At 32.4% G+C, this 72089-nt stretch overlaps 2 protein-coding genes across 2 annotated transcripts; one reads left to right on the forward strand and one right to left on the reverse strand.

Moving 5' to 3' along the window:
- The first annotated feature begins 24084 nt into the window (after positions 1–24084).
- LOC139483680 (ATP-dependent DNA helicase RecQ-like) lies at positions 24085–27493 on the forward strand. Its single transcript, XM_071267634.1, has 5 exons — positions 24085–24223; positions 24891–25041; positions 25507–25674; positions 26074–26196; positions 26932–27493. Exons 1-5 carry the CDS (start codon positions 24085–24087, stop codon positions 27491–27493), a joined length of 1143 nt encoding a protein of 380 aa, XP_071123735.1.
- On the reverse strand, positions 25217–29294 carry LOC139490197 (uncharacterized). The gene is made up of 3 exons (XM_071277050.1): positions 29137–29294; positions 28425–28556; positions 25217–27851 (listed from the first exon to the last, which is right to left on the reverse strand). The coding sequence occupies exons 1-3, from the start codon at positions 29252–29254 to the stop codon at positions 27505–27507; spliced, it is 597 nt and encodes a 198-aa protein (XP_071133151.1). The 5' UTR covers positions 29255–29294; the 3' UTR covers positions 25217–27504.
- Positions 29295–72089: the final 42795 nt, after the last annotated feature.

The following is a 72089-nucleotide window of genomic DNA, read 5'->3' on the forward strand; positions in this document are numbered from 1 at the left end:
ACCCGACTTACCTGAGATAATTATGCAGACCGGATATGTACGTCGCACGAAATTCTTGACGCTAGATTTGAAACCCCTGCATGGTTTTGCTCGAGGTTTTTTTTCTCGTGAAACACGTCTTTGACTCCCTACCCACACTTGCATCAGTTACAGCGCAATGAAAGACTGAATCAGGTCATTAGAATGATAAGTTAAGGAAATATAACATGATGTTGCTAGACAATTTCACTTCAGATCGATCCTAACACCAACGGTAAAGGCAGGTGGGATTATAAAATGACTAACCCTAAGCAGGTCAACTTGCAAGTACAACGTTGAGCCAATAAATTTCATTAGGGAGCAACTATTTTATTTCAAGGGGGTATAGTTTTTTGTCCGAGTCAGAAAACATTTTCCACGGCATTTAAACTAATTTGTTCAAAATTTAACACTGTAAGGTAAAGGGGAAATCTCGTTTTAGAATATTTTTTTTATCTCTGTTTGAACAGATTGGCTAAATATTGAATATTGCTTTTAATATTTGGAAAATATAAAAAAAAATTAGGATAAAACCATACCCCCCCCCCCCTTCCCGTTTTCAAGTTAAATGGTCATTCCCTTTCGCAGCGCAAATACGATATTTTCTACTTTATAACCAACTGTTATAAAGTTAGCAATCCACAGTAGGTGTGTGGTTTCGCAATTTGGTCCAAGTGATTTTTTTAAATATCAAAACCAGTGTGCAATAAACTTCATTGTTGGATAGCTGCATACGAATATACACAGCTTTTAAAGGGGTTGTATATGAACATCAATAATTGTGTAAAAGATATAAGAAGATGTGGTATGAGTGCCAATGAGACAACTCTCCATCCAAGTCACAATTTGTCAAAAGTAAACCATTATAGGTAAAAGTACAGCCTTCAACACGGAGCCTTGTATTATTGACTTTTCTGTATGACAGTTCGTACTCAGACGAACTTTAATTGTGATTCCATTTTACGAAAAAATGATTCAATTTTTATTCGAGCATTTTGATAGATTAATTTCCATTGTTTCAGAAAAGTATCACACAAAGGGATTAAAATTCTTCTATGAACCAAGTTTATGGGAAACATGTTACATTTTTTTTTTGGCCTTAATTATAAATATTTAAGATAAAATTCTTAATTGTGGCAAAAGACCAAAGCGAAAAAGTGTCGCCATGTATATGAAAACTTTTAAAAATAAAGTCATAAGAAAAAATTAACACTAATTAATTATTGCCCTATTATATATCAGAAAAATAGAAATCTTCTCTAAACTTATGAAATTCTTATTATTGTTTATCAAGTATATCTAGCTTATTGGAAGGAATACATGCATAACTATTTTCACCAAAGATGCGAATAGTGCTTATGATTCCAACAAAACACAAGTTTAAAAACAACCTCATTAAAATATTTCAGCCGTAAAAATACAAGTTCTATCAGTTCACAATATAATGTCAAGAAGTGCAAAATAATAACAAATTTGTTAATAAGCAATTAATTGAAGATGATTTATACACAGAATGGGTAATGATAATACCCGTAACACGGGATTGTTAAGTCATTAATGTGTGGTTGATTGCATAGATTCGATACACATAATGACTCAGTTATGAAAAATCAGTTATTTAATATTTGTTTACTAAATGACCATCTCATTGTACCGAATCAAGCTTGCTGATATTGAGATAAGAAATGATATTTACTATTTGAAACATTCTCTCAAAGTGTGTTAAAACATTTAAAATACTCCTATTATGTTTTGACGTATTAAGTGAAATGATTTCAAACATTTGCTGTTTGTGTGTTGAACTGTTGTATACAAAAATATATGCTTCCACTATATTACATTACAATCAACTACTTGAAATAATGTAAAGGAATATAAATGTTGCGTAGTAACGATCATGAACTCAATATAAAGAAAATCACAATGAATTCGTATTTTGTGTATTTAACTAGGAACAAAATAATATTTCATCCTTTTATTATTATTATCCTTTCACCGCTACACTGCAATAATGCTGTGATCGAAGAACCATATACAAAGAAGATTGTACGTTCCTCTTGGATACATGTCGCTCAACAATTTAGAGAATTCACTCTTTCGTCTACGGTTGAAATAAATTTAAGAAGTTAAAAACAATCAGAAATTATCAAGGAATTTCTGTATGTAGTAGCATTCAAAAATGAGAAAAACTCGTACCGTATAATCGGCTTTCCAAAGACCCCTACATAAAATATGTGAAACAAATCAATTGGGAAAACTAACGGCCTAATTTATAACAAAGTTATTTATGAAAAACCCCATATATTACAGACATGAACCAACATCTGAACTAAAGGCTCTTAATTTGGAGCATATATTCTAAACATCTAGCTGAATGTTAATGAGTAATTTGAATGTATGTCATATCACCCAGGGGGTTGTCTTCTTACAATTGGATGACAATACCTGAATCTCCACCTATCTATATAAGCTAATCCTGTCCTAAGTCAGTAGTTGTTTGTTTACGTAATTTATACGTGTTTCTCGTTTCTCGTTTTTTTTTTAAATATAGATTAGACCGTTGGTTTTCCCGTTTGAATGGTTTTACACTAGTAATTTTGGGGCCCTTTATAGCTTGTTGTTCGGTGTGAGCCAAGGCTCCGTGTTGAAGGCCGAAATTGACCTATAATGGTTTACTTTTATAAATTGTTATTTGGATGGAGAGTTGTCTCATTGGCACTCATATCACATCTTCGTATATCTATAGATTTACTTATGTACATGTATCACTGGCTGAACCAAATGATATACAATGTACCTCATATCTCAACTTACCTATAAATGGCTAAACATATCGTTTAACTTATGCATGGTATTTATACATGTATTACAAAGTCAGTTACTTCACTACTCAAGGGTGGTGCGGCTGGTGCCAAATGCGTCGACAACCTAGGTAGAGCTAAATTGTAGTTTCAGGAAACTATTGAGCCAGAATGAGATTCAAAACAGGGTTGTTTCATCACTAAGACATTGTGTGAAAAAGCTATTGGGAATAGAATGAAAATTACACAGTAGTATTCTAGTTAATTCATATAGCCAAAGTGTAGTTATTAAAGGTCGGTCCAGTGCCACAAATTAACTCATGAATTATAAGACACACAACGGAGTAATTTTACTTTAAAGAAGAAAGATAGGTTAGCAATCAATGAATCACTGGATACCGGGAGTACTAAACTTAATCATGAAGTCTAATAAGCAAAGACAGCACAATGAAAAATTAGTGAAAAGGACGTACGGATATAAACAAATTTAGCAAAACATTACTCAGAAAACTAAAATCGAAACATAGCATATCCCACAAAAAAACGGGGTTAAACTAGGTGTTCCGGAAAGGTAGGCAGTTGTTTCCACGTGTGGCGGTCGTTGTGGAAAATTATTATTCAAGTAAAAATCTGTTGTTTGAGACAAATAATTTGAAGCGAAAAGCTAAAATAGGAAGCCAAAATGTACGAATATTCTTTCGTTGTAAATCAACTGGACACTGTGATAAAACTATCAAGTTAATGGCAGGTGGCTTTGGTTTGATTGTCTTAATTAACAGCCAATGCATCATATAATGTCTATTGTTCACACCTGTAGTGAGATGATATGGCGAGACCACACACCGTGTTAAGTCATATAACTATTGTTAACATATAAAATCTATCGATTGATCGTTTCTACCGAAACACTATCAAGCAGTACATAGTTACAGTAACTATATTCTGTATATATTAACAAGTAAAAAGTAACATACAGGATAGCATTCTAAATTCAGAAGGTTTCTTAACATCGAGTTGCAAGTTGAGAAAGTCGAGTTGCGAAGGTCGAATGGCGATTTACGAAAGTCGAGTTGCGAGTTACGAAAGTCGAGTTGCAAGTTACGAAAGTTGAGTTGCGAGTTACGAAGGTCTAGTTGCGAGCTGCGAAATATTCATTTTAAAATGTATATCTTTTCATATCTCGTAACTCGCAACTCAATACTCGACAAAAATTTGTTCGAACCCCACTCGTGCAGGTGCACTCGACATCAATCTTAATTGACTAGTAATGTCAGTTTTCCTATTGAAGGTTGGTGGTTTTCTCTGGAAACTCAAACTTCCTCCAACAACTGATAGTGGACGCCACGAAATAGCCCCAAAATGGCCATTAAAAGTGGCGTCAAAACACAATCAATCAATCAATTCATTCGGATATTTTTAAAGGTAACAAACAATATGGCAGTTGACAGACGTATTTTTTGAATGTCCGGTTTCTTATGTGATTTCTTTAGAAAAATGAGGTATAATGCCTTGGAAAAGTGCTAAACGTAAGGACATTTAATTAAGTTTACTTAAGGACTCTGGAAGCAAAAAACCAACAAACAAGAAATCTAAGAAGAAGGGTAAAAGTATAGATTTAACTGAAAATAACACTATTACTATCAATACATGTGACATTAATTCAGGTGAAAAATCAACAGTTTCACATTGTGCCGGTAGAGTAAACACGGGTGTAAATACAAACAATAACAACACCAATGCAACAAAATGAGCCAGTCACAGTTCAATCAGACTGATACACAATTAATGTACCAACAAGGCCAAATGTTTCCCTTTCCACAACAACAGCAGTTTTGTTCTAGTCCGACAACTGGAGTGTATCCTCCTCCGATGCAATATGTTTCACCCATTACATTTTCACAACAACGACCACCTTGGGTAGACGAGATGTTCAAACGCATGGACAAATTTGAGTCCAAATTGGATAAACTTGAACAAATCGATAAAAAAGTTACCACAATAAACGCTAAAGTTCTTCGTCTCGAACAAGGCACAAATTCTATGGATGAACGTTAAGAGCATGTAGAAAAATGCACCCAACTCATTAGCGATGATTACGACGGGCAGAAAGTGAAGTTTGCGGATATGAAAACTGAACTTACCAATATTTCTAAAGCTATGAAATCTAGTACGTTTGAAGTTAATAAAATAGATAAAAAGCTTACTTCTTCTGTTTCTGACTTACAAAACGAGTGTGGTAAATTGAAGGAAAGTATTTTGGATATACTAGTACGGCGGCTTTGTGAAAAATTGTGCACATCCTGCTACAAGCATAAAATTTAGCATAGACCTTCCTCAACTAATTCTCTTTTATTTCAGATAGGGAGGCATTTGAAAAAAATGTCTCACTTCCGGTAAAATCCAAAATGGCGGACGTCATACTTAAATTAGCCCATTAGCGAAGGCTAGTGTGTAAAAATGTGTTATTATCATGCTACTATCAAAATATTTGGTACAAACCTTTGTTTTTTACTACTTTTGGATAAATGAAATAGATTAGATATCTTCAGAAACCCTACTTCCGGTTAAAATCCAACATGGCGGACATTGTACTTAAGTAAGCTTATTTTTTAGGGAGGGTAATTGAAATGTGTTTTAACGTATTGCTACTATCATTACATTGTTCAGGAACCTTTTTTTGGTGCTTCTAATGGATACAATGTATAAAACATATGTCTTAAAAACCCTTACTTCCGGTAATATCCAAAATGGCGGACATAGAAATATCAATTTATTATTCAAATTTTCAACTTTTTTTAAAATGTAAAGAAAATGATTTTTTTTGTTTATGCTGGTCATTAAACTTTTGGCTGTAAGTTATCCCCAAAACTACTTATTCTATCATGTTATAAACGTTTAAATATAAAGTTGACACTTCCGGTAAAAATTTTACGTAAATTTCAAAGATGAGTCCTCATCCATTTCTTCGATGTAGAGTTTTGGATAGATTGGTTAAAACAAAATAAAATCACTATAGTACTAAAACATATTTAAAATTGCTACAATTTTCGACCAAAAATAACAATCATCACGACATGCACACATCGCAGTGCACGGGAGACCCGATTTTCCACATTAAAAATGACCGCGGCATCCTTTCTTGCATCCACAATGGTCAAGCTTCTGACAAAATGATGAGGCCTCAGAAAGAGTTTATTTTTAAAAGGGACCCTCTTTGTCCCTTCGCAATCCATTAGTGCCTGGACTGGGTACCATAAGACCCAATCCCAAGCTCGTCTCTTTAAACACCTGCATTAGTATATTGCACGTTTTACATGCTTGAAAAGACTAGACCAAGTTGTGAGAATAGCCTCACTTATAATTAGCCTTCCTTTTTGTGCAAAAAATTATTTTCTTGCTACGTTAATCATGTTAGCTCCATCTTTGTGCGATCTTACAGTAAAACCCCGATGATTTAGGCTGATTAATCATCATTTTTTATGTTAAAATCACATCTTCTAATACCATCAATGTTTCCCACGCAGTCTTTTTTTCCTTTTCAAGCAAAGAGAGAACCGTATCACAACCGGTAAAGGTATGGGTCAGAAATAAGTGTGTGTGATCACTCATTGCCTAGTGCATTTGAAAGACCATTGATAGATATTAATCCAAAGATTTTTTGCCTTCCCAAACACATTCCATAGTTCGTCTACCCCTATCTCAAGGAATAGCGAATAAGGTATTGACAGCATCATCAGTGACTGTTAATCATGACTCGTTTAAGTTCATGTTTCACTGCATCAGACACATGCATCATGATTTTAGTGTTTGTTTCTTTATGTGAACATGGTGCTACACTCGAAATACATCAAGTGGTGGATAAGATAGAATATCCTGAGCATTTGTTGCTACAAATACCATACTCATCAAAGACTGCATCTACTCTTGTTACAGTTTCAAGGTATATTTTTAAGGTAAGGACATAATACCCAATCATCATGATCGTTAGGAAACACCTTGAAACTGTAACAACAGTGGATGTATTGTCGGATGCGAACATAGACAATACTGGTAGTTTAAAAGCTGCTAAAAGAAGCAAGAGCAACATTTAGGGGAAAGGGAATACACAGACGAATCCAGGGTTAAAAACATCCTCAAAATTTGCAAAGTTTTCTGAGAGATGACGACAATAAGAAAGAACTTTTAAGTTTTCATTCACAGAAGCTTGCTCAATACAATTTTGAGTACAAGGTAGTTGAAGCAACAAATGCTCAGGATGTTCAATATTATCCACCACTTGATGATGTTTCAAGTTTAGCACCATGTTTACACGAAGAGACTGACACTAGAATCAAGATCGATGTGTCTGATGCAGTGAAACACAGACTTAACTGAGTCATGACTCGAACAGTCGATACTGATGTCATTGCTGTTTCGCTATTCCGTGACATAGGGGCAGACAAACTTTGGTTTGCATTTGGAAGGGGAAAAAGCTTAAGATATATATCTACCCATGACCTTTCAAATGCACTAGGCATTAAAAGATAACATGTTTGCTGGAAAAGGAACTGCGTTGGTGACATTAATGGCGTTTGAAGATGTGACTTTAGCATTTAGAATGATGATTGACCAGCCAACACCACCATATGGATTTGATAAATTTAATGTCATTGAAAACGATACGTGGTTTTGTTGTAAGATCGAAAAAAAATGATCAGATTGGGTTAACAAAGCAAGAAAATATGTGTTTGTGGAATTTATGAATGTGAGGACCAATACCACAGTCTTTGTAAATGTGGGAAATCAGCTCTCCGATTGTGAATTGCAGCCTTACGAGTATGCTGATTTGGTATTATGTCCTTACCTTAATAAAATACCTGTAATACGAGTGGATGAAGTCTTGGATGCGTATGGTAGTTATAGCAACAAATGGTCAGGACATTCTATCTTATCCACCACGTGATGTATTTCAAGTTTAGCACCAAGTTCACATTTAGAGGCAGACACAAGAATCATGGTGCATGTGTCTGATGCAGTGAAACACGAACTTAAACGAGTCAAGATTCGAACAGTCGTTAATGATGATGCTGTCACTACTGTTTCGCTATTCCGTGACATAGGGGTAGACGAACTATGGATTGTGTTTGGGAGGGCAAAATGCACTAGGCAATGAGTGATCTGACACACTTATTGTTATCCATGCCTTTACCTGTTGTGAAATGGTTCTCTCTTTGCTTCAAAGGAAAAAAACTATGTGGGAGACATTGGTTGCATTTGAAGATGTGACATAAAGAATGATGATTGATCAGACTAAATCACCGGGATTTTAATGTAAGATCGCACAAACTTAACAGATGGGTATAACATGGTTAACGAAGCTAGAAAATAACTATTTGCGCAAAAGGGAACACTTTTTGAGGCTATTCCCTCAACTTGGTCTAGTCTTTTCCAGCATGTAAATAGGGAGATGAGCTTCGGATTGGCTCTTATGCTACCCACTCCAGGCGGGGACAAAGAGGATAACTTTTAAAAAACTCTTTTTGAGACCTCATCATTTTGTCAGTAGCTTGTACATTGTGGATGTAAGAAATGATGCCGCGGTCATTTTTAATGTGGAAAATCGGGTCTCCCGTGCACTGCGATGTGTGCATGTCGTGATGATCGTTTTTTTTGGCCGAAAATTGTAGTAATTTTAAATATGTTTTAGTACTATAGCGATTTTATTTTGTTTTAACCAATCTATCCAAAACTCTACATCGAAGAAATGGATTGAGGACTCATCTTTGAAGTTTATGTCATATTTTTACCGGAAATGTCAACTTTATATTTAAACATTGACTGTCCCTTTGGTATCTTTCGTCCCTCTTTTACAACATGATAGAATAAGTGGTTTTGGGGATAACTTAAAGCCAAAAGTTTAATGACCAGCACAAAAAAAAAATCATTTTCTTTACAATTAAAAAATATAACCGGAAGTAAGGGTTTTTAAGACATATTTCTTACATTATAACCATCAGAAGCACCAAAGAAAGGTTCCTGCACAATGTAATGATAGTATCAATACGTTAAAACACATTTCAATTACCCTCCCTAAAAAATAGGCTTATTTAAGTACAATGTCCGCCATGTTGGAATTTAACCGGAAGTAGGGTTTTTGAAGACATCTAATCTATAAAATATACCAAAAGAAGTACATAACAAAGGTTTGTACCAAATATTATTCTAGTAGCATGATAATAACACCTTTTCAAATACTAGCCTTCGATATTAGTAATAGTTGAGGAAGGTCTATGCCAAATTTCATGCTTGTAGCAGGATGTGCACAATTCGTCTGAAATATGCTTGTAGCCGCCGGACTATACAAATTAAGTCCACAAGTAACAATTTAATCTTCTATAATATACCCGAAGCTGAAACTGAAACTGAAATTTGTTCAGAGGTTATACAACGATTTTGCGCGGATACCATGAAATTGAAAATCCAGAACGCATACATGTTATTGACGCACATCGTCTTGGGAAAAAAGTATTAAAATAAGACCTGTATTAGCGAAGTTCCAATGTTACGATCATCGCAAAGTCGTACGTAGAAACGCAAAAATCCTGAAAGGTACTGATTTTGGCATTTCGGAACAACTACCCACTGAAATACAGAACCACAGGAAAGAGTTGCTTCCCCTTATGAAAGAATTGCGCGCTAAAGGTACTAAAGCATATTTTGTAAAAGACAAAATTTATGTTGGTGGAAACGAATACACTCATCCATAGAGGTTACCCAGAGAACAAACTCAAAGCTTGAAATGTTTGTCATGGAATGTAAATGGTCTAGAGTCATGCGATGATGACAATGAATTTTTAGATATGGTTTGTAAAATATGATATTCTTTTTCTTTGTGAAAGTTGGTTAAAAGACAATAACTTAATAGAAATTGATGGGTTTGCCAAAGTATCATGTGTTAATAATCGTAAACAAAATATTGGTATTAGATCAGCTGTTTTTTGTAAAAAATATATAGCTAATGGTATATTTGTATAAAAAAGTTTCAATATGGTATAGTTATTATTAAACTCGATAAATTATTTTTCAAATCATTTGATGATACTTTTATTTGTTTTGCTTATATTCCACATGAGAAATCAATTTAAAATTTGTGAACATGATTTCCATGAAATTATTGAAAATATTGTCGTTGAGTACAAAAGCAAATGTGCAATTATTGTATGTGGTGATCTTAACAGTCGTTCAGGCGAATTATATGATACCTTAGAAACTGATAATTTAGACAGGTTAATATATGGCGTTGAGTCCGATGATAACCACAGTATTTCTAAAAGGCGCTCTATGGACAAAGTTACAAATGTTTTTGGACGAAAGTTGCTACAGATGTGTTACAATACGGGGCCTCACGATTGCGAATGGTCGACTAGGTGACGATTGCGACGGCAAATTTACTTTTGTTCATCTAATTAAAAGGTCAAAGTGTTAATGACTATGTTCTTGTGTTTCCAGAAAATTACGATAGTATAGCGGACTTAAACGTTTTGCAATTTAATGCATTTTCCGACCATGCACCGATTTTTTATGATCTTCGTCTATCCCTCCGTATGCATACAAACAATTTTCCAAATACACATATCATTATAAAGTGGGACTCGAGTAAAAATCACGAATATAACCAACTTCACTTAGAACACAGTGAATCACTTTTGGTGCTCGTAAATAACTTATCCATGCAGCGAAGACGATGTGAACGATGCTGTAAAGCAGATAAGTTGTGTTCTGTATGACAATGCATTTAAAGTATTTGGGAAAACCATATTCGTGAACATTTCGACTAATGTGAACAGACATAATAATGAATGGTTTAATGCAAACTGTGCCCTTGAACGTCGAAAATTTAAATTGATCTCGCAAGTTGTATCAACGTCATTCTACAGACACAAAGGCTAAACGTGTAGCTCGAGCCAGTTTCAAACGTGCCAAAGGACTTGAACTTTGCAAAATAGCTAAAACAAACCCACGAAAATTTTGGTCAACAGTTAAGCCGCGAAAGAAATCAAAATGTTTGGCTGATAGTGATTTGTTGTTGCGTCACTTTGAACAATTGCTGGGGAAAGACCCTCCAGATATATGTGAAGAAGTAATTGGTCTAATTGAAAATAGCTCGTTTTTGGACACCATTACAATAGACTCTTTAGATAACGAAATCTTGGAAGATGACATTCTACGTGCTATAAATAAACTTTAATCTGGAAAGTGCTGGGAATGATTCGATTATCACCGAAATGTTGTCGTCGAATCCACTTTTCTTTGCTCCTATTTTTAAAACTTTCTTTAACTATATGTTTGAAAATGGTTTTTTTCCTGATACTTGGTCTGAAGGCATAGTAATAGTGGTTCCGAAAAGTGGTGACTTAACAGACCCGAATAATTATCGACCTATCATTTTAGTGAGCATTTTATCAAAACTGTTTACATCGATATTAATCGAACGATTACTTGGCTGGGCTGAGGATGAGGAAAAACTTATAGATAATCAGTTTGGATTTCGACCTGGCCGCTCTACTGTGGACGCTATATTTGTACTCCGTGGTATAATAACACATGTTCTACAACATAAATCGAAATTATATTGCGCTTTCGTCGATTTTCGGAAAGCATTCGACAATGTTATCAGAAGAATTCTATGTTATAAGCTACTAAAGAGTGGAATAAGTACGAAATTTGTTTCAATCATAAAGTCAGTTTATGAAGCTGTTCGTTTGAGAATTCGCACTGAGGGTCAATTTTCAGAGGCTTTTGACAATTTCTTGGGAGTGAAACAAGGTGAGCCATTATTACCTCTGTTGTTTCTATTCTTCGTAAATGACATTATTCAAGATATTCCTATGGACAATGATAACGATGTCTTTAATATCAATGGATATCTATTATATCTTATTTTGTTTGCTGACGATACCGTCCTGTTTGGGAAATCCGCAGAAACATTACAAGTCTTACTAGAAAAACTTTCATTTTATTATAAAGGTGGAATATATCTGTTAAAACCGACAAGACAAAAATAGTCGTTTTTAGAAATGGTTGGCAACCTGTTAATAGCCGCTTATTCTTTGACAACCAGGAGCTGGAAATTGTAAACTCGTATGTATACTTAGGCATGTTACTTCATTTCAATGGAAAGTTCTTGCAATCACAGAAGAGGATTTCTCAGCAAGGAGCAAGGGCACTTTCTTCCTTATTTGACACTCTCAAGCGAGTTTATATTGAACATAGTCAAGCATGTTTCTTGTTTAACAGTATGGTGGCCTCTATACTTAACTATGCGTCTGCAACTTGGGGATTTCATCGAGCCAATGAAATTGAACTCGTTCATAATCGTTTTTGTCGTTTTATATTAAAGCTTGGTAAAAATGTACCAATCGCCTTTTTGTGTGGTGAACTTGGTCATCTACCTATGTTTATTTTACGGAAACATATAATTATAAAGTTTTGGTTGCATATAATATATGATAAACCTAATATGGTATATAGAGATTAATACATGATGGCCTTTTCCACATCAGCCTGGGTATCATCCCAAGACCCCCATATCAGCCCGAGACGGAGTCGAGGTGCTAACATGGGTCTCGGGATGATACCCAGGCTGATATGGAAAAGGCCATGTATTAATCTCTTTATCATATACTTCCGACAATAGTTTTATGTAAGGCAAATAAATGCAATAACTAAAAGAGTCAAAAACTTTATAAAGAAGTTAAATAATGAATCCAACAAATACAAGTTATAATTTTACAACAACAGCATCACTACCTCTATATATATGTATGGTAACATTTCCTATGGAGGCGTTTTGAAACATTTGAAATTTTGAAGTTGGAAGCATAGAAGTATTTACAGTTTTATCATTATGGTCATTTTTACTACATTTTGTACTACTAGTATGAGATGATTCATAATTATCAATGGCATTTGTAACTTCCTGTAGATCCATATCAGCTAGTATTAAATTATCTTCATTTGGAAAATCAATATCACTAGATTTAATCATGTTTACAGTCTGTTTTTCAATTACAACAGGTTCTGTACACACAGATTTACCACCAGATCCGATATCAGACAATATGTTGGACATTTTGATTTGTTGATCTAAAGATGCTGAACTATAATCATTTAAAGATGCGACATGTTTGTGTCCAGTTAACAGCATTACTGTTGTTGCCTCTACATGGGAGTGCAGCAATGATGTCACTGTTGTTTTTCTTGCTGAATGATTAACCTTTCGACCTGTTAATCCTCCTTTCTCTGACATTACTTTGACTAATTCACCAAGTTTATTCTTGCACAGTGGCTGCATACTGTACCATTTATTGGTGTTTTCTGTGTCAAAATCATCATGATTCTTGTGATAACGAGGAAGAATTGACAAATAAAATTTACTGTCTGGCTTCAATGATTCAGTAGGCCTTCTTTAAATTTAAGTCTTGAATGTTTTCACAGGACATGTTTGATTATCTAAAAAATATATAATGATGTAAATGTAAACACATCTTGTTATTTTATAAAAGACAGAAAAAAACAATAGGAATATAAATAACACTGTCATTCATAAAGAAACATCAATTTGAAAGTTTTTTGCACATGTTTTAAGTTGGTCTGTATTACTCTCTAAGATATTTGTGATATTTTTGTAGCGGAGTGAGTTTCACCGGTGTTTGATTTAAACATATTATCTTTATATATTTACAGGAATTATATTTGGGTATAATCTTGTTATGAAATATACTAAATGATATTTTCTTTTTGTATAATACTAAGAATAATAAACATGATAAAAGTACTTTTTTAAGAATAATTACCTGCAATCGCATTGTTTTTCTTATGGTGTCAGCGTTCTTCATCGAGTTAATAAACTCAGTTTTGTCTCCTTCTCCCACATTTAAAAACCTATCCTCCTCTGTCATTTTCTTGTCTGTCAGATGTTTTGAGCAGAACTTATTTGTTTGTAAACAGACGATACCGGAAACCGGAAGTAACTTGCACGAGAGGCACTGATATGGGTTTTTTGCACGAGAGGCACCTGATATGGATTATCAGCCCGAGTGGGAAATTATGGCTTGTACACTTCCGCCCATTACACATATGCAAAAGCTATCATAGTAATGCTAACTATATGATAAATGATATTTGTAACCTCCTGCGCATTGATGCCTCAAATGGCAAGAGAAACTGGGTTTCACACGTTCGTGATTTATTATTTAGTCTAGGTATGAATTATGTATGGAATAATCAAGAGAACACTAATGTTACATTTGAATATATAAAATATCGTATAAATGATCAATACTACCAGAACAAGTTTACTACTTTGAACGATTTTGAAAAATTGTGTTTATATAGAAAATTGAAAAATGAGTTTTGTTTAGAAGATTACTTAAAGTATGATTTTAATAGTAATATACTGACTAGACTGCGTAGTTGAACATTAAAACTAAATATTAATGTTGGTCGTTTTGACACTATTGTAAGAGAAAATCGTATATGTATATGCTGTCATATGAATTGTATTGAAAACGAGTACCATTTTGTTCTTGTATGTCCTGCCTTTAGATCATTGAGACTACAGTTTTTACCAAAATATTGTTGTTCATGGCCAACTAATAGAAAGCTGTTATTTCTTTTACAGGTTAGCTCAAAGAGTCTAACTAAAAAAAAATGTGTACATTTCTTAATGCGGCATGGAAGTTAAGATCACAAATAATCATTGCATAGCAGTTATAATTATGTGCTTATTATGACCTTATTGTGTTGTTCTCTGTTTGTTTACTGTCAGTATTGCAATTGTATATTATGTTATTTTGCTATAGCATTATGTTTGCTTCTGCAATAAAATATATTCATTCATTCATAAAGAAAACAAGATGCGTATAAGTCGATTATAAAACAATAGGTGGAATATAAAAAAAAAACAATATCAAGGTCGAAAAGAAGAAACTACGGGCAAAATCAGGACGCCCACCTGCCTACATCAGGAAATTCATAAGGATCAGTTTTCAAGTTTACATGCATTTGTTGTTATTCGGGTCATTATAAAAAAAAACATGCAAAACTATGTTATTGGGTCTTTTTAAGTCACAGACATGAAAATATATCAAAATAACACTTGCATATGTTAGATATGAATGTTTTGTGATACACATTATACTGTTTACAGTATGAAATGTTATAAAAACATCCTTAATGTTTTCTTAAACCCTTGAAGATGGCCAGAATTAACTGTTATTTTTTACTATAAATCCTTTCCGACTTGAAATAGGACTATTATTCATATCATTTGTTATTATGATTTATCACTTTGTATTGCATTTTGATGTATACCAACATTTTTTAATGATTTTGGGAGGTGTATGTTGGTTTTATAATCAAAAATTTCACCAAAAGGAAATGTAACATTTTTTATGTCAATGGTGTTGGTAAGACCATTTTGATAAAATAACACCATTGACCAGTTTAGTAACACCACTGAATATATCATGACAATCAGCATTGTTTTGTGTTTCTTTCATGTTTAACAAGCTTAACATCATATTATTTATGAAAAACAATACATATTTAACAATGTTTTACCAATACCATGTTTATTACATATACACAGTTTTCACAAACTGATGTATGCTTGTAACACCAATGACACTATTTAGTAACACTATTGACATTTTTAGTAATGGATGTTATGTTATATAATTTGAGATTTTTAGCCTAAAAATTATTTTTTCATCTTTTCCTTTGGCTCGGTGATCTTGGCTTAGTGTTCAGTTCTTGATAAAGGTAAAATTTGAAATGTGATGTCATTGGTGATACTTTTGTGTCATTGGAGTTACTGAAGGGTCAGTGGTGTTACTATATAAAAATGCGACATTTTTTTTTATCTTTATTCATAAATGAAAGTGTTTTTAGGTCGTGTACAAAGGATTAGGTATATTATTATCATTTAATCTTATACAATTCACATATATTCAGTTTAAGTGAATTTTTTAGTATTTACAACGTCCATAATTAGAACAGCTAACTTTTTTACGACAATGTATTCTGAAATTTATGTTTAAATAGAATGCACAGCTATATGAATAATGTCAATAAGTCGTAATTTAAACCTAAACAACAAATTGGAACAGTTGTTTGATGTTAAACAATAATATTTAGAACCTAAATGTATGCTTTAAATTGGTAACACCATTGACACGATTCTTTCAAAGGATGACCTAAAATTGTTAAAATTGAAGAAACTCTTCATTTTCCCCATTGCATATTTCTGAATATCGTTGCTACCATACTAAAGAATAGCGGGACACATTTAAAAGTTTTAAACAATGACATCATTTTTCAAAATATTACCTCGTCAAAATCTGCACTCTTTTTGATAATGACCCATTCCTCAATTCCCATTGCTGTAAAAGAAGAAAAAAGACAGGGAGAGACAATCAAAGTACTATTAAAAAACATTTGCCCTATATGATTAAAGGGTCTATGTCTCATCAGAAGTGACACGGTATTTCTTTTGATGTTCCATCTTAATTATAAAAAAAATGTCGGTCTGCAATTTTAAGCTTTTCATTGTACATTGCACCCATGCATAGTGGCTTACGTTTGGCGTAGCTTACCGTACAAGATTAATCAAAAAACATCCCAGACGGAAAATAGTTTGAACATATGGATTTTATTCTGAACAACTACAGATGAGACAGTAGAATAAAACTATGCATTTGGCGCATCCGAATTTTTGGATTTGCTTTTACCCAGAATTAGTGCTCAAACCCAAATAATTAAAAAAAAAAAGGAGATGTAAAAATAATCGCGAAACATTATGATACAAAAACACATAAAAAGAAACAGCCAACCTATCTCATTAAGTGGGTTGGAACCTTTATTTCTGATAAGTAATCGAACAATACGATACGACTTTTTCGTACGTTATAAGGTATGTATTAAGTATCGAAACACTGACTCCTGAAGTCGTGACACGCTTGCAGAATTCTAGTCCTCCAACAATGGTACTTCCCCAGTGCTGGCAACTTAAAATAACTCTCCATAAACGTTTACCTATATGAAGTCTGTTTATATCACTTTTTAGTAAATTCTACTACTATCGTATCAAGAGATATCATAACTCTTCACTTCTGTATTGCTTTTTGAGTTATCTCGCGTTATGCGATTATCATAAATTGTGTCTGACGTTGTGATCATAGAAATTAAAAACAGGAATCTCTAACAATTTAAAAAGTCATCTGACAAAATATTCACTAATTACATTTCACACAGTCAGTACATGACATAGTATTACGAAATAAGGGTGGTAATTTTCAGGAATGAGCACAGAAAACTGAAAATAGCAAACGGGTTTTTGTAAAATAATATAAAACTGTTTAGTGTAGTGCTTATATATTTCACTTACCCATGTTGTGTGGTATAATAGATGAATTAGACAAAAAAAAAATTACAATGAAAATATAAAACTGAAGTCCCGTATCCAAAGCTCGAATACATCAAACGAATGGAAAACAACTGTCATATGTTGTAAGGTATTTTTGTGTTTCCGAAAAGACCCTATAAATAACACACTGTCAGTAGAGGTCAAGCCTTATGTATGAAACCGATATCAACCAGGTTTATTATTTAACGGATATATGTACTGAGCAAAAACCAAGAGATTTCATTCAAGACGAAGTTGAATGTTCTCCACATATATATATATATATTTCTGTCCACTCTGAGATCCAGTGGGCATATGTATTGTATGGTTGTCACTTGTTCAGACTTGTTTGTATGATATACGTATTCCCAGTGACTGTATAAAGAATTGAATCATGATCCCACACGATTTATAAAAATTGCTGAGTTTAAATTGCTGACAAATAAAAAAATGCATTGTGTATAAAATAATAATATAACATCTACACACGCTTAAAACACGTTTCTACTGTCTATCTCTAGATTCGCCTTCCGTGAAAAGGTAACACTACGACTATTGATGTTTTATATAGCGGATGTGGTCGAGTGGTCTAGAGCTCTGGACATGATGCTAATCGATTGGTGCTGTAGTGTATCAATGGTGTGCATTCGAATCCTGCTGAGGGACAGACAAAAATTTCTCATCAGAAAAATCTAACACTAACACTGTTGGGTGTAATTTTCAGACTTATATAATAATGTATCAGATAAATTGAATGCATTGTTTCTTACGACTGGTTACTACATAAGTACAGGATTGAGTATATTGATATAGCAGACGAGGTGCATTTATTACAAAAACAAACTTTCGACAAACGTTGCCTTGTTGGCAATCATACCACATCTCCTTATTTTTTTTTTATATATAAATCCAGTATCAACGTCAACCATTGTATTACTTACTTTTGACTTGGCACACGACTTGCATACAAAACTATAACACTGGTATATATTTTGCGTTATTTTATACATACTCAGAAGAAAGTGACGATATTAAAGATGTTCGTACGCTGCCTACATCCCCTTAACTTCGAATTCAGACAGTTGTGTAACAGAACAACATAAGAAAACACTGTAAAAGTCCGTTCGAAATTGATTAACTCAAAAGTTTGGTTTACATACGTGTGAAGCACAAAAAAACTAACATAAACAAAAAGCACAAAAGTAAAATAAAAATAGAAGTACTCCAAGTTGAAAGACATATTTAGAATTAAGAGATAATCTAAAATATATTGGGATTTTATCTCGCGCTCGAAAAGAAAATAAATGGACTATAATACTTCCTTCATGGGCGGATTTAATATAGATAAATAGAATCGTATAACTAAAAGAAGCAATAAATGAGGTTTGTTAAATTTGATATATTATACCTCTTTGTGCTTCTTTGTTACAGATTTGTTTGTTTTTATAGTTATTGAGATTATAACACAATGTTGCCTGTTGTACCCCTATTGTTGACATTTGTACCTGATATGTACGTTTGCCTTGTTCACACAACGTTGTCAATGTAATGGAATGTGATGCAACTGTCATACAAGCGAGAGGTTTAGCTTGCTATAACACCATTTTCTACATAAGAAAATGCCTATACCAAGTCAGGAATATGACAGTTGTTATCCATTTGTTTTATGTGTTTGAGCTTTTGATTTTGCCATTTGAATTGGGACTTTCCGTTTTGAATTTTCCTCGGAGTTCAGTAAATTTGTGATTTTTCAATATATTCTACTGTATCCAGACAGCATAATTACAACCTCTGCAATGAAAACAAACAAACAAAAACAGATGTAAACAGTTATTTGAGATATGTCATAACTCCAATGATATTTCAATAAAAACGTGTCTAATGAATATCACTAACTGGGCGACTGACCAAGGACATGTGTCGTAGTTCAGCTTGTCTATTTAGATCCATTCTTTTACCTTTTTATTTCGATCATTGGACTCACCACATGTAAATTACCATAGTAACGATACAATGAATAATAAAACAGAAGTACAAACAAAACAATTTTAAACATTAACTAATACGTGTTTGCATAGCTCTTTGCACTATGTATTTTTTTTATGTAAAAAAAGAAGATGTTGTATGATTGCCAATTAGACAACTCTCCACAAGAGACTAAAATGACACAGAAATTAACAACTAGAGGTCACCGTACGGCATTTGACAATGAGCAAAGCCCATACTGCATATTTCATAGTTCATTTCAATGTACCTTGTATCATTTGCAGATGTTTTAATAATGTATCGACCAATTTTTACATATATATATATATCTTGGCCACAAGTTTATCGTTTTCTGTTTAGTATTAAATTTATATTAAGATCCATTTTGTTACATCTCGTGATCAATTTTATTTGGCAATCGCCAATGTCAGTCAGCAGGGTTTAAGAACATCAGTTGTTCGACCTGTTAGTCAAATGCGTTTTGTTTAAATATACTTTTTCACTTTTTTGGTCTTTTGGTAAATGTTGTTTGTGCTGTATTTATACCCTTCTTCAACGAAATTTGTTGTACATGCACACGTATACAAATTGCGGGTTTTATACAACGCAATCATAGGTTTGAACGTAGTTTTCAATTTACACTTGTATATATATATCTATATATCTAAAATTACAAGGTCCAATTTGTCAGCCGTCATCACGTAAAAACGACGAATCAAAGAATTCAACTTTATATATAACTAATATAGCACACAGGTGTAGATTAAAAATAACACCACTCCAGGCCCTTTTGTTTTCCACGTAATTAATATTGCCAATAATTAAGAAGTTCCGGGTCGAGTCCGATACCGATACCAAAAGTATATTCACCTGTTACCGATTACCTTATCTGTACGTTCCGCATCTGACAGGCGCACCACCAAACGATGTATTCAGGATTAATATGCTATATAGTATTACACGGGTCATAATCACAGGGTTGACACTACTTAATTGACAAATTGTTACCTATTGTAGTATTTTAATCAGTTAAACTTTCTAAGATAACAATACGAATCTATAATACTAAAATTACGAGGTCCAATTTGTCAGCCGTCATCACGTAAAAACGACGAATCAAAAAATTTAACTTTATATATAATCTATAATACTAAAATTACGAGGTCCAATTTGTCAGCCGTCATCACGTAAAAACGACGAATCAAAGAATTCAACTTTACATATAACTAATATAGTACAAAGGTGTAGATTAAAAATTACACCACTCCAGGCCCTTTTGTTTTCCACGTAATTAATATTGCCAATAATTAAGAAGTTCAGGGTCGAGTCCGATACCGATACCAAATGTATATTCACCTGTCACCGATTACCTTATCTGTACGTTCCGCCTCTGACAGGCGCACCACCAAACGGTGTATTCAGGATTAATATGCTATATAGTATTACACGGATCATAATCACAGGGTTGACACTACTTTATTGTCAAATTGTTATCTATTGTAGTATTTTGATCAGTTAAACTTTCTAAGATAACAATACGAATCTATAATACTAAAATTACGAGGTCCAATTTGTCAGCCGTCATCACGTAAAAACGACGAATCAAAGAATTCAACTTTACATATAACTAATATAGTACAAAGGTGTAGATTAAAAATTACACCACTCCAGGCCCTTTTGTTTTCCAGGTCATTAATATTGCCAATAATTAAGAAGTTCAGGGTCGAGTCCGATACCGATACCAAATGTATATTCACCTGTCACCGATTACCTTATCTGTACGTTCCGCCTCTGACAGGCGCACCACCAAACGGTGTATTCAGTATTAATATGCTATATAGTATTACACGGATCATAATCACAGGGTTGACACTACTTTATTGTCAAATTGTTATCTATTGTAGTATTTTGATCAGTTAAACTTTCTAAGATAACAATACGAATCTATAATACTAAAATTACGAGGTCCAATTTGTCGGCCGTCATCGCATAAAAACGACGAATCAAAAAATTCAACTTTATATATAGCTAACATAGTACAAAGGTGTAGATTAAAAATTACACCACTCCAGGCCCTTTTGTTTTCCAGGTCATTAATATTGCCAATAATTAAGACGTTCCGGGTCGAGTCCGATACCGATACCAATAGTATATTCACCTGTTACCGATTACCTTATCTGTACGTTCTGCATCTGACAGGCGCACCACCAAACGGTGTATTCAGTATTAATATGCTATATAGTATTACACGGGTCACAATCACAGGGTTGACACTGCTTAATTGTCAAATTGTTACCTATTGTAGTATTTTTATCAGTTAGACTTTCTAAGATAACAATACGAATACTAAAAATCTGGACTAAAATAAGGCGTATAGGTAGTTTTCAATTTGTTAGCGGGCATGACGTAAAACAGCGTATCAAAGAATTCAACTTTATTTATAACTAATATAGGACAATGCTGTTGATTAAAAAATACTGCATTCCAGGACCTTTTGTTTTCCAAATAATTAATATTATCAATAATTGATAATTAAGTTCCAGTTCGACGGGTTCAAACAGAAAGATTTGAAAGCAGAGAAAACTGTGTATCTTATAATCGGCATGACTTTATCAGATGACAATACTAATACTAAAATAAGGCTTGCGCATAGTTATATACTTTAATTCAGTCACATACACGCGATATCACGGGTGTGTTCTAGTATATATATCTAGAGCGCTGGACATGAGGCTAAGCGATTGGTGCTGTAGTGTATCAAAGGTGTGAGTTCGAATCCCGCTGAGGGACGGACAAAAATTTGTCAGTACAAAATTTAACTCTAACACTGTTTGGTGTAATTTTCAGACTTGTATAAATATTTGCATTAACCTTGTATCTATATCACTCTTAGATCCAGTGGACATGTATATTGTATGGTTTGTCACTTGTTTAGACTTGTTTGTATGATATACTTATTTCTGGTGACTGTATAATGAAATAAATCATGATCCTATATGATATATAAAAATTGTTGAGTTAGATTGCTGATAAATAATAAATACATGTGTATGAAAATAATAATATAACATCTACACATCTTAAAAAACACGTGTCTCATATCTATCTCTAGATTCACCTTCCGTGACAAGGTAACACTACGACTATTGAAGTTATATTTTTTATATAGCGGATGTGGTCGAGTGGTCTAGAGCGCTGGACATGAGGCTAAGCGATTGGTGCTGTAGTGTATCAAAGGTGTGAGTTCGAATCCCGCTGAGGGACGGACAAAAATTTGTCAGTACAAAATCTAACTCTAACACTGTTTGGTGTAATTTTCAGACTTGTATATATATATATATATATATCGTTGTTCTAATGGACGATTTAAAATATTTCCATTGTATATGGTCAATCGTCAAAATTATTTTCTTCGGAGGAAGAAAGAAGAATTATTCATAAACATTCTCAACCCGGGATTAAATGATAAATGATATTCTTATTTTAACGTAACATTTTAAAGACTTAGGCCTGACCATTAAGTATAACCACGATTGGGCACAAGCAATAAAAATATCAGGTGCTGACAATTTATTCTTAAACCAATCTAACAAATGGTAAAAAGCTGAAAATACAAATAAAATACAATTTTACAATGTGTTCAATTAAAGTTATTAAAACGAAATGTCAAAAATTATAGATAGTCCGTTGATAGTCCGAGATTACTCTGACGTCCAACGGCTGTTTTGCCAGACAAGCTGGGGCCGTGGGACGTCAGAGCTCGTCCCATATCAAAAAGTGGATATTTGCCCACCCAAAATAGATGCGCTGCTTCGTCGCTTCTGGTGCCGACTGACGGCCTTGGAATTATATAAATCGGGCATCAATCTGTTCATTTTTCATTTATCTTTTCATTTATGTAAGTTTCACCTACCTGCCAACCTTTATTTTTCCATATTTTAACAGTTTTCACAGAGACCCATCGATTTCTGCATTTTGAAAAACCAAATACATGAATTTGGGATAGACAAGTACCGTGACACGTAACAGAACTAATCATACGACATTTCCACGAGAAAGCCGAACACCAAAGAAGAGGCATGACAATAAATGAAATAAGTGCGAACGGATTTTGGATAATTGGTTGTAGTACTGCCGTTTCTAAATATCTAACAACATGTGTTATTTGTAGGAAACATAGAAGTAATACTCAAGAACAAAAAATGGCTGACTTACAGATTGACAGGCTTAATCCGGTACCGCCTTTCACTTATAGCGGAGTTGATTTATTTGGACCGTGGTACATTAAAGAAGGACGTAAAAAACTTAAACGCTATGGTGTCTTGTTTACGTGTCTATCATGTCGAGGAGTACATATAGAGACAGCAAATTCACTCGATACCAGTTCATTCATAAATGCGTTGCGTAGATTTATAGCCATACGTGGCCCTGTAAGACATCTAAGGTCAGATAGAGGAACCAATTTTGTAGGTGCGGAACGAGAATTTGCGAGAAGCTTATTCAGAAATGGACGATAAAAGTATAAGACAATTTCGTTCGAATGAAGGTTATGATTTTGTAGAATTCAAACGAGATCGCTGTATTTGTACCACGTGATTTCAGGGGGACGTAAAACACGTGTACGGTTTGTTTACGTTTTTTGCCGGTAAAGTCGGCAATTCGTTGGCATTTAAATTCGTTATTCGACTTGATTTTTTATGTTAGCAAATTAAATTTTGAGACAATAAACTTATAATATTGAAGTACATTTGTTGAATTCACATTTTATTGACAAAAGTTGAAAAAGATGATACTTATAAAAAACATTCTCAGGATTTTTCTTAGCCAAAATCAATGGATGTAGATAAGATATATGAGGAGAAAATAAGAGGGAAATATAAATTTCCTTTCTTCTTAAAAGAAAAACAGACTCAAATCATTGAGAATGTGATGAGAGGGAACCATTCTGTTGGTATTTTACCAACAGGATATGGTAAAAGTATTTGTTTCCAAATATTGCCAATATTACATGAAGAAATTTTTGGCCAAAAAAAAATTGCTTTGGTTTTTCACCTTTAAAAAGTTTAATGTACGATCAATGTGCAGCAACTACATCGCAGGGTATTTCGAGCATCTGCATTGTGCAAAGAACAGACATGTCTGATGAAACAATAGAAGGTAAATTTAATACCAGAAAAGGGAGTAAAAATAAGTCCAAAAAGGGGGGGGGGGGGTCAATTTAATAAAAGTCAATTAATTATAAAAGAGATGAATAGGACTTTGCTAAGTAATTTCAATAAATAGGTCTATATTCGAACCATTTTACAGTTAATGATGACATTTTGGTAATTTTAATAATGAAAAAGAGTGGACCCCCTCCAAAATGTTCAACTTTGATTCATACATGAATGTGTTCTGTGTATATATAAGCATTATACAGGGTCTCCTCCTTCTTGATTCACCTAAAAATAAAAAATGTTGTGAATTTTTGGGTATTTGGGAAAGAACTGGTTAAACAAATGAAGAGTTAAAAACAAAAAGTAACTATTAACTTTTAAACAACATATCTTCAATGTATTGTATGAGTTTTTGCCACAGTCACTCCATAACATTTTTTGTGTGTCATTATGTAAATTTAAATGGTCTCTGTGTTATTCCAGGCATAAAAAAGGGATTGTATTCCCTAGTTTATCTGTCTCCAGAAATTCTGCTTAAATTCAAGTTCTGGCATGAGATATTAGTTGAGTCAGCTGTATATCAGGAACAGATTTGTGCCATTGTTATTGATGAAGTGCATCTCCTTGAAACTTGGTAATTACAAACACTAATACACGAGATTAAAGTAATTATAAATGCATATCACATGACCTACTTGATTTATATGTATAACCTGTCTTACATAGTAGTGATCGATACCCTCCCACAATTGTAGTTGAGTGTCCTTGTGTCTGGACCCTGGTGGTTTCCAGATGATTACTTGGTGAGTTTCAGGTTTATACATTGCTAAACAAATAGGGTGGGAATGTACCTGAAGGTAAAATCATTTCATTTTTTAAAATCATTTTGTATAGGCTACAGTGACTTCAACGGGGCATATTTCTTGACTTTAAATGAGCTTATTAAACCAAATTCTTGATATTGAGTGATGTTTTGCACAAAATTGTCCATTAAATTGAGCTGGGGTAGGCATAAAAAGTAGGAAAGTAAGGTCACCTGAAACAGACATATTTTGACGTAATATTATAAGTTTTAGAAATAAATTATTGGTTATTGTAGGGGTGAAAAATTCAGGACAACATTCCAGAGGCTAGGAGAACTAAGGAGCCATTTCACAAATGTTCCTTTCCTTCTTTTAACTGCCACCTGTACTGATAGCATATTACAGTCTATATTAAGAAAAGTGTATATTCAAGATCCCATCATTGAATCCCTATGTCCTGACAGGTTTGTTTAATCTCTAAAGTATAAAAAGGCAAAAAATGGGGACATTCAATAAACTCAAATATTTAACCACTGGAACAGTAACATCAAAGTGCAACAATGAACAGCATTGGTAAAATAAAGTGTCAATCTACTTTGTTTCATACTATTTTGTCAAAAACATACATTTTACCATATTAAGTACCACACTTTAAACAACTGTGATGTGTCAAACTCTTGAAAAGTTTGTAATCTATTAACAAAATTAATAAAATCATTTTTCATTATCAAAATCCATTATCAAATATTTAAGAGTGTTAAAAAATTGGCGTCAATAATGGCCTTTCTCCTTTCTTGTGCGTTTCATGTAATCTTGTCTTCAGTGTGAACAAATATATAGCATGTTCATTATTTTTTAAACAGACCAAACATATTTCTAAAATACAAAAGTGAACCAGGCATGGAACCGTTAGTAGAAATTAAGTGGTATCTTGATGAAATTAAAGAAAAAGGTGTAGGGGCAGATAAGGCCATATTGTATGTAAGGTAACTATCACTTTAAATTGGTTATGAAGAAGACTGTTGAAACAACACCATCCATAAATGAACATATTCACTGCATATGTTTGTTTAGAAAACAAAGTACAGATGCTCACAAGATAAAAAAAAAAGTCTAAATACAAAGTTTAGACATAAATATATACATAACAACTCTAATATAAATATTTCTTGTTATCAAAATCAATCAATTTCTTTCAAAGTTTTCAAAGTTAAAATAATTCACTAGCTAGCTATGGTTACTTAAAGATTAGAAAAATTGATTTTCATCTATACAAGTATACAAGAGCAAGTCACAATAACAGCATAAATAAATTTTGTTAATCTGGTAAAAAGTTTCCATAACCAGTAACTGGTTGAGTATTTGTCTTCACTATCCACTCAAGTAACAATAATGATTTGCAGAGTAACCTGTACATGAAATACATAAGTATCCATGGTAGCAAAACAATTGTATCAATATATATAAAAGAAGATGTTGTATGATTGTCAATGAGACAACTATCCACAAGAGACAAAAATGTCAAAGAAATGAACAACTATAGGTCACCGTATGTCATTCAACAATGAGCAAAACCCATATCACAAAGTCATCTATAACAGGCCCTGAAATGACGATGTAAAAAAATCAAACGAAAAAATTAACTGCCTTATTTATTACAGGCTCCTCAGACTGTTTTAATCACCATTATTTCATAACAGTCATCCTTAAGAATATTACAGGAGTGTAACTGCAGTAGGAACATTGTTCAGAGACAAAATGGGGAACCTACGTGATGATGGGTATAAAGACAGGACAAAAAGATCACAAAACCGTCTTGTTGGGGAATTTCATGGTGCCCTTGAAGATCATGACCAAAAAAAAATTCTATGTTCTTTCCTTAAGCCTGAGTCTCCAGTCAGACTACTCATTTGCACCGTTGCATTTGGGTTAGGTGTTAACATACCAGACATTCGGTATGTCATTCATTGGGGGGCATGTGACTCACTGTTACAGTATTGGCAGGAGGTTGCTCGTGCCGGAAGGGACGGGCAACCATCTGTTGCATATTATTATGCTGTTAGAACTTCCCTCATACATGTGGAGGATGACATGCAAAAGCTATGTGGAAACATTAAAAATGGGAGTGCCAAATGCTTTCGACATGGTGTTTTGAACCACATTATTGGAAATTATGAAAAAGTTGGCCACAAATGCAGCGGATCATGTGATAAATGTAATTGTAGTTTCTGTAAATGCTGCAATATTTGTCAGTTACAGTGTGAATGTGTCAAAAACAAATAAAATCAATTTTTCTAATCTTCAAGAATGTATGCTTCATCCTCTAAAACTTTTGAGTACTTTTTGAGTCGGCAATAAAGTTTCTCTGGCTTATTCACAACCACTGCATTGTTGAAACCACTAAAACCAGGATGATGTCTTCGGACATTCCTGTCAAACAAATTTTCTGGCAAGTATATTTTAACAAAATTTTTAACACTATCTTTATGTGAATGCCTCGAAGATTTTGCCTTTCTACAATATTGATGCATAATTTTGGACTCAAAAATGTTTTCTATTCCCTTTCCCAGGCTACCCACAAGTCTGCTGCACCTTTGCACCTGCCGATCTGAGTATTGGCCGTGAGCATTTCTCAGGTTTGCTGAAAAAATGATGAGAATTAAATAAAAGGGAAAAAAAATTATATACATTTATGTACATAGTTTGTTTCTTGTCTTATAGGTGTTTTCAATTATTTTTTATCTCTTTTTAAAAAGATTTTTTTTACTGTTACCTGTTGTTGTCAAAATCAATTCACTGTTCTGCTGTTTTCTTCAGATGGTTAGATGTATGTGCCTGTCCCAAGTCAGGAGCCTGTAATTCAGTGGTTGTTTATGTGTTACATATTAGTTTTCTCGTTTGAATTGTTTTACATTGTCTTATCGGGGCCTATTATAGCTGACTATGCGGTATGGACTTTGCTCATTGTTGAAGGCCGTACGGTGACCTGTAGTTGTTAATGTCTGTGTCATTTTGGTCTTTTGTGGATGGTTGTCTCATTGGCAATCATACCACATCTTCTTTTTTTATAGATAACTGATAAAAGTTTATAATAAAAATTGGTAGCCACATTTTGAAAGAGTTAAGTCCCCCTTGAATTTATTGCTTATACAGCCCTACCCCAGTTTCAATAAAACCCATTTGTCAGTTCTCTATCACTGCAATATATACTTACATTTGAATTCATTATTTTGAAACTCATTCACAAGGTCTAAGGCCAAATTATTGCCTGGTCCACCAGAGAGATTAGCTGTACTGTTCCAAGTTAACTCTTCCTGAAGGCGTTGTGGCAGCCATCCAGCAACAGCTGTTAAAAAAGTCAAATATTTAAAAATAAAATGTGGTTTTTACAACTTAAGAAGTTTTGAAATGGTTCATACATTATCTTCTGTGATTAATGGGACCTTTAGACACATATTTTTTTTTCTTAAATATTCTTGTCAAATGCACATTTATCTCCATTTGCCTTAATCAATACGAGGTAAGCAAACATTATTTAAAATTGAGAATGGATTATTTGTATACATATACAGTAATTTTATCACAGTGCTGGTCTGTAACATTTCATAAATACATGATTTTAGAGTTGTCATCGTCTAAAATTGGAATCAGATGTTAAGGCAACCAGCTACCGTTACACAATTAAATTGAGAATGGAAATGGGGAATGTGTCAAAGAGACAACAACCCAACCATAGAACAAACAACAGAAGATGGTCTCCAATACAAGAATGGATCATTGCAATAAATTAATTTGCATTCCCTTCCAGGTTTATCTCTGAGGTATATATGTATATATGTATTTCTAATCTTTAAATTGACAGCGCATGGTGTACTAATTGTTTTTTTTTAATAAACTATTTTTTCATTTGGCGGAAATTGTATTACCTGCTAGTAATCTATGACCAAGTATCAGGTACTTGTTGTGCCCATTCTCCCAGAAACTGACCATGTCAGTTCTCCAATCGAACAACATTGCCAACCCATCATTTTGTCTTTGTGACATAACTTATATCATCTTAATAAGTAAGAAATCCCTTTTGTATATGTAGGACTCTAAAGTGCGATGGTACTCTAAAGTGCGATGGGCACGCTAAAGTGCGATGGTCTACGCTAAAGTACGATGGTGTCTCACGCTAAAGTGCGATGGTTGTTTGTTTGCTAAAGTATGATGGTTGTTTTTGTTGCTAAAGTACGATGGTGTATCACGCTAAAGTGTGATGGTTGTTAGTTTGCTAAAGTACGATGGTATATCACACTAAAGTGCAATGCACCAATAGGGTAAGGTTCGTTGTACAATGATTTTTAAAAATATTTTTTTTTGCAAAAAAAGTTAGGGTAAAACAAATGTGATACATGTAGGCTTTATAATATACTGGACTGTAGTGTAGGATTGAGTGATTGTTTATAGAATACCAACCACGTAATAATTGCTAAAAAGGGTAATTTAGGTGTGACAAAATACTGTATTTCCTGTTCAATCATTTTTGAGTTCAGGCGCATTTAAAAATATTTGGATAATTGGCGAAGCTTGCCGTTCACACAATTCATCAATATTCTACACCACCCCCTTTTTTACAGTCGTCATTAAAAATTTCAAATACAAAATGTCGGAATAAGTTATATTTATTTGTACAAGCTTTAATCTAAATGCAAGAAAATGCAATATTCGTCAAGCGTTCTCCCTCTTCGTAACAAGTACAAATACATGTTATATTTTCCTACAGTTTTAGCCGACAATTTATCATTTACGCTTAATTTTCAATAAAATCGACAATTATATTTTAACGGGGACCGCAAAATAAATTGCAACGTATACAATGATTTAATTGGATCTGCTCGCTTCCAAAAGAAACAGGACACAGGAAACCTTATTAGTATTCTACTAGTATTTTGTATCTATATAGTAAAATGCCAGGTCGGGTGCAGGACACGGATCCTTCTTTCAGCACTAAAAACGCATTTGCTTCAGCCGACAAATCACACTTAGGTTTGAAATAGTGTCATAGACATTTGGTTTAAAAATAAATGTTGATTAAATATTTATCTTACGGCATGTACATTTTTGTTTTATGTATAAACGACTGTTAACGTCATAATTCAACTGCGTTTCTAACGTCTATATTTTCGCGAACCATCGGACTTTAGCGTATGGAAGCATTGCACTTTAGCGTAGACCATCGCACTTTAGCGTGACCATCGTACTTTAGCGTCCCCATCGCACTTTAGAGTCCTACATATATATAACACTTCTCTAATCCCTAATTCTCTATTGTCATTTAGCCCTCAGAGGATTACACAATAATTTGCTTTACACTTATCTAAAATTGTGAAGATTTATATTAACTATTTAGCAAGTAAGTTATTTCTTAAGCTAGTGCTAAATATCTTAACTAATACTAAATTATAACAATTATTTGAAATCCACATTTTAACATTCTGACATCTAAAATACACTGGTTATACCCTTCCCTTTGTCGCCAAGATTGCTCCTGCAATCTTCAATTAAAATACAAAATGCATCATAAAAAAAAATAATATTATACGCACATCATATAGCAACAATTGAATTACTGATTACTGTCAAAGAAATATTACAATATATTGCGAAACAATTGAATCACTGATTCCTGTCAATTTTATAAAGTATTATTATAATATATTGTAAAACAATTGAATCACTGATTCCTGTCAATAAGATATTACAATATATACAAAAAAAATAATTATGGTGAAAACATTAATTAATTCACTGATTCCTGTAATAAAACATTACTAAATATATATATATACATGTACCTGGATGGGGAATGGTCAAGTTTAGATTGTCCATATCAGGGAAGTTCTCTAAAGTTCATTAATATTGACAAGTCCAACTCTCACATAATTAAATGCAATGAGCTCATTGCATACTTCATGAAGTATTTCTGGGTGCATAAGGGGGCATAAACATAGCAATATATACAATACAGCTGAAATATAAGATTATCAATGTTTTATCCATATCGGTCATCAGCTACAAATTACAAATATTAGTAATCATATCATAAATATTATTCATAAAAATAAATTAGTTTATGCCTTACACATCAGTATGTGATATATCAAAGAATTATCTGATTAATATAACTGAAACACAAAACAATATCAATAATATATCATAAGCAAAACATAGCAATAAGCATTAATAACTGTTTTTGTATTTATTACATATTCAATACATAAATATAGGCAATATATTTGTTCTTGAGCGCAATCGTCATATTCCATGCTAACGCCATTTTTGGGGAAACACATAATTGAAAGTTTTTACGGATTAATGTTCATAAATTTCTGATTCAAGTTTTAACTTTAACATCTCATTGTCTCTTCATCTTCATCACTATTTATGTACGGTTATAAAAATGTCAATATATATATTATATATCACATATCTCTGCTGATTAGTTCCTATAATATTAAATAAATTTTCACTAGATAAATATTATATGTCCATCATTGTTTGTCTTTCATTAACTTTTAAAAGCACAATATGGTCACTTCAATGGGTCCGCCATTTCATCATTTTGTGGGTCCACCATTTTTTCATTTTGTGGGTCAACTATTTCTTTAACTGTGAGTCCACCATTTCTTCGTTTTGTGGGTCCACCATTTCATCATTTTGTGGGTCAACCATTGGTAGCATCTATGGGTCCACCATTTCATCATTTTGTGTGTCCACCATTGGTAGGTTACTTCATGAATGTAAGTGCAACCAATATCATAATCATACATGACACCAATTAAAAATCGAGCAGAATCTCACAGAATATTGGATGATATTGGTATTGTTACTAACAAAGATGATGAGTTTGTATTGTGTAACGATCCAGCAAGCGGTATAATTTTATTAGGATGCGAGGCTAATTTGAAATTTCAGTGTACAATGTCAGAGGAATTTTTTGCTGTTGGTACCTAGTCAATCATTTAGTTGTTATATATAAATAAAAAAATATAAAATTGGCGCAATTAGATGATTATTTTATTGGCGCAAATGATACCTATAGTTTTGAAAATTAGGTGGCGCAAAAGAGGTATTGGCGCAATTAAGTTGTGGCGCAAATGAGTTACTTTTTGGCGCAAAAAGATATCGCCCTTAAAAACCATTATACCTTATTATCTTAAGATCATTTTAATTTGGGGAATTTTTATTTATCTCTCAAATATTCATTAGAATATTACAATTTCAGGCCATTATAACCTATTCATAAATATTAACATTAATTCTATAAGACATGTTCGAATTTCTAATTCGCTTCCCTTTATATTTTATCTTAATTTCCTAATATTTTCTCTTCTCATTTCTAATTTATTTATTTATCAACTGTACGTCAGTTTATTTTGTACTTCCTAATTAGGTACTCCCTAGCTAATTATTTGTTACTCTTCTACTAATAATATTCCAGTCATAAAAAAATAGTGATGCCTATATACAATGTATGTATAGGGACCACTTGATAGTTCTATTTGTATCATTGATAAAGTACATTTTGTATAATCTGAAGTAAAAGTTTAAAGTACATCAGTAGATATGTGCCGTCTACCTGCATATTTAAGGATCTAATAGTAAGAACTACTAATGTAATGAATACATTTGTCCAGCAGGATTAAATTAACAGACACTACAACTTCTGAATATTGTGCACTTAAACCAGAAATTCAGAACAAAACACTTTTCAACGATATAAAAGAATAAGCATTGTCACATAGCATGTATGAATGCTTAATAACACTACTTGAATATCTTTAGTTATAACATCTCATCCACTCATCTTCATATTTATCTTGAACAAATTTTAGAAGTCCTGGGGGACAAGTTTCAAAAGGCACCCATTCTGGATCATAAATATGTCTTTGCTCATAGTGTATGAAACATTTTGGGACATTATTTTCTATTTTAAAATGTGTAATGTGAGAGCCTGTAACAAAACATGCTGGTCCCATATCTTTTGTTTGTGAATTGCCTGTAAGGGTCAACATAATGTTATAAAACTGGTCACCATAAAAATAAGCGAGCAAATATGTAAAAGCATGCTGATCTTCTCCATTTACTCTGTTTAAAGGTTGATAATGTGATATTCTATTGTTTCTCAATATGGTTTTGACAAAAAATCTGTTATTTTCCAGTTTAATAGCTTGAACTGGAAATTTATCCCAATTTATCTTTGGTCTTTGTTTATAATTTACATCATTGTTTTGGTCTATTGCAGTTACATTTTGCTGTTCATTTGAAGGTACAAAAAATTTATGTCTGTTTTCTAGTAATGGTCTTTTTCTCTTTTTACCAGTATGCGTTCTGTTTTCATGAAATTCTCTTCTCATATTCTCTGGGATTTTATCTTGGTGTACCCATTCTGTTTTTGACATGTTCTTAATTTTTATTTTGTAGCATAGTTTTTTGTTTACCCATGCCGATGATATAATCTTTTCAACATCATCAGGTGTAATTTGTAATTCTGTTGTAGCTTATTGAGCAGTTTTATTTGTATTTTGTTTGTTTTCTATTGAAATGTCAGGAGGCACTGCTTTATTTTGCTTTGAAAGTTTTGATTGACAATGTTTGTTTTGATTATTCCTGGGTGCATTTTTGGGTTGAGAATTAGATATTGTGTCTTGATTTTCAGGGCTTTCATTCTGGACTTGTTGATTTTCACCTTCATCATCCTCATCTTCTTCAAATGAACCATCAGTGTCATCTAGGAGGTACTCAGGGCGGTCTGTTTTACTGTTAAATACTTTCAGACGACTTGCATTAACTAATTTCTTTGAGATTTTGTTATCACTGTCCCTTCTTAGCTTAAAAGTATTACAGTCTGGGGGTCCAAGGTTTGTTATTGTAAATGGGACTGTCCACCTAACTTTTAATTTTGAACTTTGACCTTTTTTAACCTTTTTACAAAATAGCATTACTTTGTCACCAGGTAAATATGTGGGTTTTACTGCTCTTTTGTCATGCTGTGTTTTGTATTTTGCTTGTACTCTTTTTGTGTTTTCTGCAGCAACATCCCTTGTTAATAGGAGGTCCTTAATAAATTTATTGAGGTATTCTCTGTGGTTTTTAGGCAATGTTGACTTTGGAATTAATGCAACATCAATAGGTGCTCTCATTTCTTGTCCAAAGAGAAGGTGAAAAGGTGAGCATTGAGTAGACTGAGTAGCTGGTGTCATTCTATAAGCCATCATTATAGGTGCTATATAGTTAGGCCAATCTGTCTGTTTTTCCAGTTGAGCTCTCAATGATTGGACAATAAACGAGTTCATCCGTTCACACGCTGCATTTGTTTGTGGATGATATGCACTTGTATAGTGGCGTTTGATTTGTAGAAGCTCACATAAAGCTGCAACAAGCTTCGAAAGAAAATTGGCTCCTTGATCAGACACAATACAGCGGGGTGCACCGAAACGGGCAATTATCTCCCTAAATAGGATGCTGGCTACTTCTGTTGCTTCTTGTGTCTTCATGGGAAAGGCTTCACACCATTTGGATCCACTATCAACCACCAACAGCAACTAGCGATATTTTTCTGGAGTCTCTGGGAGTTCTAAAATATCCATGTGCCATCTTGAAAAAACTTCTTCTATTGGCATTGGTTTCAATGGCAATGGATGGCTGTGTGTATCTCTTTTAGATCTTTGGCAAATTTCACACGACTTAATGTATGTCTTGATATCTGTATACATGTTTGGCCAGTAGTATCGTTGACGTACAGCTTCCTATGTCCTTTCTTCTCCTTGGTGACAGCCAACAATATTGTCATGGAAAGCTTCTAGTACCTCCTTCCGTAGGGTTCTTGGTATTGCTAGCTGCTTAACCATGTTCTGGCCTTTTGGTAGACTTCTTGATCTTGCATTAAAAAAATGATAAAGTATGCCATTATCAATTTCATAATGAAAGGCTTTCGCATCAAGTTGTCTAGCTTTCTGTCTTTCTTGAGGTACTTGGCCTTCTAATTTGTAACTAAAAATTTCAACAAAATCTGGGCAATGTCTTTGAAGGTGCCGAAATGTTTTACGTTTCTTAAACTGTTCTGGGTCAATGTTTTCTAATGTTTCATCATCCTCATTGCCAGTATCTGTTATTGTAAGAATGTTGGGTAGCTGTTCGTCATCTCCTTTATAATCAAATGTTATGATTTCGTAATTCTTATTGCTCATGACTGCAACTGTTTGTTCAATTTCATTTTGCGGAAAATTTTCCGGCCCTATCTTTTCAAACTCTCTTCTTGACAGGGCATCTGCATTATTTTTCTTCCCAGGTCTATGCATTATTTCGAAGTCATATCCTTGAAGTTCAAGTGCCCATCTACCCAGTCTCCCTTGTATATTTTTAATTGTATCTATCCAACGAACAGTTATATTATCTGTATAAACTGTAAATTTGTGTGTGGCCAAATATGGATTAAAATGTTTTATTCCCTCTTTAAGTGCTAACCCTTCTTTTTCATTTATGTGCCATTTTTGTTCATTTTTATTCAGAGATCTACCCCATAAGCTACGACATGTTCAAGTTTTGTGTTTGGATTTAATTGTCCAAGAACATAGCCAATAGCATAATTTGATGCATCCACTGACAAAACAAATGGTTTATCGAAGTCTGGGAACACTAAGATTGGAGCTGAGACAAGGCTGTGCTTCAATGTTTCGAAACAATCTTGTGTCTAGATAAATTTCTTATTTTTCTGAGTTAATTGTGTAATAGGTGGAGTTACAATTTTTTAGTAGTTGTGCACAAATTTTCTGTAATAATTACATAATCCTAAGAAACTGCGTAGATGTTTTATATTTTTAGGTATTGGGTATGTTTGCACAGCAGATGTTTTTTCAGGGTTTACTTTAATACCATTTTTGGACAAAATATGACCTAAATGATGTACTTCTTCTTTTGCAAAATGACATTTTGTTGGATTAAGTGTAAGATTTACTTGTTTTAATTTGTCAAAAACTAATTGTAAATGTTTTAAATGTTCTTCAAAATTTTTACTGAAAATCAAAATGTCGTCTATGTAGACTAAAGCTACTTTCCAGTTCAATTCTTTTAAAACTTTTGTCATGAGCATTTGTAAAGCCATTGGTGCATTTGTTAACCCAAAACTCATTCTTTTGAATTGGTAAATACCTTGGTGTGTTACAAATGCAGATTTGTGTTTTGTTTCTGGATCTAGGGGTGTCTGAACAAATCCACTCATGAGATCCAGTACTGAATATATTACAGCTTTTGAATTAGCAACTGTGTCGAAAACATCATCTATCCTAGGAATACTAAATTTTGCCCTTAATGTGCATTTGTTGAGCCTACGATAGTCTACCGCGAACCTATACTCTTGTTTTGCATCTATATTACTTTTCTTTTTACGAACTAATACAGTTGGGGATGACCATGGAGAGTTTGATTCCTCAATAATGTCATTTTTTAACATAATATCAATATGTTTTTCTGTTTCTTCCCTCATTTGTGGTGTTTGCCTGTAGGGCATTGATTGTACAGGTGGTGCATTACCTGTATCAATTCTGTGATAGTGGTAACTAGTTTTACCTAACTCTGAAATGTCTTTAGCAAAAACGTTTCTATTCCTTGTTAAGAGTTCAGTTAACTGTTTCCTTTGATTTGCATTTAAGTTTTCATTCATTTTTATTCCCAACTCTTTTTCAACATTCTGATATTTATTAACTTTAATAGATTTATATATTGAATCATTATCATTTGAGGCAAAAATACCATTTTTGTCTATTTCAAAAGCCTTGGCTATTTTCTTATTCCTATATAATTTTATACTTAATCCAGTAGGATTTAGAATTCTGTACAAAGCCTTTCCATTTTGTACATTTACTACCACTTTTGAACCAACTAAATTTTTGATATCATTTGAAAAGTTTGGTTCAAGAATTACTGTACTGTTATTGCGATGCCTAACAGAAAGCCTAACAGGTATAATAACTTAACAGTGTGGGGGAATAACTTCTACTGGTATAGTTTTAACATGTGCATAATGTTCATTTATAGTCTCTATATTAATGATATTGTTTAAAGGTACATTCAATAAATTTTCTTGAATTGCTAAGGTATTATTTTCAAAATTTGTATGAGCTTTATTAGCTTTAAGAAAGTCTATTCCTAAAATTATATTAAAAGTCAAGTTCTCAAGCACTGTTAATTCTTGATATATAATTAAATCATCTATATTTTATTCAACATCTACTTTTCCTAAAATTGGATAACTCATACCACAAGCAGTAAAAATTCCAGATTGTGTACTTTTTTGTATTTTGATGTTTTTCAAACATTTTTGTAAACACTTTAATGATATACAAGAAATTGAAGCACCTGTATCAACTAATGAATCAACTGTTTTATTTCCTAATTGCAAATGTATAATATTTTTTGAAAGGGGGGCTATTAGAGCTAAGGAGGGGTCAGGATAAACTGAATTAGACATGTTGAGTCTTTGTAGAGGGAAAATCCTATTTAAAGATCTTGACAACTTTAATTACAAAATAAAGTAAAATTTAAAGATTTGGCGTCATATAAGATCATAAATAAAAGGTTGACTCACCTCTGCACACTCAGGAAAATGCACTGTTTCCTATATGGAGATATGCTGATTCTTGTCTTCAGGTATTCAGGTTCGCATCCTACGTGTATCCCTCCTTAGTACCGGAAAGCTGGGTCACTCCACAACGTATAACCAAGGTCAGTACTATGCTCGTTCCTGACCTGGTTACTCATCTTGCTAGGTTGGGGGAACTATGACAGAGTTAAAATGACTTTCAGATGTGTTTAGGTTAGGTGCTAATGTCTGAGACTCAAAGAATTGATCATTAATTATGTTTTATATTATATATTCTACCTGGACAATAATTTAAAATATATCTAATTGATAATGGACATTTTATAATCAAAGTGACAATAATGCCTCAGGGCTTAATCCTTTATCCTAATCTTAAATTAGAGACATTGCTAAAAGAGTTGTTTTAATTATTAATCTTGCTTTGTCTAGATAATAACTTGTTTATATTTGTCAACACATTATGTAATAATTGATCTTAGCTAATTGTTTAATTCTCATATATAAATATTGTAAAATGATTGTAAAAGAGATAAGTTTGGAAGTCACAGGCTTGGTGACAAGTTCCAGTCTTGGAAATAAATTATATACTAAGTGGAATTAATCTTCTGTGAATAACTGCTAGTTTATGGTGCATGGTTATTTAGGTTTAACATTTAGTTGTGACCGAATCCTCATATCAGTCTCATAGTTTTAGACTGTGGATTTTTTGGTTACAGTAGTAAACAAGCTATGCTTTAATGCTTGACACCACAGTAACAACTTTCTGTGCATTTATAACAATTTAGGACATTTTTTTTATATAAAAGCATATTGTCAGGGTGAGAAAAGCTAAAAATAGCACAAACCCAAGTTTAAGGCTCTAAATTTGCAATATGTGACATTTTGCCCCCAAAAAGATTGAAATGTGGCTACTATTATTTCAAATGATTAGTTAAGACCAAAAAAATCAATTGTTTTCTGAATTTGATGTTTCACCCCATTTCGCTTAAAGAGACAAAAAAGTTGATTGGAAATCTTTTGTTTTGCTTTATTCTTAATCCTTTGTCAATTTGTAGTTAAAAACAGTCTTTGTGAGCATAATGCGACTTATCTTTAAAATTTCACAGCTCAATTTAAACTGACTGTAATGTATGACTTTGATGGCATATACTTGAAAATTTCATTTTGGGCTACAGGAACATAAACTTTCAATATCAAGATCAGTTTTTGCTGATTTTTCCTTGTTTGTTCTACTACTTTAAAGACTTTCAACAATTTTTGCGATGAATTCAGTAAAAAATCCAAGGTATTAAAGTGTCAAGGAATATTGACCCCACTTTTTTTTATCTGGTGTCAGTAAAGTACTACAAATGGATCAAAAGTTCTGTCATGGTCATTTAACTGTTTTTATTTACATCAGTTAATAAAATTTAAGATATAAAAATTTCATTTGGAATAATAAATGGTATTTTTGTGAGTTTCTGCTGTGTTTACATTAGGCTATGCTATCTGCCTAGTACATAGTATGACACAATGATATAAGGGGTAATAATCAAATAATTTCATTCAATCTGCATGACAAAATTTGTTTTGGGGTAGTAAACAACCTATGTTTAATGTTTAACACCACAGAAACAACTTTCTGTCCATTTCGCTTGAAGAGACAAAAAAAAAAGTGATTGGAAATTCTTTGTTTTGCTTTATTCTTAATCCTTAGTCAATTTGTAGTTAAAAACAGTCTTTCTAAGCATAATGCGACTTATATTAAAAATGTCACAGCTCAATTTATACTGACTGTAATGTATGACTTTGATAGAAAATACTTGAAAATTTCATTTTGGGCTACAGGAACATAAACTTTCAATATCAAGATCAGTTTTTGCTGATTTTTCCTGGTTTGTTCTACTACTTTAAAGACTTTCAACAATTTTTGCAATGAATTCAGTAAAAAATCTAAGGTATTGAAGTGTCAAGGAATATTGACCCCCCTTTTTTCATCTGGTGTCAGTAAAGTACTACAAATGGATCAAAAGTTCTGTCATGGTCATTTAACTGTTTTTATTTACATCAGTTAATAAAATTTAAGATATAAAAATTTCATTTGGAATTATAAATGGTATTTTTGTGAGTTTCTGCAGTGTTTATAGTTATCAAAAGTACCAGGATTATAATTTTACATTAGGCTTTGCTATCTGCCAAGTACATAGTATGACACAATGATATAAGGGGTAAAAATCAAATAATTTTTTATTCAATCTGCATGAGAAAATTTGTTTGGGGGTAGTAAACAACCTATGTTTAATGTTTAACACCACAGAAACAACTTTCTGTGCATTTCGCTTGAACAGAAAAAAAAAGTGATTGGAAATCCTTTGTTTTGCTTTATTCTTAATCCTTAGTCAATTTGTAGTTAACAACAGTCTTTCTGAGCATAATGCGACTAATAATAAAAATTTCACAGCTCAATTTAAACTGACTGTATTGTATGACTTTGATAGAAAATACTTGAAAATTTAATTTTGGGCTACAGGAACATAAACTTTCAATATCAAGATCAGTTTTTGCTGATTTTTCCTTGTTTGTTCTACTACTTTAAAGACTTTCAACAATTTTTGCAATGAATTCAGTACAAAATCCAAGGTATTGAAGTGTCAAGGAATATTGACCCCTCTTTTTTTCATCTGGTCTCAGTTAAGTACTACAAATGGATCAAAAGTGCAGTCATGGTCATTTAACTGTTTTTATTTACATCAGTTTATAAAATTTAAGATATAAAAATTTCATTTGGAATAATAAATGGTATTTTTGTGAGTTTCTGCAGTGTTTACATTAGGCTATGCTATCTGCCAAGTACATAGTATGACGCAATGATATAAGGGGTAAAAATCAAAAAAATTCATTTAATCTGCATGACAAAATTTGTTTGGGGGTAATAAACAACCTATGTTTAATGTTTAACTCCACAGAAACAACTTTCTGTGCATTTCGCTTGAAGAGACAAAAAAAAAGTGATCGGAAATCCTTTGTTTTGCTTTATTCTTAATCCTTAGTCAATTTGTAGTTAAAAACAGTCTTTCTGAGGATAATGCGACTTATATTAAATATTTCACAGCTCAATTTAAACTGACTGTAATGTATGACTTTGATAGAAAATACTTAAAAATTTAATTTTGGGCTACAGGAACATAAACTTTCAATATCAAGATCAGTTTTTTGCTGATTTTTCCTTGTTTGTTCTACTACTTTAAAGAAATTCAACAATTTTTGCAATGAATTCGGTAAAAAATCCAAAGTATTGAAGTGTCAAGGAATATTGACCCCCCTTTTTTCATCTGTTGTCAGTAAAATACTACAAATGGATCAAAAGTGCAGTCATGGTCATTTAACTGTTTTTATTTACATCAGTTAATAAAATTTAAGATATAAAAATTTCATTTGGAATAATAAATGGTATTTTTGTGAGTTTCTGCAGTGTTTATAGTTATCAAAAGTACCAGGATTATAATTTTACATTAGGCTATGCTATCTGCCAAGTACATAGTATGACACAATGATATAAGGGGTAAATATCAAATAATTTTTAATTCAATCTGCATGACAAAATTTGTTTGGGGGTAGGAAACAACCTATGTTTAATGTTTAACACCACAGAAACAACTTTCTGTGCATTTCGCTTGAACAGAAATTGGAAATCCTTCGTTTTGCTTTATTCTTAATCCTTAGTCAATTTGTAGTTAAAAACAGCCCTTCTGAGCATAATGCGACTTATATTAAAAATTTCACAGCTCAATTTAAACTGACTGTAATGTATGACTTTGATAGAAAATACTTGAAAATGTCATTTTGGGTTACAGGAACATAAACTTTCAAAATAAAGATCAATTTTTGCTGATTTTTCCTTTTTTGTTCTACTACTTTAAAGAAGTTCAACAATTTTTGCAATGAATTCGGTAAAAGATCCAAAGTATTGAAATGTCAAGGAATATTGACCCTCCCCCCTTTTTTTCATCTGGTGTCAGTAAAGTACTACAAATGGATCAAAAGTGCAGTCATGGTCATTTAACTGTTTTTATTTACATCAGTTTATAAAATTTAAGATATAAAAATTTCATTTGGAATAATAAATGGTATTTTTGTGAGTTTCTGCAGTGTTTACATTAGGCTATGCTATCTGCAAAGTACATAATATGACGCAATGATATAAGGGGTAAAAATCAAATAATTTCATTAAATCTGCATGACAAAATTTGTTTGGGGGCAGTAAACAACCTATGTTTTAATGTTAAACACCACAGAAACAACTTTCTGTGCATTTATAACAATTTAGGACATTATTTTTATATAAAAGCATAGTGTCAGGGTGATAAAACGCAAAAAAATAGATAGACAGGTAAATTTGGCTCAAAATGGTCTTAATACATTTCTCTTTCAACAAAAGTTTCATTTCTGCAAATTGTTGGTTAGTTTAGGTGAACAATGACATAAAATGCACTATTTTTTGTCCGAGTAGGCCTACTTTCACATACGTTCTAAATTTGAGGGAGTAATTGGTGGTATGACACCATAATAAGTTAAGGATTATGTACCCTTGTGTTGATTCAATGCTAAACATATGGAATTTTACAGAAAATCCACAGCCTTTATCCTTGTACTCCCATATTTGGCAATTTGATGACTGATAGATATATGATTATTGCATGCAATGCTAGCATTGATTTCCTTAAAACAAGTTTATTAATGTAGTTATTGGTAAAAACAAATAAAAATATTGACCAAATCAAGTACACCTTTAAGGGTGCGCTCGACTTTAGTGACTCAGCACGAGGTATTTTGGCATTTACAGGTTGGTTAGAACTTTTTGTAAAAAAAATTAACACTAGCACATCATAGAAAATCAAGTGAGTAATCTATGTTTCAAATTTTATAACAAAAATCTCTGTATTAAAGGCTGTGGATTTTCTATAAAAATTTGATTTATTTGCCAAAAAGTACTCTTTTTCTATTAAATGCAATGAAACAGTTAATAATAATGCTTTGCATCAAGTTTCCCCTTGGTATATGTACAAAATGGCCTATCTCTATTAATCATTATATCTGTAGTTTTGATACAATTGAAGTTTGAAAAGTTCGTACAAAAATGGCTACAGAAGGGGTCATAAACCTTAAATGGGAAAATAGTTTGACGTCATTTTGAAACACAGAATACAGCTACAGTTATAAATACAATCTAAAATATTTACTGTGATACATATTTTCGTTAAGTGATTGTACCATGGCGATCTGCGGAGGAGTCAATAGTATTCTAAATATGTAGTGTAAGCCCCTCTAGGTTTTTTTTATAAAAATACTAGAAGTTGAAATTTGTATTCTGTCTTTGACATTTCTGTATATATCTACTGAAATTGTCATCCAATATCAGTTTTTGAGGGAACAGTACCGATAAAAACTATCCACGCAGGTACTTTTTGAAACTTTTCTACTGTTTAAATTGATAGTAATGGGATATTTGCATTGTACTAATTGACCCTTTGATCAATTACCATGTAAATGAATGTAAATATTTTCGTTAGATCTTGATTTTATATTTAGAAAAGGGGGATGCATTTTAGTGGATTGTTTCGATGTTTCCGATGATATAATTTTGATTTGTTTTGGTAGGAACTGGTACACCTGTTGGAGATCCAATTGAGGCTAACAGTTTGGATGAATTTTTCTCACAATACAGAGAAAAAAGAAAAGAGGCACTTAGAATAGGATCAGTAAAAAACAAACATTGGTCACTTGGAATCAGCAGCTGGGGTTGCAGGAATCGTTAAGGTTCTTCTGATGATGAAGCATGGAAAAACCGTTAGATCTCTTCATTTTGAGCGACCAAAACCAAAGATTGACTTCCAAAAATACAACAAGGCGGTTTCAATCGCTGTAGAAGATTGGCCTACATTGAACGACGGAACAAGAATGAGCTGTGTAAACTCTTTTGGGTTGGGAGGTACAAATAGTCACGCAATTATAAAACAGTTTCCATTAGAAGATGTACACGAAACAGTTGATGATACCAAAGATAAATACATTGTCTTCCTGTCAGCTCTTGATAATGGTGGCCTGACAAATAGTCTTCAACATTTCATCCAATTGAAAACGATAGAAAGTGTTCGACCAGCTGGTATGAACCCACCAAATGTTGTTTTTGTGTTTTGTGGTGTTGGAACAACTTGGACTGGAGTGTGCCAAGAACTTTTGCAAACTGAAGCAGTGTTTAGTGAAACTGTAAGAAAAGTGGACGAATTATTGAAACCTTATACTAAATGGTCAATTTATGAGAAATTGAAAGATGCAGCAGATTTGTCAGAACCATTGGTCGGTCATCTGGCAATTTTTACTTGTCCAATTATGGCGTAGTACCGAAAGTTGTGTTGGGGCAGTTTGTCGGTGAAGTAGCCGCTGCATACGCTGGAGGTTGTTTATCTCTTGAAGATGCTGTGAAGGTCATATATCATGGATCGGCAATCTTATCAAAGGCAACAGGAGGGTCCATGTTTGTGGTTGGTAGTAGCAACACACAGATGGTAGACGAGTTATGCCAGGAGTATGATGGAAAAATAAACATTGCCGTGTACAATAGTTCTAAATCTTCAACCGTATCCGGTGATACTGATATTGTCAACGAAGTAATGCAAAAGCTGAAAAGGAAAAGTGAAGAAGAAGATGAGCCCATTTTCTTACGCCACCTTCATATGAAATGTGCCTATCACAGTCACCGTATGGAAAAGTCCAGTATTGATTTAGAAAATGCCCTCAATGGGTTAACTGGTACAACACATACAACGAAACTATTTTCTACTGTGACTGGTGAGGTAGCCACTGATGAGCAGTTTGTTACAGCTTCATATTGGAGGGAAAATGACAGAAAACCGGTTCTGTTTCAAAAAGCAGTCCGAAATGCTGGCCTGCTAAATACTATAAATATATTTGTCGAAATTGGACCAAAGCCTGTTCTAAGAACTCATTTGAGCGACAGTTTCGCAGAAGGAAAGGCAATTAGCTTGCCCTCTATGACCATGATTTCCGAATCATCTTGCATAATGGATTCACTTGCAGAGTTCTACAAAAATGGTGTGAATCCTGAAATGGAACGAATTAATCCATACACTGCTGTAATATCCGATATACCGAAGTACATACCAAACAGAATGAAATCGTTATTTGAAGCCGACAGCACGAAGTTAAGGAAACAAGGTTGAGGAAGATTGGCATCAGCTCATCCATTCGTAAAACGACAGTCCGACGATAATACACCTTTCAAAATAGACATCAGTACCACCTCTACTCCTTATGTTTATGAGCACAACGTAGCAGGAAATATTTTAGTCCCCGGAGCTTTGTATGCTGAAGTGGCAATAGAAGCTAGTAGAAGTCTGACAGAACAGTCACCTTTTAATTTGGAAATTGGAGTGGATTTTCAAAGACCTCTCCGTTTATCACCAGGCAGCCCTTGTGAAGCCTTTGTAATGCTAAAGTCGTTAGAGCCATTGGAGAGCATGACCTTTACGATACAATCAGGAAATGACATCATAGCAAAGGGAACATCAAGCCCCAAATGAAAACGTCGCGATCGCAAGAAATACCACAACATAGAATGGTGGATCCCACATGGAATTTCTACTAATATCAGTTGCCATTGTTTCGGAGTTAGATACTATCAATTTAATTGTACTGTTCTTAAACTGATTCAGTTCATAAACAAATTGTTTCGACCATTGAACTGATAAAACCTTGTTTATTGCCGTGTCCTGTTTCAAATAGTATGTCATACGAAGCGATCCTGCTGATTTAAGTACTCCATTTCGAACTGTAACTTTTCCAAATTGTTGGTTACTCATGTAGATATCCCCTATCTGATCTTTAAAGTATGGATACGTTATGTTATTTGCCTCAAAATTATCCCAGAAATAGTCCTCAAGATACCATGAACCTAGGATGAAACATTTGCCATTGTTTTTGACACACAAATCTTCAATAGTATGCATTTTCATATCTGATGACTTTACTTTTATGTTCAAAGCTGTTTTATGGAATGAAGATATTTTTTTTTGTAATTCTTTTGAATAATATTGTCATTCACGCTGAACACCACACTTCCATATATTTCATCACCATTTAGCTGATGGTAAAATACATTATCAAAATCGATATTAGTTAAGAAGGATTTTACTATCTGTGCATCCATGTTTGTCTGACTATTACGCGGAAGATAAGATGTATTATAATCATCTAGCTCTTGCATCCATTTGATATTTATTCCCAAAATGGCATTCAGAAAAACCGATAAAATAATCGTAAGTATTGGATTTCTGCTAATGACCTTTCCATAGTTACTATACAGGTTTCCAATTCGTCTTCCAGCTTTTAGGTAACAATAGTTCATTCTGAAAAAACAATATGATAAAATTCTTAAGTTAATATAATGTTCTAATCGACATTAAGAAGAACCGATAAAATAATCATAGGTATTTGTTACTATACATGTTTTTAATTCGTCATTTCGCTTTGAGGTAACAACAGTTCATTCTAAAAAAAATCTTATTACTAAGACAGTACTATGTACTAATGTGAGAAGAACAAGAAGACATTGACTAGATTTAAAATTTCCAAATGAAAGTTCTACAAAAAGTCTTATTTGTACATCCTTTAAACATCAGACGATTGTTCGAATGGCGGTGTGCACCTATTATTAATGTTGTAGAGAGTGGACATCTATCTCAAATCGTCATCATAATAAATAAAAGCAACAGTAGTGTACCGATGTTTGAATTTCGAGAGACTGTCAGACAAAAATATAATCAGATAGAACAAAAAAGGATCGTTTCAGGTTCAACCCACCATTTTTTTTCTTAAAATGTCCTGTACCCAGTCATGAAAATTGCCATTGTTTTATTATAGTTCGTTTCTGTGTGTGTTACATTTAAATGTTGTGTTGCTGTTGTGTCGTAGTTCTCCTCTTATATTTGATGTATTTCCCTCAGTTTTAGTAACCCGGATTTGTTTTTTTCTCAATCGATTTACTACTGTTGCCTTTATTATTCAAACAGTATTAAGGAAAAAAATAATGTTAAAACTGATTTTTGTTTGGCTAAACAGATGCGAATACCGGAGACAAACTAGGACAAATTGTAAAATGTCAAACTCAGATATCAATACTTTGTTGGCCTTGACCTGTTTCTACTCTTTGGTCGGGTCTTTGACACATTCGACATTTTCATTCTTAATTTTATTTGGGAAGGAAGAGACATATTATACTTAGTACAACTCTACTTCTAAAAACGTTTGAATCAGTTGTATTATTCGATGATAAACAATGAAATTACCCATGATGCTTTAGATTCTGAAACAGCCAATTTAACGACTAGAAAACATCTGTCATATTCCTGACAAAGTCAAATACTGTTGCCTCATATATATTTTTTTTGTTATTTATTTATTCTGAAAATGTATTAAATACACCCATTCTGTTGAGTTTTCTCCAATGTATGTTATTTGTTCTTTTCTTGTAGGACGACTTTGTGACAATTTACGAAGTTTCGTTTTAAACTGATTGCACTGTATATCTAGTGATTTATGGTCTACTATGGACTAAATTCAGATTTCTCACACTTATTGACCATGTATCAGGATTTCTTTGTTTATGCATAAGAACGGCATAACTTACATTTGATGCTCCAAATAGAAGAAAAGATTTAATCTAAATCAAGCATAAACTAATAAATGAATCTTAAACGGTCATTTCGGTGTGATAAATCAGGCTATCCTGTATACTCTTTCAGTCAATTTTGAGACATATCCACTATGGTAATTGAAAACAACTCAGGCGATTTCGCTAGAATCTATTTAGTACTATAAAGTATTCGATCATTATGTTATTGTTCTATTATATGTCATTATGTTATTGTTCTATTATATGTCATTATGTTATTGTTCTATTATCAATTTGAAAATATTTTGAAGGACAAACGACAAAATTATTTTCCTCGCGTAGTGGTATTACCCATATGTGATTTCTTAAAAATTCTAAAGAACTTCTGAAATTAATTCTAACATAACTTTTAATTTTTTAACCCTGAATACCACCATTCCTAATGTGATTTTATTTTATTTAATATACATTGAACGACAAAATTTCTTCCTATGTGATGTTTACATTTTCTGACGTCAGATACGCGAAGCAGTGAATGTGTTTTTTAATTTGATAGTTGCTTGTGTGCTTTTTTGTAAATGATTGTTTGTTTTGAGATTGTTCACGCCTCGTTGTAAATATAACGGAATTTGATGCGGCTGTCATACAAGTAAGAGGTTTAGCGCTATTAAACCAGGTTCAATCCACCATTATCAACATTTGAAAGTGCCTGTACCAAGTCAGGAATATGACAGTTGTTTGTCCATTCGTTTGATGTGTTTTGTCATTTGATTTTTTCAATTGATTAGGGACTTTCCGTTTTGAATTTTCCTCGGAGTTCATTTTTTTTGTGATTTTTTTCCCCACAGTTCAGTATAATGTTTATGTGTACAAGTTGATAACAACAACTGAACAGTCTGGATATAGACTGAATATTCATTATATGTTAACAATTGACTGCAAACGGATTGTCTGCAGAGTACTGAATTTATAGCAATGAATAAGTCTGAAAATGTCCTGAAAAAAGAAAATTTCAAAACAGAAAGTTCCTTATCAATTGGCGAAATTAAAAACTCAAACACAGAAAACGAATGGAAAACAATTGACATTTTCCTTAATAATATGTAAAAACTGTTGGGCTAAAACCAAATTTTATAGCTAGCTACATGAAAGACTGAAATGTCTTAATAATTTCTTGTGCAGTCTTTTAAGAGCTGTTTAGATCAAAATGACCGTTTAAGATCAAACAAAAATGATTACCTAGTCATAATGTTCAACTATTTTCCCGTCACCTTTATACGTGATTTTGTTTGTTATTAATTCGCCGTTTCAGAATCTAATGCATCCTGGGTAATATTTTCAAAAGCGTACACCTAAGCGTTTTGATTGGTTTAAAACGTTATAAACAATGGAAATTCAACCAATGACGTAACGTTATTTTCACTTTGGGGTACGAACAATGAAATTACCCATGATGCTTTAGATTCTGAAACGGCCAATTGCAATGTATGTCAATTGGTACGGGCTAAAACTATATGTTGGTTAAAATATTCATTGTTTAAAAATAAGGTGTTTATGTCCCCAATCTGGGTGATATTTATGAGAAAGATTGGCAAGTCCGTGACAAATCTTACTACTTATATAAATATAAGAAAAAGGTTGACATGTACTTTATGAACATGACACATCAAAAACCATGTAAGTTTTTGTGCAAAAGTTCCCCATGAATAGCATACATCGACCACTTTTTGGAACACAAATTTAATTCGAGTGATTACAAAAACGCAAATTTAAGATAGACCATACTTTAATATAAAAAAAACGTTTAAATTAAGAAAATTTTCAAATTATAATATTTCAAAATTGATAGATAAACTGTCACAAAATATTGTTAGAATATAGCAATAGATGATATCAACAAAGATACCAGCCTTAAAATTGTGTACATCAGATGCATTTCTATGTCTCATCCGAAGAGACACGGTATTTCTTTTGATGTTCCATTTTATCATAAAAAATGTCGGTCTGTAATTTTAACCATTTCATTGTACATCCACCCATGTATAATAGTGTATGGTATAACAACAGTTATTGAAATTCACCTGAAATTCAAAAAGGTAAACGAATAGTGACTATCTAACTTAGTTTTCAAATATCGAATACACAAATTAATATCTAATTTATCCACGCTTGCAATTTGTTTTTACTGACAAACGGAATTCGATTGGACATCAGTATCAATGTAGGCGTAACAATCTATCACATTTATCCGATCAGCTATCTTGTGTGCAATGACATACGGTCCACATAGTTTAGTTTTTTTTATAATGAATTATAAATTGTTTGCAATAAAAATTATTCATACACTATATACTGGTATATCATGAACATGCATGAAATATTTACAACTGGATGTTAAGCAATCGTTTTGTTATGTTAATATATAAAACAAACAATATCTTGCCCAAAAATGACTTACAAGACACTATATTATACTAAATAACTATTTAAATTAAGACAGCGTAAAAATAAAGTAATAACATTAGTAACAATAACTATTTAACGGTAGAGCTCTGATTTAATGGGGAATATTATGCTATTAGTATATATGATAGTCCCAGCAATTTAACAAATTAATCATCAAAAGGACGGTGTTGCTATTGTGGGCCAGGGACTTGCCGGTACGTCTATAAACCACATAGGTCGCTTTGGTGCACTAAGCTCTCGAACCTGCACTAAGACCATGATGGAACACTATAGCAAACTTTCTATACTAATGAAAAGTCCATGTGTGGGCTTGTCAGATAAAAATAGACAACGTTTATTTAAGAATAAACATGTGAAGAAAAAAAAATATTACTTTACATTGTACGGACATTTAGTAATTCACTAGCTGTGATACAGCGGAAGCAATAATATGTAGCAAAGACATATGCAATTTAAATAATGCTAAAAATTATATATTTTCAAATCATAGGGTAAAGCGTACGCAATTTCGCCCGGAAGCCGACACTGACTGACTGACTAGCAAATTACGACATAATTAAACATTAACAACTTAGTAAAAAAAATAACAGAAAAAACGTCTTTTGATTTCGTTAAACTGGAAATATTAGTATGATACTTTGTGAACACAAGGAAGCTATTAAACCAAGAGTTCCAAATGGTGAAGTTGAAATCATCCCTTCGTAAATGTTACGGACGCCATCACGAGTTAGTTGACCGTTATGGAATAACCGTTTCACAAATGATATCGGATGTGTTCCTTACGTCGTAACTACAAACCCCTTCCCTTTCATGAATGTGACCTACCGAATTAGACTATTTACCGGATTTTTTATCACATAAGCAGCACGACGGGTGCCACATGTGGAGCAGGATCTGCTTACCCTTCCGGAGCACCTGAGATCACCCCTAGTTTTTGGTGGGGTTCGTGTTGTTTATTCTTTAGTTTTCTATGTTGTGTCATGTGTACTACTGTTTTTCTGTTTGTCTTTTTCATTTTTAGCCATGGCGTTGTCGGTTTGTTTTAGATTTATGAGTTTGACTGTCCCTTTGGTATCTTTCGTCCCTCTTTTTCTTGCAAGGTCCTTTGTGTCAATGGAATTTGCATCATTCCATCAGGTCCTTAGTGCAAATTTTTGTTCTTGGTGCATTATGGAGGTCCTTTGCGGTATTTCTACGGACCCGTCACAAAAAAAAGAATTTAAGGACAAAACGTTATTATATAGATTGTTTTTTTTTTTTTTTGGAAAAGGTTTCTTTTGGCAAATATTTTTAAGAGGAAAAAATCTAAACCTTTACATATTCAATACACCTAGAGTTACAAATACACGAGCACACATTTTTGATAGAAAAAGATGCTATGTCAATATCGTATAATATATATCTGTTTAACCATACTAAATTTGCGGTTTTGTGATATGTGCGTGTAGTTTCAACAATGTAATAGATAGAAAGAAGCTATCAAAAAATGATTTAGAACCTTGAACTACATATACGGAGCTACATGTATGATACCATGACAGGTGAACGTATGATGTCAACAATATTTTATTAAGAAGAAATAGTATTTTATTTCACTAGTTCTTAATGAAACAAATGTTTTACTATCATTTAGTAAAAATGTATATTGTGAATTTTAATTATAAATTGTAAAAATATGTTTATATGTATATAATACAATGTATATCTTAAAAGTCTCTCATAAATCTTTTTAAGATTGGTGCATGCAATGCAAATGTTTTAATGTTTTAAATCTATGTATGTGAATCTTCATTTTATGTTTGTATGTGGTGAGACTATAATAAAATATTGAATCTGAATCTGAATCTGTCACTGTGAAATAGCCATTGTAATTGCAACGTTGATTTTATAGATCGTTGATTTTATTACCTTTTGATCATTGGTACGTGCCATCAAACTTAATCTTTATTGACAGAAAATATTAACACATTCATACGATACTTTTACAGTTTAGAGGAAGAAGACGAAGAAGAATTACTTATTAAAGTGCAACCTGAATAAACAAATAAATACATATTTGATATTAAATAAGTTTTTTATTCAAATGAAAGAAAGGATAAACGCATTTACAAACAGATGTTATAAGATATATACTCGCTGCTGAACTTAAAATTAGGCTATATTGTTTTAACAAAAAGTTCTATGAGGATCTGGAGGGGTCCTTCATTTCTGTATTCTTTTTCGGCCATTTTTTTTCCTTTATACTTTTTGTCTATTATTATCAATTCTTTTTATGCAAGCACCTTATTATTTTCTATTCTTTATATTTTTTGTTCCATTTTCTCTATAATTCATATCTATAGCCGATCATTCTCTATTCTGTAAAACCCCATCGACATCCTTCTCTTTCCGATGGTATGTTATTTATAGTTTTAACACTCTCCCTTCACGGCCTAAGAGCAGTTTCAGAAGATAAGTTCACACGGAGACATGGTTCCCTGATGCGGTCTTAGGAGGATAACAAAATTAACGATATAAATTATCTGACATATAAATATTTGTATTTTGCGTTGATCGTTCCTGATGAAGTAAAATCCAGAAACGTGATTTAGACGTATGAAATTTATAAGATGTTGTTGTCACTCTTTTGTTTGTGTTATGTTTAAAATTTGCAATTACTTTTTTCAAAGGATAAGTAAATAAATACATAAATTAACACACAAAAAAAAAAAAAAAACAAATCAGAAACAGTTGTTGGCGATTATTTTTTCCCCTCAACAAAACAAACTAACAAAACTATATATATATTAATTTTCTAAATCTCTTCAAAAAAGACCAACAGAAATAAAAAGTTAACCAATAATTTTATGTTTATAATTCAAATTAATATACGTTTTGCATTCTAGCATTTATATTGTACATTTTTTGTAATTAGAATTATCATCCACATGAAGGGGCGTAACTCCTAATATCATTCTGACACACTAAACGGATCTTAACCCGATCTGAAAGTGTTGAACGTTACTTTTTATGATTCGTCTTAATTTGTCCAAAACAGTCTTAACAGACTTGATTTAACGCTAGAGCCTTCCATCTTGATTATCTTGACATGATTGAACGGACTGAACAAACATATCTGAACAGCGTCTTAAAATCTGAAATGTCTTAACGTTTTTCCCTAGCGGTAAATTAAGTCGATCAAGACTTGATCAGACCAAAATGACCGTTTCAGACTTAAATCTGGCTACTAGTGATATATATCAGATTTAAGGATGTACTTCGGTGAAATTAAAAGAAAAATCAAAAATTTAAAATTTATACTTTAAGTCAGAAGAGCATAAAATCTTGTAATGGGACAAAATAAACTTTATAATATTGATAAGCTATTAAACTCCTTTTTGAAATAGGATGGAAAACGCTAATTCATACTTTTACCTTATATTTGCATTGGTAATATTTGGGTTCAAATTGGAAGGGAAAAAATACATTTTGGTAAGTGACCTTTCATGAGCTTTTGAAGTCTTATATAAAAAGAAAATGAATGTGATTGGGGAACTTATTTTATCCTGTAACGTAGGGGAAAAAAACAAGGAATCTGAATATCTGACAAAAAATGTTGGCATAGGTTGAATAAAATATAACAGATTAAGTGTTATAAAAACAAATAATTATTAGAGGCCAATCAACTTACAACCAGTTTAAAATTGGCGTTAATTGTACACAAGACTACTTTTGTTACTTCTAATAGTCAAAATAAAGGCAACTCTATATGTGTTGCTGATATCTTTGTTTTAGAAAATAACATAAAAAAACGATTGCTTAACATCCAGTTGTAAATAGTTCATGCATGTTCATGATATACCAGTATCATTTGAATATAAATATATGAGTAAAATATATGATGATATTTTTTTCTAAAATTAGAATCACTTCAAAAGCATGGAAATAATTAATTATATAGCACTATTTAAAATCTGCTGCACATTGAAAAATGTATTTTTCACAGTTCATTTTTATGAAATACTTGTGTTTTGTATATATGTGTATAACTTAGTACAGTATTGCTTTATTATACATTTATATGTATTCTATCATACAAATACACATATTTCGTAAATACTGACATCAGAATGAAATAAAATTTAAATTTAGATATATATATATATCATATATAAGGATGTTCTTCGGTGAAATTAAAAGAAAAATCAAGAATTCAAAATTTATACTTTAAGTCAGAAGAGCATAAAATTTTGTAATGGGACAAAATAAACTTTAAAATATTGATAAGCTATTAAACTCCTTTTTGAAATAGGATGGACAACGCTGATTCATTCTTTTACCTTATATTTGCATTAATATTATTTGGGTTTCAAATTGGAAGGGCAAAAATCTTTAATTTGCTTAAATTTTGGTAAGTGACCTTTCATGAGCTTTTGAAGTCTTATATAAAAAGAAAATGGATGTGATTGGGGAACATATTTTACCCTGTAACGTAGAAATCTGAATATCTGACAAAAATTCCCAAACAAGTACATTCTAAATACAATTTTTAGCTTGGATACCCAGCAACAAGTCATTAGTGAGCAAATCTTGTATATTAAAAAAATTCTGTATATTTTTTTCTACTTATTCAATTCTTTTGAATTTTTGATTTTTGATTTATTCATTCGTTTATTATTTTTTATTTAAATCGAATATCTAGTACAACAAATATTTGGAAATATTTTACCAAACAAGAGTGTTCTATTGTAATATTTCTATCTTTTTTTCTTCATATATTAACATATTTCATAATAAGTATTTCACTGTTGTTTTTCTCTGAAGGAGTAAGTTTTAATGCTTTAAAATACCGACTGAATTTAACAGGTAATTAATCATTTATCGTTATAACAACACATATTGTATTTTGTTTGTAGGCATAAGTTGAATATTTATTTTTTAAATGTTGACATAGGTTGAAGAAACCTGTTATATTTCCATTCTCAATTTTAAATAAATGCTTTATCAAATTTTATTTTGAACAAAAACAAAGCATCTACAGAACGTTCTTACTTTTCGAATCATAAATAACTATGAAGAACAAAAAGTGCATATGGTGCAATAAAAAAAGTGTAGTAAAAACGGAATGTACAGCTGTCTTTTGGGTATTAGTAAATGTTTCGGTAAACGGACAGAAAGTCACAGGACATAAAGTCACAAAGGAGTAGGTCCGGTAAGGACTCATTTTGGCCTCAAATTTCAGTTTCATCTGACGAAAGATTTTGACCACTTTTTAAACACTTAAGTGTCTATTTCACTTGATTCAATTAGTTTATTTGAAAGATTTTAACTGATTAAGTCATTAAAAACGATCCGACTGAAGCTCAAATATGAAAAATCTCTCAAATATGCCAAAAAACGTCACTTTTCAGATTGTTCTTGTCAAAAATGAAAGTGGCCGCATCCGTGTTCATCCACAACCTTTATATATGTTATGTATTATCATAAAATACAACTTACATTGCAATATTAAGGATGAACACGAATGCGGCCACTTTCGTTTTACACGGAAACCGTCTAAAATTTAACTAAAATGATAGAATTTTGAAGATTTCAGTAATTTAGCATGACTTAATGGTGCTACAACCCGATATATGTGAATTGTATTGTCAAAAACAGCCCATATTTATGTAGCAGAAGCATTCAACTGTCCAATAAATAACTAAAAGTTTACATTTTAACAATTTTGTAAAACTGTTATATTTTTGGGCCAAAAAGGGGCCTTACCGGACCTACTCCTTTGGTAGGACAAAAAGTCACAGGACAAAATGTCACAAATAATATGTTAACAATTGTTTGAATATATAAGAGAAATATCTTGAAATATTTACTTTTTAATACATATATTCATATTAAAGTTAAGAAAATGTGTCATTATACTTGAAAAATGAAAATTTATTTAATTTTAATCATGCAAAAGAAGCCATTTAAGTGCCAAGCCACTTTGACATTTTGTTTTTTTTTAACAATTATTTGATTTACTTTGATATTTTTTTGATAAATTTTGTTTACAAAGTTAGATTTTATACAATAGTTCAAGAGAAATACAAAAATATTTTTGTAAATAAGTGTTTTATATTCAAAGAAAATAGTCAGAAAATATGAATTGTGACGTTTTGTCCTGTGACGTTTTGTCCGTGACTTTTTGTCTGTGACTTTTTGTTCTGTGACTTTCTGTCCTACATTCGATGTTTCATTGGGCTGTTTAATGAAATTGAAATATAGCTGTTGAAGTCTAGATAATTTCGATACGTAATTGTAATACAAGTGTATCATCATTCCGTGAAATGTATGGCCTTGAAGAATGTATTGATAAAAAAAACTCTCTTATTTCATATTTTCTGATAAAATTTTCGATGAAATGGTTTCTAGTTCTCCCTTTTTTACAGCCAGAAACGATAACCGATGTCTTTGGTCGCCTCTTGTGTGGGATAGACTTAGAAAACTTGTGTATATTTTGCATACATTTCTTTATTCTGCATTGGCTAGATGTGTAGGGGGAGGGTTGAGATCTCACAATAGTACATATTTAAGAATGTAGGACAGAAAGTCACAGGACAAAAAGTCACAGACAAAAAGTCACGGACAAAAAGTCACAGGACAAAAAGTCACAGACAAAAGTCACGGACAAAAAGTCACAGGACAAAAAGTCACAATTCATTTTTTCTGATTATTTTCTTTAAACAAAAAACGCTTATTTCTACAAAAACATTTTTGTATTTTTCTTGAACTATTGTATATAAACCAACTTTGTAAACACAATTTATCAAAAAAATATCTAATATGATCAAATAATTGTTAAAAAAAACAAAATGTCAAAGTGGCTTGACACTTAAATGGCTTCATTGTGCCTAGAAATCTTTCTTTTGCGTGATTAAAAGTAAATAAATCTTCATTTTTCAAATAAAATGACACATTTCCTAAACTTTAATATGAATATATGTACTGAAAGGTAAATATTTCAAGATATTTCTCTTATATATTCAAACCATTGTCAACAGATTATTTGTGACTTTTTGTCCTGTGACTTTTTGTCCTACCAAATTTGTGACTTTTTGTCCTGTGGCTTTCTTTCCGTTTACCACATTTAACCCCGCCGCATTTTTGCACCTGTCCCAAATCAGGAGCCTCTGGCCTTTGTTACTGAGTTGTGTATGTTTCTTTAATTTAGTTCTTTTAAATGTTTGGAGTTTAGTGTGAAGTCCATTTTCACTGAACTTTCTTTTCTTAATGTGCTTCGTCTATTTGGGCTCTGAATTAATTATTGTAGAAGGATTATTTCCTGTGAATGTGTGACCTTTAATTGTCTAACATTTTTTCTATTAAAATAGGCAGTTTTTATTAATATGTTAATGTTTAGTAATATTTTTCACAGTAATTTCATAAAATATAAAATATTAGAAAAAAGATAAAACAACAACCGCAAGAATATAAATCTTTCAATTTCTTTTTCGTGCGTGAACTAATTTATTGTCTTGAACAGTCATAAAAATAACATTTATTACTGTTTTCCTGTTATGGTCATCATCAACATTTATTGGGGGCAGTTATTATAGAAATTAAACTTCTGCCATATATCAGCAATATAACAAGTAAAGCTTTGGTAATCTGTTCACCTATAATCACATTTACCTGTTACCTGTTAAAATTAAACTTTTTTTGTTTCGGGAAGATTTAGAAACAGAACAAAAAGCAACTCTTGCCGAGGTTTTCTCTTCCTTTTTAAATATAGCGATTAAACATACATTTAGTATTTCCAATAATGTACATTTATTGTTTATACATGTATCCTACAATTTATAACTGGCGCTTTAAGGTTTAGTTTTTAAATCCAAGTCTCTGATTTTATACATTTTTCAAAGAAGTTTAAACACGGACCGCGATGTGGACCCCAAATTGAACTGTAACGTCAGAAACAGATATATTCTTAAATACCGTTGGAGTAACAAGAGACTACATTTGTACAAGAAAGAATTAATAAAACTTATTTTTCAATTTGTTATTTTATATACAATAATATTGGCTGACAGCAGGTTACAAGCAGGTGTTTCGTGTTTTTTTTTTGTTATTCATATTTTCCACTGATCTAATTCAGCTACATGCTTGCAGTAACGTATGATCATCGTATATAAAAACGCTCAAACAACTCTTATGTATAGGTGGCGTATTTATTAAGGATTTTTTGATATTAACAAATCAACCTGAATATTTAATATTAAGTATTCATTTTTTAATATATTAAAAAATGATTATTTAATATTAATAAATAGGATCTATTTTTTAGTATTAATAAATCGAATTCTTAATATTAAATAAATGATTTTTTAATATTAGAAAATAAAACCTATTTATTAATATTAAAAAATGACTATTTCTTAATTTAAAAAATATTTATTAATATTAAATATTTGATTTATTAATATTATAGGATTAAACACATTTTTTTTTGGAGGTTATTGATGTGTAAACCGGGGCGATTAATTGCGTATGTTTGGATGCAGAATTATAAGGATTAAACACATTTTTTCTAGAGGTTATTGATGTGTAAACCGGGTCTCTTACTCACAAACTTGACATAAAAGTCCTTCGGACTTTTATTCAGTTTGTGAGTAAAAGACCCGGTTTACACATCCTTCTGACTTTTATTCAGTTTGTGAGTAAGAGACCCGGTTTACACATCAATAACCTCTAGAAAAAATGTGTTTAATCCTTATAATTCTGCATCCAAACATACGCAATTATTAATTCACATTATTTGATTGATGGCTGCTATATTTACCGATAAATGCAACAGAATCTAAAAAGAACTAGCACCTACTTCAAAAACTTCATTTTAATTAAATAATATCCGAATTTGAAGCGTACACGTAACGAAATAATCTCTCCCTTGAATATTTTCATTCGTATGACGTCGTGTTTTTCCATGACGTAAATTCGCCAAATCCTTCATGAAATTTCGCGGAATTTTATTCAAATTTTATTTTTATACATTTTCGAAGCTTTTGTGCATTTATTTTATTTCTTTTTTTGTTAAATATGCATTAGAATAGAAACAACTGTTATGCGGTTGTTTTATAGTCTCAATTTGATGAAAATTCCAGTATCCCTGCAAGAATGTGTATCGCGCATGAATAGATTACGAAAGTAGTTTCGGAAACATGGTTTATCGAAGTGTAAACCAAGAGAAAAATTCCCAATTGACCAATCCAATTCAAGTATTTATAGATATACAAATGATATAAGAATTATTAAAAAATAATATTTAACATTAATAAATGATTTATTAATATTAATAAATAGGGAATAAATTCCACAACGGCTTGACAAATATTGTGCCACGTTTAAAAATATAAAAAACTGTATAACTTTAATCATCACCGTGACGAGACGGAAATAAAAAAAAGAATTTTTATAAATGATAGATCTCTATTATCTATAACCTTGAAGTCAGCTGTTTAACAGTATATCATCTTAAAGTCGCTTTCAGATGCTATATTATAGAAGGGTCTTGATAAAGGGGAGGAGCTTCATGTGTGAATTATGTACTTCGTTTTGCCCATTTTTTTTAGATTTTTAAATCATAGCATATTTTGTTATTACTTCTATTTGTTGTTCACATTTCTTTCTATTTTCTATTGGTTTCCATTTATACCCTATTTTTTTCTATTGTTAAGTTGTCCAATTATTCTCTATTTTCTTTTTTTTTCCCATTGGTCTCTATTAATTTCGGTTCCCCTAAGTTTGACATTTTTACCTATTATGTCTGTTTGTTTTGTTCACGCAGCGTTGTCAATATAATGGAATTTGATGCGACTGTCATACAAGTGAGGAGTTTAGCTAGCTTATTTTAAAACCAAGTTTAATCTACCATTCGAGATAAGAATATGTATGTACCAAGTCAGGCTTACGACAGTTGTTATCCATTCGTTTGATGTGTCTGTGCTTTAGATTTTGCCATTTGATTACGGACTTTCCTTTTTGAATTTTCTTCGGAGTTCAGTATTTTTGTAATTATACTTTTATCTGGCACATTTTGAGAAAATGACATTTTGTCAATACATGTTTCAAATCACACTGAACACCGTTATGTGCATGCATTTGTGTAGATATTTGGTGCGTTCTAAAAAAAAAACATTTGTGATAAAAACCGGTTTCTAAATATATGTATTTCCCCAAATATATATTCTGATATAATTTGAATATAACACTTTATACATTTTATACATACGGAGCGCATTTCTGGATTAAAATTCACTGGGAACGCTCAAAATCTTGAATTATTTGAAGACCAAGTATATTTGTATTTTAATACGAGTGGACCTTACATTATTATCCAAATCCAACTAGGGACAGTAAGTATGGTTCAGGGAGTCGGAATTTTTGTTTCCAATAATTTTACTGAATGTTTAAAGCTATGTCGTAAATTAGCAATGTTCCGATGAACTAACTATTGATCTAATGTAATCTCTGGGGCAAGCTATTTTACAACAGAAAAACACGACGGGTGCCTCGTGTGGAGAAGGATCTGCTTACCCATCCGGAGCACCTGAGATCACCCTATGTTTTTTGGATTCAAATTCATCAAGAACTCGATCATTAATGTAAACCAATTCGAAGCGAATTGAGTAACACGTGTCGTTAGACAAAACATTTTGTTATGGCGACTATATAACAAAGGAATAAAATTGGTTTGTAATAATTTGTATTACTCGCAAGAAGCGTTTTTTCAAAAAGATGAGACAATATCAACATGTTGTTTGTTATTTGGATGGAGAGATGTCTCATTGGCACTCATACCACATCTTCCTATATCTATGAAAAGCATCTCCTTCTGTTACTGCCTTATGTATCATGAACTATAAATGATTGGTTCCGGTCAAACGTATGCAATTTAGAAAATATCAAATATACCAAGAACTCTAGTTGTCAGACAAGCGGATGAGTGCAAATGAACAGTTTTATCAATTACACAATTAATTTACCTGATATACAAAATAATGAATTAAAACAACTAGTTTAAAATTACATTATATAAAATTGAAATAAAAATTAATAGATGTTAGCAGTACTTACTTTTCTTTCTTCTTTCAGTTTTTTCAAATCAATTCTCTTCCAGGACCCGACAATTTTAAGTTTTTCTTCGATTATAAATAGGCTGAAGATGAAAATTAGGAAGACACCTAATTGAATGTCGGCGACTTTTATTGACTGAACTTCAAATTTTGTGATCAGGTATTTAATAGACTGAACAGTGTTTGAATAGATTTAAATTTTTACCCCAGGTATCTGAACCTATCATATTCCACTACTGTCTTTGAGTAAAGTATACCCTAGGTGGATTTGCATTTTCTTTTTATGTACCTTTAGGTCATATAGCTCTTTTTGTATTCAAATTCTCAACCAACGACAGGGAAATTTGCAATCATAGTCGATTAAGTTCTGATTCAAAAGAACTTGGTAAGAAATATCATCCTTAGTGTTGATAGGCTAGTGATTCTATTGTTAAACTTCTGATACCACTTGGCCGCTGAGACTTCCCAAACACTAAGCATATATGTGTAAAATTGTATCTACGTGAAAGAGTTACATCCTAACTTTTAAAACAATAATTTAGAAAAATTCCAAAAAATCTACAAACTTTCTAAACGTATTACCGACTAGTATGCTAGACATATTAGTACATTCATTAAGTATTCCATTACAAATCATTACCAACAAACTGATGGCAAAAATCATCAAAGATATACGACTCGTCACTGGCGCTCGAATTAAAATTATTATGGTACTAATATCAGTGCTTACGTCAATTCTCATTTTTGCAAACGTGAAATACTTATATTTAAGATTGTATTTATGTGATTTTTATGTCCCATCTATGGGCATTATGTTTTCTGGTCTGTGCATCCGTTCGTTCGTCCGTCCGTCCGTCCGTTAGTCCCGCTTCAGGTTTAAGTGTTTGGTCGAGTTAGTTTTTGATGAAGTTGAAGTCCAATCAAATTGAAACTTAGTAAACATGTTCCCTATGATATGATCTTTCTAATTAGAATGCCAAATTAGAGATTTTATTCAATCTTCAAGGTCCACTGAACATAGAAAATGGTTATTCGGATGGGGCATCCGTGTACTGGGGACACATTCTTGTTAGAAGTTTGTATATGATGATCGGACTCGAATTTTTCCTTCAATACAGAGTAACATATTTTGCCCAATAACACACATACTTCTTTTCCTGTAAGACTTCAATAGCTCATAAAATGTCATTTACCAAAATTTACGCAGATTCTAGATTTCTTTTGTTTTAATTTTAGACATTATATATCCATGCAAATATGAGATAAACGTCCGAGTCGGCCTTTTCCCGTCATTTAAAAAAAATCAAATATCAAATATATCAGTTTTAGATTTATTTTCACTTTGTGTCTGTTTTTTTCTGAGAGATATATGTATTCCCTGTCACGTCTGGTCTGTAATAAAATTGAGAATGGAAATGGGGAATGTGTCAAAGAGACAACAACCCGACCAAATAAAAAACAACAGCAGAGGGTCACCAACAGGTCTTCAATGTAGCGAGAAATTCTCGCACCCGGAGGCGTCCTTCAGCTGGTCCCTAAACAAATATATACTAGTCCAGTGATAATGAACGCCATACTAATTTCCAAATTGTACACAAGAAACTAAAATTAAAATAATACAAGACTAACAAAGGCCAGAGGCTCCTGACTTGGGACAGGCGCAAAAATGCGGCGGGGTTAAACATGTTTGTGTGATCTCAACCCTCCCCCTATACCTCTAACCAAAGTAGAAAAGTAAACGCATAACAATACGCACATTAAAATTCAGTTCAAGAGAAGTCCGAGTCTGATGTCAGAAGATGTAACCAAAGAAAATAAACAAAATGACAATAATACATAAATAACAACAGACTACTAGCATAGATATAGATCTGACGAGTTCGGCATTTTTTTTAACTGATTTTTATAGTTTGTACTGTTATATTACTTTCTCGTCTTAGGGTGACAGTCAAACAAGTTTAATCCCACCATATTCTATATGTTCCAGTTCCAGTTCAAAGTATGGAGCTTTTCACTGAGTGGTTGTCGGTTTGTTTGGTGTTATTTTACTGTTTTTCATATTCGTTTTTCTTTGATTGTTTATTATAATTTGTGTTTGTATTGGGCCGTTACAGCAGTGTCCGCTGAAAGCAGAACGTTGGCGCATTTAATCAACGCATCATTCTAGTTACATGCAGTTCAGTGATTATCGTTGTTTCATTTCTGTCATAATTGTTTTTCGATAATTGTTTTGTTACAAATTATTCCGTTAGTTTTTCTCAATTGAATTATTTTATATTTTTTGTCGGGGGCCTTTTATAGTCTACTAGGTAAATGTTTTTCTTTTTTGTTTAAGGGCGTATTGTGGCTTACAATTGGAACTTTGGTGTACTGTGGTATCATAAACAATCATACCACAATCATACCACATCACCTTATATTTTTATAGAAATGATATTAAACATTTTTCTTCTTTTAAACTCTTGTCTAATTAGTTTTGTAAATTTTAAACATCCGGAAGGCTTTTCTTGAATCATCATCAATAACTCTAAATGGCGAATGTTTGAAAGCCAAGGATGTAAATGACCCGAAGCAGCTGCAGAGCTATATGACTACATAAGACATTTAATATCAAATCTGTTCCTATTTCGGAATATTAAATTGTAAGTCTGGTACCTGTGATAACTATTAACATGTCGAAATATAGTATTGTATTGTTTTATTATACATGTATTTGTGAACTTATCTGTCCTGCATTTATTTGTACTGTAATCCTGTCATGTAATGTTTTCCTTTTAGTATTATATTTAACATTGCAATAAAAGCGCGAGGTTTGGCTAGCCACAAAACCAGGTTCAACCCACCATTTTTTCTTAAAATGTCCTGTACCAAGTCAGGAAATTGGCAGTTTTTACCTTATATGTCATTTCAGTGTGTGTTACATTGTCGTTTGGTTTTTTTGTTGCGATTTGATGTTTCTGTTGTTTCGATGTTTTCCTCTTATAGTTGATGTGTTTCCCTCGGTTTTGGTTTGTAACTCGGATTTGTTTTCTCTCAATAGATTTATGACTTTCGAACAGCGGTATACTACTATTGCCATTATTTAATGCGAAATTTCAAAAAAATCACATTTTTGTAATGTCGGATTTCTTATTTTTCTTTTGGAATTGACAATAAAAACAATGTAAAAAAATCAGTAAATACTTGTTCTGCAGTGAAACATGAATGTTGAATAATTTGTAACGGATGTAACTATAATCATTAAATATAACAATGTAATAAAACATAATTAATTTGAAATAGACTATTCACAATGAAACATACAAAATGTGAAGCAAATATTCAAAAATTAACAAAATAAAAACTAATTGAGTTCATGTTTTACTATAAAGGATTCCGTAACTTTACCCACCTGGGTATTTGGGCCCAGGCAACCTTAGGCAAGTGCCTATCATTTGTACCTAGTGGGCAAAAAGCTTTGCCGTAGCGAAAATTGTATGAACGAAAGAAGGGGGATGGTAGGGTCACCCTACCCCAACTTTGGACCTCAAAGAAAAAGGTTCCGTAATTTTACCCACCTGGGTATTGGGCCCAGGCAACCTTAGGCGAGTGCCTATCATTTGTACCTAGTGGGCAAAAAAGCTTTGCCGTAGGGAAAATTTTATGAACGAAAGAAGGGGGATAGTAGGGTCATCCTACCCCAACTTTGGACCTAAAAAAAAAAAGTTTTTAGGCATGATCAGTTTGGCGCGTTTTCCTTATTGTTCGCTGGCTTATTGTTCGCTAGCTTGGTGCATCTTATTGTTCGCTGGCTTATTGTTCGCTAGCTTGAGTCTGGTAAAATACAAGTAACTTTTGAATAGCGTAAAATACAATAAACTAATAAATTATTAAAAAGCAATAAGGACTCGGAACAATAATAAAAAGCTAACATTTATAAAAATATACAAAATCCTAAATGTGAACTTTGAACGAACAATTGTTGGGTCATATATGCATGAAATATTTACCACTGGAGGTTAAGCAAACAACAACAAATCTCTTATAATAACTTAGTTTTACGACGGAAGAATCTAATTATTAAAATGTGTATATACAAAAGACAGATTTTGTGTATCATTTATCAAATTCTGATAATTTTATGTTGTTATATCAACAAAATTCGTGTTAAGTTTTTGACGATTTTTCTTTATGTTATTTGGGAGTTACGGTCTATGATTGACGAAAGATGATACTTTGGGCATTTACTTATGTAATTCCGTTTATTACGTAATTACACCTTATGTAAGAATCCGGGGTTTTGATTGGTTAATAGCCAGTGTATTTTTCACCAATTTACTGTTATCAAATGAATATCGTTCATTTTTAACGCCGCCGGGGTATTTGCTAAAAGGATATGCCTTTTTTACCCTCTCTGCCGTGGTATTTGCCAAAAAATACTCTATCCGACTGGACGCTTGTAACGTCACGATCATCAATGCGTTTTAGTACATTAACATTCGGTGTAATTAAACAGATATATCATGTTATTGAGGGGTATTTGCGAAAAATACCAGTCTTGAGAATGAATTTCCCTCGCCTTACGGCTCGTGAAATTTAACATTCTCTCGACTGGTATTTTTCGCAAATACCCCTCCTTAACATGATATATCTGTTCAAAAGCGTATTAGAGTCATCTTTTTTTAATATATTTTTTTCAAATTGTCGTCTTTAATCTTGGAATTATCATCTTTAATCTTGGTGGAAGGGTTAACTTCGATTTTTTTTGGTAGGGATGTGCTAAGTTTGTCTAAAACAATGTACCCATATTTATATAATATTAGCTAATTTATGGTACCTATATTTATATATTAAAATTGTGACCCGCCATGACATTTCCAGGCTTATGGAGGTAGAACATCATTGTTAGAAAAATAATAAACATGATAAATATCGAGATTCAATGAAATACGTATTTGTGAAGAATAGATAAACACTCTCCGTGGCTTCTTTTTTGCGGACGCCGAACTATACATTATATATAAGTTTTGAAGAAGTTTTACTTTATCGTTTGAAGTGAAAAATATTTGAATCTACATTTTAAATTGATAAACAAAAAAAGTCAAAATTCTCTGCTCTATAGTTTTTATTTCATAAATGAAAGGAATCTGAGATACATATCCATAACAAATGCACCGTATCAAATGCATATAAGAGAACACCTTCTTATAAACTGTTACGCGTCACATACTTTGTTTAGAGACATGCACAATAAATCTTAATTACAAGAAGGAATTCTAAAGCTTACTTTGACAAATTTTAAACTATCTTCATTTCTACAAGTTTAAAAAGTAAAATCAAAAAAATACCGTGAACTCCAAGGAAAGATTCAAAAAGGAAAGTCCCCAATTAAATGGCAAAATCAAAAGTTCAAACACATCAAACGAATGGATAACAAATTACATGTTCTAGAATAGAGCTACACAAAAACCAAAATGCTCTGCTCTATAGATTTTCTTTCATAAATTGAGTGTATCAAATGCATAAATGAGAACACCAAGACTTATAAACTGTTACGCGTCTCATACTTTGTTTAGAGACATGCATGATAAATCTAAATTAAAAGACTTTAAAAAAAGGTTGCTTAAAGCTTACTTTGACAAATTTTAAACTAACTTCGTTTCAACAAGTTTAAATTAGATGTTCTAAAATAGAGCTAAGAACTGTCTGTATTGAAGTAAATTTAATTCTTTGAGATTTTATTCAAATACGCTATTGAACATAACTAAGTGCCAATAACTACAATAATTTTGTATTTTATAAATTAGTGCCTTCAATAAATAAAAGTCGTCATAGAACAGTCTCATTTTCATACCGGTATTCGAAATGACTCGTTTCATTGCTATTACAACAAATATGTCATAATAACAGTGTACGTATAGGAGCCAGGGGCAAAAAAGGGGACAACACTATGCCCCTCCCATTTTAAGACAAAAATTGAAACTCAAAAATGAAAATGAAAGAGAACAATCACTAAATTTTAGATTATTACACTACATAGAAAATAGGTTTTTTTTCTTGTCACTTTCAGAAGTTTCCCTCCCCTCTTTTCCACACACAATTTTTTTCTCAAACTTATCCATTCTTATAAATGGCCTATTTCTATACGAAGGTATACATAGACAGACGTTCCGCCGGAATAATCTCAGCTACAGCGGAGGGGACATTAATGTTAACGCTTGTATGTCCGTCTGTACGTCCGTACGTATTCATGGGGAAATTTACAACTTGGAAGTTTCCGCAATTTAACTTGATTTTGCCTCAAACAAATGCTATGAAACGTAAACACAATGCTAATTACCACCAAACTGCGATCAAGTTTTAATTTGGCTGGCATCACTTTCATCGTTCAAGCCCATTTATAAATGGAAAAAATGTTTTAAATTTGTCGTCTACGCGCTCTAATTTTATTTACCTCAACTAAATGTTATGAAAGTTACATACAATGCTTATTACCGCTTCAACAATGAGCAGACCCCATAACACATAGCAAATCATATAAAACCCCGATGTCATTATATGAAAAAGAGGACTGCTTCAAATGCCATCACCACTGAACCAAAATGTACATATGATACATATGCGGATAATTAGCATGTTCCAGAGAGGTATACAGACGGTAAAAACATATATTAAAGCTGGTACTCTAGGAATTTATTCGCATAGGAGTATTTTCACCTAATTTGACATAAAGCTTCTTTTTTGTATCTTAATTATACACAAAGTTACTGTAGCCTGTTGTACTCGTCGTTTAATTGCTATTTTAGGAGGGAAATGATAACTTTATTTGGAAATGTTGTGTTTGAGTGCAAATCTTTTTTATTGTTACTACCAGAAAGTTTTCTTGTGAATTTTTTTTAACTTATAGTGTCTTTACTAAAACAGAACCAACATTGAAAGATCAAGTTTTCAGTGTTTACTTAGAAGGTTATATTTTGACACTAGATTTCCCAATGACAGCAATGATAAAATCCGAAAACCCTGGGTAAAATTGATATCCAGGAACATTTTAAATCATTTCACCAGTTTCAAAGGAGGTTTTGGGTTAATGAAATAACAGAAATAAATCAATAAATAATCATTTAAAAAAAACCAGTTGAAATTTTATATTACAATCAAATATAGTATGTCAAAACTATGTAAGCATCCTCTACAATGAAAAAAAAAATGTTTTTTCGGACACAAGGCGAAATGCTTAATTTCTTACAGCATAAAACTCTCAATGTGTTCCCTGTGTGGATAAAAAAAAACACGCTACGATCTCCATTCTTCCATGCCTATTCTCTAATTCTACACCTGACAATAATTCTCATTCACTACACCGAAAAGTGGACGACATATTTTTTGTGTTGTATAAATGAGGATGGTGCACATTCTGTATGTGCCTGTCCCAAGTCAGGAGCCTGTAATTCGGTGGTTGTCCTTTTTGCTGTATATCAAATTTGTTTTTTGGTCTAAATTGTTTTAAATTTATCATTTCGGCGCCTTTTATAGCTGACTATGTGATATGGGTTTTACTCATTGATGAAGGCCGTACGGTGACCTATAGTTGTTAATTTCTGAGTCATTTTTGTCTCTTGTGTCTCATTGGCAATCATACCATATCTTCTTATTTTAATATTATGAAAGATTCTCTCAAGTCATGAAAAGAAGGAGAAAAAAAACAATCGAATAAGGATTGAAGTGACAATCGATATCTTTCTCTCCCGGAGTAAAATTGATAACAGGAAATGTTTCACTTGTCTGACATAATGTCGGCACATACCCTTTGAAAAGTGTTATAATGTTTGTCTGTGCACAATTATATTATTAATCTATGGTATATTTTATCAGATCAATTGATCAGATTAAGACACTATTTGTTGTGTTTGGATTGCAACTGTAATAAAACAGGATTATCTTTCTTGATTTGCGAGTTTTGAATTCTTAATTATGAATGATCCTTCTCGGCTTTCGTACATTTCCTCTTAGCTACATATTTCGTTTATGATTGAAATAACAAAGAAGTTGAACGGACGTATGTCAAGACGTTGGGTAGAGGTCAGTTTTTGACGTCTAACAAATTTCATATACAACCAAAATCTAACGTAGGCCCGACGTTAGGGTCTGACGTAGAACTGATGTTTTTACAACGTCAAATGTCTGCTTGGCAGTAAGAAATTTTCCAGGATTTTTGTAGTATCATTTGAAACTAGTATTTAACTTAGGCATAGTGTGTATGCATGTGCTACATAGTTACTTCACATCTCAAAGGTGGCGCTAAATACGATGACAACAAATGGAAGTTTTTAACGACCTTGACTGGCTATACAGCCCTTGCACGGTCGGTAAATATACGATGACAATCTTTGAAGAGTTTATAATTTATAGTTTCAAAAAAAAAAATGAGCCAGAATTAAAACAAAAATCCATTTTATCATCTTCTATGCCAGGAAGTTACCACAACGACCTAAAAACACATCTACAGTCAAAACAGGTTTCTATCATCACTGGATACACTGAGTGTGAAAGCCATCGAGAATAGAATTAAAAAAAACACAGTAGTATTCTAGTTTTTCACAGTTCATACAGCCAAAGTGTAACTATATTCCGTAGTTCAGTACCAAATTTAAAATTAGGATTAATGAGACGGACAACTGACTTATTCAGGCGTATTAAGTTAATATGAGGCAGGCATAACCTGTGAATGGGGACGAAGTATGTTTGTATTATTTTTTAAATTCAATCACGTTGATAAAAGAAACCGTAATACCGTACGTAACGTTCCCGATTTTGATTCTGTTGTTAGGGAATTAGCTGTGACGTTCTTTAAGTTATGGCGTCATATTCGATGTAAACAAAAGAAACGCTTTCATCAGGTAACGTTTTTTCATATCAAACAATTATTAAAATTGAATTTGTATTGAGATCCAATCTTATATTTTACTAGACTGATAAATATAAATTTTTTCAAAGTCTCTGCAAACAAGACAGATATCTGCGCAAAAGCGGAGAAAACCGGAACAGGAAGTAGATCTGAAAAAAAAGTTAACGATTTTGAGTTCATTAGTAGAATGAAAAATTCTGGAAATTTTCCCGATTTTTTTTTTTTTTTTTTTCTACCATAATTGGGGACTTCGTGCCCATATAACCCTGGTATCTTTGATAACTATTTATGTACCACTGGGTCGATGCAACTGCTGGTGGACGTTTCGTTCCCGAGGGTATCACCAGCCCAGTATTCAGCACTTCGGTGTTGACATGAATATTAATTATATGGTAATTTTTCTCAAATTCTCTGTTACAAAAATTTTAATTTTTCGAAAAACTAAGGATGTTCTTATCCAAGGAATAGATTATCTTAGCCGTATTTGGCACATTTTTGGGGGGGAATTTTGGATCCTCAATGTTTGGCTTTACAACTATTTTGATATGAGCGTCACTGATGAGTTTTATGTAGACGAAAAGCGCGTCGTCTAGCGTATTAAATTATAATCCTGGTACCTTTGATAACTATTATTCAACCGAAAAAAAGAGAGAAGATAGCAATTGATAAATCATATGACAACACAATCGTAAATTAATTTTAAAAAAAGGAGGTAATAAAGGACAAATAATTTTAACTTAAGATTACTTAGAAAATTATGACATAGAAAATCCTACTAAAAACCGGGGGTGAACTCAAGTGTTTCGGAAGAGTTAGCAGTTGTTGTTCCACTGGCGCTCGATTAAGTAATTCATCAAACAAGTAAAAATCTGTTGTTTGATACAAATAATTTAAAGCGAAAAAAAGTAAATGAAGAAGTCAAAATGTATCATGAATATTCTTTCGTTGTAAATCAACTGGACACTGTGATAAAACTATCAGGTTAATGGCAGGTGGCTTTGGTTTTGATTGTCTTAATTAACAGTCAATGCATCATATAATGTCTATTGTTCACACCTGTAGTGAGATGATATGGAAAGATCAGTTTATATAACTGGGTTGTTTTTTTTCTTACAAATAACATCTATCGATTGATCGTCTCTACCAAAACACTATTAAGCAGTATACGTACTTTCTATATTCGGACTGAAGAAAACTGCAAAACACGTAAAAAGTAACATACAGATTAGCATTCTAAATCCATAAGGTTTCTTAAAAGTCGAGTTGCGAGTTACGAAAGTCGAGTTGCGATTTACGAAGGTCGAGTTGCGAGTTACTAAACTCAATTCTGACAAAAAGTGAATCTTCTAAATTCATTCTGTAATCACTAGCCACTCAACACCAATGTTGTGAGTTCGAACCCCACTCGAACAGGTGCACTCAACATCAACCTTAATTGACTAGGAATGTCAGTTTTCCTATCGAAGGTTTGTGGTTTTCTCTGGTAACCCAAACTTCGTCCAACAACTAAAAGTGGCCGCCACGAAATAGCCCAAAAATTGCCATTAAAAGTGGAGTCAATACACAAACAATCATTCTCAATCAGTTCATTCGGATATTTTAAAAGAAAACAAGATGCGTATAAGTGGATTATAAAACAATATGTGGAATAAAAAAAACAATATCAAGGTCGAAAAGAAGAAACTACGAGCAAATTAAGCACACCAACTGCTTGCATCAGGACATTCATAAAGATGAGTATTCAAGATTACATGCATTTGTTGTTATTCCTCAATAAATGTACCGAAGAGACAATCAAAGTACTATCAAAAACACATTTGCCTGACATAATTAAAGGGTCTATGTCTCATCCGAAGAGACACAGTATTTCTTTTTATGTTCCATTTTATTATGAAAATAATGTCGGTCAGTAATTTTAAGATTTTCATTGTACATTGCACCCATGCATAGTGGCTTACGTTTGGCGTAGCTTACCGTGTAAGATTAATCTAAAAACATCCCAGACGGAAAATAGTTTGAACATATGGATTTTATTCTGAACAATAACACTATACATTTGGTGCATCCGAATTTTTGGATTTGCTTTTACCCGGAATGCTCGAACCCAAATAATAAAAATAATAAAA

Source organism: Mytilus edulis, chromosome 1 (genome assembly GCF_963676685.1).
Source record: "Mytilus edulis chromosome 1, xbMytEdul2.2, whole genome shotgun sequence".
Lineage (NCBI taxonomy): Eukaryota > Metazoa > Mollusca > Bivalvia > Mytilida > Mytilidae > Mytilus > Mytilus edulis.

Excerpts from the sequence above, each read along its gene's own strand:
- LOC139483680 (XM_071267634.1), top strand. The coding sequence starts at position 24,085 with ATGGATGTAGATAAGATATATGAGGAGAAAATAAGAGGGAAATATAAA. Across the intron at positions 24,224-24,890 it reads TATTTTACCAACAGGATATG|GCATAAAAAAGGGATTGTAT; the intron begins GTAAAAGTATTT and ends GTGTTATTCCAG. Across the intron at positions 26,197-26,931 it reads AAGGCCATATTGTATGTAAG|GAGTGTAACTGCAGTAGGAA; the intron begins GTAACTATCACT and ends AGAATATTACAG.
- LOC139490197 (XM_071277050.1), bottom strand. The coding sequence starts at position 29,254 with ATGTCACAAAGACAAAATGATGGGTTGGCAATGTTGTTCGATTGGAGA. Across the intron at positions 28,557-29,136 it reads TGGTCATAGATTACTAGCAG|CTGTTGCTGGATGGCTGCCA; the intron begins GTAATACAATTT and ends CTTTTTTAACAG. Across the intron at positions 27,852-28,424 it reads TCAAAATAATGAATTCAAAT|CAAACCTGAGAAATGCTCAC; the intron begins GTAAGTATATAT and ends TCATTTTTTCAG.